Genomic DNA, 72,089 nt, shown 5'->3' on the forward strand with positions numbered 1-72,089 from the left:
CGACGAGGACGTACAAAACACTGACTCACAAGATAGAAAACACGAAAACACCGCTCTGTCTGGAGAGAGAGAAGCCGCAGCGTGTGCACGAATAATAAATAATTAGCTACACATCAGAAATCAATGATCACAGATCAGAAGGAACTGAAGAAAGACTTCTGTTTTCATTTGTACATCCAAACACTGAGAAACTGCCAGTTCACTCGTTCACAAGTAACGTTAATGATCTCTCCAGCGTTTGCATGGGCGTGGCAGATTCTCTGGGCGGAGGAAAGGGAGGTAACCGTTCCTGCTTGGACGTCAAAGGATTGGCTAGTCTGGCCTGTCATTTTCTCAAAGGCAGAGAGAGACAGCCAGAACTCGGGTTTACACCGATCAACATTTCTATCCACTTGGGGACAATATTCAGGCTAGGGGAACTCATATTAATGTTGAAATACCTCATAAAATGAAAATTTCATGCCATGGGACCTTTAAGCTAAGAGTAAGGTCGGTGTTGTCCTCTTTGCTATGGATGATGTCGTCACACTTACAAACTATGACCACAGTGATTGGCCGATAGGAGAGGATTCTCTGTCAGTGATTTAATTATAGAAATATTTTGTTGAACGGTTTCACGTTGCTATATTCAAATAAAATCTTTGAAATAAGAATGTTGCCATATTCAAATAAAGATTGTAAAAAGTAGGCCAAGTGTCACAAATTCAACTAGTATATGTTTAGCTAATTGTCCGCCTCTTACATGTCTTCATCTCGAGAGATTGCAGAATTCAAGCAAAAATTATTTTATGAACAAAGTTCGTGAGGAGCACGTTCAAACGGTCTATATAATCAGTGCGAGAGGAGGTATATACACAGCCGATTGCCGACTCACCTAGTTACCTCGACAGTTTTTTGCATCCCTCTGCCACCCCACCCACTCTATTCGATCATTTGTAAGTGTGAACTCGTAAAAACAACTGCCACAGGTAATCTGACATAATATTTTTTTTTTATTATCACTATTGCCTCAATGTTGTATAGTGTTTTTGGGGATTGCGGCAACAGTCATTAGGATCAGTGTTGAGGAAAGTTACTTTGAAAAGTAATGCATTACAATATTGCATTACTCCCTTAAAAAGTAACTAATTGAGTTACTTAGTTACTTTTTAAGAAAAGTAATGTTACGTTACTTTTTCTCACATGGGCTGTGCTTGTTTTTTTTTATTTTTTTTTTATAACAAAAGTTATATTTTTGTGCAACGGTAAAGACCTCTTCATACCAAAATTGAAATAATCCGATTGTTAAGTCTGACGTCATGCGGCAGCGCTTCCGGGTCCCAACGCTCTCTCATACCACAAGAAAACAACAAACGGTGCTAATATACACACACAATGAAAAAAAATAGAACAAATTATCTCCAATCTCCATTTTTTTTCAAAAATTATCTCCATACCAAAATTCCTGGGCCCGTATTCATAAAGATTCTAAGAGTCCTCTCAGAAAACTCCTAATTTAGCTTAAAAACTATTACGTAGGAGTCTTAGCTTAAGAGCTATTCGGGACCGATCTGAGAGCAACTCTGAGCAAGGAAAATACAAAAACTTTTATCTTAGTGAAGAGGCGGGGCTGACCCCGTTGCTACGGATGACACAGTCTTTTGAAGACTGTGATTGGTTGGTTGTCCAAAAAGGGGAAAAAAGGAGCACTTTTAAAGGGTTAGTTCACCCAAAAATGAAAATTCTGTCATTAATTACTTACCCTCATGTCGTTCGACACCCGTAAGACCTCCGTTCATCTTCAGAACACAAATGAAGATATTTTAGTTGAAATCTGATGGCTCTGAAAGGCCTCCATTGGCACAATGCACGTTACACTCTCAAGACCCTTAAAAGGTACTAAAGACGTCGTTACAAAGTCCATCTCACTACAGTGGTTCTACAATAACTTTATGAATCGGCGAGAATAGTTTTTGTGCGACTTGTATAGTGATGACTATTTCAAAACACAGCATCATGAAGCTTTGAAGCGTTATGAATCAGTGAGTCGATTCAGCAGTTTGAATCGCCAAATTTCAGCAGTTTGGCGGTTTGACACGCGATCCGAATCATGATTCGACTCACTGATTCATAACGCTTCGAAGCTTCATGACATCTTCATCACTATATAAGTCGTTATTTAGGGTTTTTTTGCGCACAAACTATTCTCGCAGATTCATAAAGTTATTGTAGAACCACTGTAGTGAGATGGACTTTGTAACGACGTCTTTAGTACCTTTTAAGGGTCTTGAGAGTGTACCGTGCATTGTGCCATTGGAGGCCTTTCAGAGCCATGACAGAATTTTCATTTTTGGGTGAACTAACCCTTTAAGTATAGGGTCTATTCTAAGCCTTCACTTTAAAATTACAAGTGCAAATTGTCCTATTTTACCGTTCTCCTTCACTCACAGACACACACACACACACACACACACACACACACACACACACACACACACACACACACACACACACACACACACATTATGTATATGAATCCTTTTATTATTTACCATGCTGTTAATTTCCTATAAGGTATTTGATTGGCTTAGAATTATAAACATTGTTCCACTCTTTCCAATTACACTGATTGCTGGCATGTCTATTTAATTGGTGGTTTGAAAGTTGGGTTTAAGGCAACAAACATGATCCCTGCACGATCTAATCTATAGCGTCTTATTAAGTCACTGTTATCCATCGTCTGCAACACATTTCTTCTCCCTCTTTGTCTTTCCACCATTTTCTCCGCTACTAAAGAAACTCTTAAGCCTCTTAAAAATCCTCATCTGTGCTCTTAACAAATTTGACCTTAAGACCTCTTTTAAGGGTTAAGATGCTTTCTGCATTACTTTTTTCTTTACTAGGATTTTTTTGTTAATTTTAAGAGTAAACGCCCACATTTCTAAGAATTTTCTTAGAATTTTGTCACTAGGAGCTACTCTTTGCATTAAGATTCTTTATGAATACAGGCCCAGATGGCCAGACAATGATTCATCTTTTATAAATCGTTAAAATATTAATATCTGCGACGCTGTGAGCACAGAGACTGTTGTGTAGACTGTAAGTATTTAAAATGTTTAACTTTTTTAAATGTTTGATGTTTAATATGAATAAATCGCGCTCATAAACGGCCGTCGATGGCGTTCTCAAGTGAAACGAGTTGAGGCTTGGACCCAGAAACTGCATTCCATATGTCACGACTTAACAAGCAGATAAGCCCCGGGCTGAGGTAAAAATGCAAATTCACGCATGAACAGTAGAGGGCGCAGCTCTGCTGTGCTGCCATTCTGTATAATGGTAGAATAGGATGCAGGAGAAAAAAGTTTTACCAATAAAAACAAAAAATCTAGTAATTTTCATCATCAAAGGTCAGCAGCAAGACATTGGTAAATTAAATATAAAGGTAGCTTATGCATAAAAATAGTTGTTTTATTTAACATCTAATTATTGGAGGTTTGCATAGTATTCTGATTTTGCATTTGACTGATTTTATTAATTTTGAGGAGTACAGAATCTTTATTGTGCAAGTGAGATAAATAAATGCTCACATTTAGTCTAGAACTACAATAACCATCATGTTTACACACAACGCCTCTGCACTTATTTTTCTCAACATGAAAACTTTTTTTTTTGTGAAAAAGTTACTCAGATACTTTACTAGTTACTTGGAAAAAGTAATATTATTACGTAACTCAAGTTACTTGTAATACGTTACCCCCAACACTGATTAGGATTGTTTAGTGATTTGGTCCTTCTGACTTAAGCCTTGTTTAAACTTTGGCCTGGCTCCGCAGCGCGAGCCCCCACTGACTGCGCCCGCTCCTCCCCAAACGGACGAGCCGTTTATACTTGACACGCTCGCCGTTGTGCTATTCTTTGAAACGACAGAGGGCAACTCGGAGTAATTGTTCTATAAACCATCTGGAAACTGCAGTGAGAAGAAGTAGAAGAATGTACACAGATGACAATATTTATTTTAGTACACTTCACCAAAAACCACACTACAAAAGAATTGGGTAAAACTCAGTAAACCTTAATATTATTACAAAATGTATGTACACATTTATACAACTAAAATAACTATCTCTTAGATATTTCCTAATTTCATTCTTATAAAACATTCCTACCACCTTACTCGTGCATCCACACGAAATGGGGTCTTGCGCATTCAACGCGCACTACCGCCCACTCCGCGATTAAGTCATTTTTGCCGCGCGGACCCTTGCACTTGTGCGGACACGTCGAGTATAAACAAGGCTTTAGGTGTCCTCTTGACTACTATGTTTCATGGATTTAGGAGCTAGTTTTAGTGCTAAAATGCTTTGTGAAATACTCTAAGAGCAAAAATGTAGTCCTAAAATTAGGACTGACACGCCCATTATTTTTAAGAGTTTCTTCTAAATCGGCAAGTTAGGAGCTACTTTTAGTCTTAAGATGTTTTGTGAATACGGCCCCTGATACTTGATACTCGCAGAAAGATACCTGATATCACTTGTCTCCTGTTATTAAATCAGTGTTCACTTGAATTTTCACATTTATCCTCCTTGAACTGATTAACTATTTAATGTTTATTTTAGACCAGATGGAAGTGAAAGAGCAAAAACAAGAACTGCATGAAGTTGAGAAGGAACATGGCAACCTCAAAGCTCAAAAGAGTTTTTCATTGACAAAAAATTGTAAACGGCAACAGAAAACGCATAATAATGTGAGAGATCATGTGTGTTGTGACTGTGGGAAGAGTTTTACTACAGCTGTCGGTCTGACACGGCACCGAAGAATTCATACTGGAGAAAGACCTTACAAGTGCTCATACTGTGACAAGAGTTTCACTCATTCTGGATCCCTGACTATACATGTGAGACTTCATACTGGAGAGAAGCCGTTCCACTGTAGTCAGTGTGGGATGAGTTTCAAATCTAACACTGATCTCAAGTATCATCTGCGCATTCACACTGGAGAAAAGCCATATAACTGTGATCAGTGCGGCAAAGATTTTAGACTAGCATCACATCTAAGAGAACACCTGAAAATTCATACAAACAAGAAGTCTTATTATGCGTGTTCATTTTGTGGAGAGTTTTTTACGCGACAGGATCATTGTAAACGACACCAGAAAAAACACACCGGTGAGAAAGACAATGTGTGTTTGGAGTGTGGGAAGAGCTTTTCTAGAGCTGACCATCTAAAAAATCACCAAAGAATTCACACTGGAGAGAAGCTGTACTGTACACAGTGTGAGAAGAGTTTCAAATATAAAAGAAGCCTTCTGACTCACAGGAAGAAATGTTGTAAGCAGTCTTCACAATGAAGAACATTTAATTTTCATGTCAAATACATTCTAGGTTGACTTTTTGATTTTGGTGAAATGCTTAGAGAACTAGAAAGGAGTGATGTTTGAAGCTTAAGAAAAAAAATTTGTACATAGTCAATAATTATTTATTTGAATGTTTTCTTAATGTATAATTACTTTGACATGAATGTGTCTTATTCAAGCAGAGTTTGCAGTTACTTATTTTCTAATGTTTACTATATTTTGTTCTGATTGTAAAGTGTGTGACTATAGTTAGAAAATAAGATGCTGTAAAATGTTAAAGAATAATGAAGAATAAAGAATAATAAAAAACTGAAAAATAGTTGATTTTGTTTTCTTGATTTACAGATGATTTAAAATGACATTAAAGCAGCAAAAACATTTTATACATTTTAATTCACCATTGTGTAATTGATTTGTCTCATGCTAAGTTAAAGGATTAGTTCACCCCAAAATGAAAATTTCCTGATAATTTACTCAGCCCCATCTCATCAACATGTCTTTCTTTCTTCAGTCGAAAAGAAATTAAGTTAGGAAAAAAATTCCAGGATTTTTAATCGTATAAAGGTTTTCAAAATGCTGAAGGTCCAAATCAATGCAGTTTCAAAGGGCTTTGAAGTGCTTCAAATGATACTGTACGATCCCAGATGAGGAATAGGGTCTTATCTAGCGAAACGATCGGTCATTTTCAAAATAAAATAAAAATGAATATACTTTTTGGAAAACTCCACACTAAGGAACACTCCAGTTTTTTGGGACTTTAGCTTATTCCCTGTATCCCCCAGAGTTAGATAAGTCCATACATACCATTCTCATCTCTGTGCATCCCATAACTCTGTCTGACGCACCCACCGCTAGCCTAGCTTACCACAAAGACTGGAGGTAAACGGCTCCAGCTAGCCTACTGCTCAATAAGTGACAAAATAACACCAACATTTTCCTATTTACATGTTGTGATGTGTATAGTCACAGCGTGTGCAAATAACAAGGTTACATGAGACACAGCCATATTATAAATGTATACACACACTGGGGACTATATTCTCAGAAGGCGCAGCACTGCTCTACTTCTGCAGAGTGTGAAGTGATTTGCTCGCAGGACCGGAGAAGCCCCACTGTTACGTCTGTCAACAAAACCAACATGACTAGGAAGATAGTAGCGAACGTAACTGTTGCATGGCTGACTTTGAGGAATTGTCAGAGGATTTTTACTTTGTATCAAACCAAAATCCAGAACCATATCGTTTTGAGCCAGAATACACAGACAAAGAGTTACAAACTTTGGAGGCTGATAGACAAGATGCCGAATTACCTCTAGCACCGCTCATTTGTTACTGTGACAGTCAGAGCGCGTTCGTGACAACACAATACTAACATTACAGGTGATAACAATAACAAATGAGCGGTAAAAAAACTTAATTTCTTTTCGACTGAAGAAAGAAAGACATGAACATCTTGGATGAGATGGAGGTGAGTAAAATATCATTGATTTTCTGAATCACCAGAGGCTGTTGCATGAAGCCAGTTTCAGTTGCTACTCAGGTAATCTTGAGATTAGTTTGAGCAAACTCTGGGTTTTAGAGCTTTTTTAGAGCTTTTTTTTTTGTGGTGTTAAGTGCCATGGTAACTTATGCTACATGGTTTTTATTCTGGGTTAGAGATCCCAAACCAAAAATGTACCTAACAACTGTGAGTAAAGCAACAACTATCTGACACAATTGGGTTGTTAAGTCTGACGTCATGTGGCACAGCTTCCATGTCCAAACACTCGTCGTTACAAAGTCCATCTCACTACTGTGGTTCTAAAATAACTTTATGAATCGGCGACAATAGTTTTTGTGCGCAAAAAAACCCTTAATAACGACTTACATAGTGATGACGATTTCAAAACACGGCCTCATGAAGCTTCGAAGCGTTATGAATCAGCGAGTCGATTCAGCGGTTTGAATCGCCAAATTTCAGCAGTTTGGCGGTTTGACACGCGATCCGAATCATCATTCGGCTCACTGATTCATAACGCTTCGAAGCTTCATGAGGCCGTGTTTTGAAATCGTCATCACTATATAAGTCGTTATTTAGGGGTTTTTTTGCGCACAAAAACTATTATCGCCGATTCATAAAGTTATTGTAGAACCACTGTAGTGAGATGGACTTTGTAACGACGTCTTTAGTACCTTTTAAGGGTCTTGAGAGTGTAACGTGTCATTGAGCCAATGGAGGCCTTTCAGAGCCATCAGATTTCAACTAAAATATCTTCATTTCTGTTCCGAAGATGAACGGAGGTCTGACGGGTGTCGAACGACATGAGGGTAAGTAATTAATGACAGAATTTTCATTTTTGGGTGAACTAACCCTTTAACAAGCGGATAAAGATATATGGGGATCGCCCCTGTATCTCTCATTCCAAATTAAAGGATTAGTTTACTCAAAAAAGAAATTTTCCTGATAATTTACTCAACCCCTTGTCATCCAAGATGTTCATGTCTTTCTTTCTTTAGTCGAAAAGAAATTACGTTTTTTAGGGAAAACATTCCAGCATTTTTTTCATATTGCCAGGTTTCTCAGTGTGGAAGTCGTCATAGTTGGGTTAACTTTTATAGCGGTGAATGAGAGAATACATTATATATATTTGTTTGTCCCCATTTGCTCGAATAGCAAAAGCAAAACTCCTCAATAGTGATTTCACAACTTCCAAAAAAATTTACCGAAATTGATAACGGGAGTGAAAAAAGAGAAATATGTACATTTTACCATCACTCCTATAGACACTGTATTAGAAACACTCTCACAGCAGCGGTAACTTGTTTTTTTTGTTGTTTTTTTTGCAAAAGTAATATAATACAAAGTATTGGTGTTATAAATGTACATGCATTTAAAAAAAAGTTAATCCAAAAAAGGATTAACGTTAAAACTCGTCATCACAGTCTGTGAAAAGGGTCCATGGACATCAATGGCAACCAACGGGTTGAAGGTCCAAATCAATGCAGTTTCGAAGGGCTTCAGAGTCTCTGCATGATCCATCCACCACAGTGGGAGCCATCATGGAATCGGAGGGCAAAGAGGACAGCCCTGGCCACCCTCCCGCCACTGAGAGTGAGACTCAGGCAGCACAAAGTTAGGACATTCAATTAAGAGAATCTTCAGTCCCACACAGCCTCTCTCTCCCATCACCTCTTCCTACCACCTTAGAGCAGTGGTTCTCAAACCTGTCCTGGAGTACCACCAGCCCTGCACAGTTTGTATGCCTCCCTCATCTATCACACCTGATTCAACTCATGAGCTCATTAGTAGAGACTGCAAGACCTGAAATGGGTGTGCAGATATAGGGAGACAAACAAAACGTGCAGGGCTGGTGGTACTTCAGGACAGGTTTGAGAACCTCTTCCTTATATCCCTCATCATTGGTATGTTTCTCCCTTTCCAGCTTCGTCCTCAACCCCCAGCCATTCCTGCCACCCTCTCGTCACTGTCTCCCACCTTTCTCTCTCATACCCCTTTTCCACCAAGGCAGTGCTGGTGCTAGTTCGGAGCCTGAGCCTAGTTTCAAATTGGTTCCTTGTCTTTCCACACCCAAAGCACCAGCTCCGAACCAGGAAAAGTGGTTCTTAAGTAGCACCAAAATATTGCTGGTCTAGAAGTAAGAACCGCTTGCATCAGGTGCTGGGCATACGACTCCTTATGCTTTTGATTCACTCATGCAGTGTTTTGATATCATACGCTGATCGTCTGTGCAGTGCCGATTCATCTCGAACAAGCCTGGTGTGTTTGTGTTTCCCGCTGCCTTGCTAGCGTTGCTGAGAAAGATTAGATGTATACAGTGACGTAAGACCTGGCTCTGTAGTGGCTCTCTAGCCCGTGGAAAGGCAAAGCAGTTCTTAGAAGGTGTGTCAATCGAACCAAGTCCGAACTGGCACTAGCACTGGCTCTGAACTAGCACCCGGTTCATTCTGGTGGAAAAGGGGTATCGGTGGAACAGATCCACCTTGGACCAGCTGGGAACTGTCTCCGCCTGTACAAGAGGAACCCACATCTCTGCCTTCAACCTCTGTGGATGTCGCTCCTCCTCTACCCTGACTCCCTCGCCTATGGTCCTCCCGCCCATGTTTCCAGCGTAGACCATTGGCCATTCGGCTTTCCCGAGCTCCCTTAAGCAGTCGGCTCTACCTGGCTCAGACCTCACCACACCTGCACTTCAGACTTGCAGGCCGTCTGCTACACTTCAGCCCACCGCCCCTTCGACTACGGCCCACTCAGCCGTCCCTCAGGCTCCACCACCTGTTGCCTCAGCTCACCCTCTGTCCTCTGGACCCACTTAATCTTAATGTGAGGTCGTTGCTGCTGCTCAGTCGCAATTGCCAGGGTCTTCAATGTTGCTCCATTGTCTTTGACCTTTGGCTATGCGGTAGGCTTTCTCTTCAGCGTCAGTCTCTTCACCATCTCCTCATCCTCCTCATCTCTACGGGAGGGGGCGTTCTGTCACACCACAAGACTCTGTTTGTTTTCGTTTGTACTGTTTATCCCTGCCTTGTTTGTCATCATGGTATTTCATTTGATTTTGTGTGTGTCATTTATATTCCTTATTTAAGTTCAGTTTGAGTGTCTTTGTTGGGTCTCGTCTCTGTGCAGTTGTGTTGGATGTATCGTTGGAATTACCCTGTGGATTATTAAAGCCTGTTAACTTTCATCATCATCTTCATCTGTGTTTTGTCTCTCACCCCATAACCTGTGACAAGCAGTTGTCATTCAAAATAGCAAGAATAACAGAACTAACCTTTGGTCAAAATCTGATATTTGAAATACAGATACCAGATCTCTGTTGCTTTCTAAATCAGGGTTCTCTTGAATTTTCACATTTCTCATCCTTGAACTGATTCTAACTACATAATGTTTAATTCAGACCAGATGGAAGGGAAAGAGCAAAGACAAGAACTGAAGGGAAATTTCAAAGGCGATTATCCTCTAGTTTGTTTCAGCCTGTCAACGCCAATAAAATGTGCTTAATGTGCCAATTTACAGACGATCTCAGACATCTCCATAATGAATGAGCTGAAAACAGGGAACTTTTGGAGACAAAGAGGCTTTTCAGCAGCTCAGTTAAACATGATGGCCCTGTTTATATTTGTCAAACTATCAATACTAATTAAACCTGTTAGGATAATCAGGTTTTGTGTGAGAGAGAATTCTGTGAGAGATTGTCACACTGGAGTTAAGCTTAGGGCTGGGCGATAAAACGATAATTATCGCGAAATAATTTTCCTCGATAAAACGATAACAACCGTTCGATAAATGCTCGATATAATGCTAACGCGCTATGCGTAATGCTGCGCATGCGTTTTGCAGACGGGGCTTCTGGGTGCTGCACGTGGTGTTGTTGACAGTCACACTGGCTGACAGGCTTGGAGGATTGTGGAGCAAGAAAAATGAGCGATAGTGAAGAAAATTCAGCATTCACAACCAGCTCGGAGGACACAGATATAATTGACAAGAAAGGTCACTCAACTTCAGGGGTTTGGAGATATTTTGGCTATTTGCAATCGGACATAAAACAGAGCGGCGTGCACTGCTTATCATAGGTTCACCACACGGTAATATAATTATTAATTTAACGCATCTTGCTTCTTCGAAGTTCTTCCATATAGCATTGAGCCCAACACAGCGATAAATCTATTAGCCTAATAACAGTTCACACATGGGCTTATCGCCTTGTTAGTTGTTAGGGTGAATTACAACAAGCTAACGTTACCAAACTATAATCACTAAAACATTGTACTTATGGAAAAATACATCGGTATAATTTTTTGTCTTTGGTTATTTATTAATAACTCTGCAAAGCGGAACCATTGTTGCCAAATGTTGTCTCCCTGTAGGAGCGATTCCGGGTTCTTCCGTGCAAACAGTCTGGCCGTGCTCAGTTGATGGGCAAACGAGCACCAGCTGTGCAATGAGCGGAGACTGAGCCGCGAGAGGGACATGCAATCACGAGGGGGATTATAAAAGGAGATGCTTGTGTGGAGAGAAGCGGTCGGAGTGTGGGCTGCTGACATCCACAGTCGGTTGGGGAAACTACAGCAGGCTGGGAGAGTGAAGCTGTAGAGCAGGTTTCAACAAATTCATTCGGAGCCGGCAGTTGGTGTCTTCCAAAGGACTGAGAGGAGGAATGGCGGCGACATCAGCAGGGCGTGATCGAGGAAATAGTAATCGACTGAAAGCGGGAAATTCAAAAAACATTGGAAATACTGTTTTAGGAGCGGTTGAGCACGACTGCTCCGTGAATGAATCAGACGTATGTAGGTGGGAGGAAATGGATTACAGTGAAGAGAAAGAAGAAGAAAATGAGGGAATATTGAAGGGAGAGTTTTCAAAAAATCATGTCAAAGTCATGTAAAAGGGAATAAAAGAATAAGAAATGAAAATGATGAGATTTCGGAAAGTGAGGAAGAAGGACATGAGCTAAATAAGAAGGAAATGCATGAGAATTTTATAGTCATAATAAGATTCAATGATAAAGATCAAGCAAACATGAAGATAATCAACCCGTTTGTATTAACAAAACATCTGGCAAGTAAGATAGGGGAGATCTTATATGCTAAGGTCCTAAATGATGGACATCTGTTGGTCAAATGTGCTAATGAAGATCAATTTGAGAAAGCAATCAAAGTAAAAGAGATTGGAAAACTGAAAGTGATAAACACACGAAGGGTGGGAGCACGAAATGGTGGAGGATGCAAAGGAGTGATCACAGGGGTACCAATGAATGTAGGAATGGAAGAACTTAAGAAACATCTTAAAGGGGGGGAAATAGTGATTGCACAAAGATTAAAAACAACAAGAGAAGGAGTGAAAAAGGACAGTGAAACGGTATTGATTGATTTTGAGAGGGAAAATATGCCAAAAAAGGTATACCTTGGTTATATGAGTTACCCAGTGAGAATATATGTACCAAAACCATTGAGGCGTTTTAACTGTCAGAGGTTTGGACACATAGCCAATAACTGTAAAGAGAAGAAGAGATGTGCTAGATGTGGGGGCGAGCATAACTTTGGAAAATGTGGAACAGGAGTACAACCAAAATGTTGTAATTGTGGAGGAAGCCATAATGTGGCATATGGAGGATGTGAGGTGATGAGACAGGAAAACAAAATCCAGAAAATAAGAGTTGAAAGAAGGATCACTTATGCAGAAGCAGCAAGAGTACACCATAATATCACCATAGAACAAACAGAATTGGGGGTGGAAGAACAACAACAAAGAACATGTGATAAGATTTATGTGGACAAAAAGGACTTGGTGACGTTTATTGCAGGAGTGATAAACAGTGCAGCTGAAGTTAAATAAAAAAATGATAAAATACAGCTGGTTGCCAAAGCAGCAGTAAATCATTTAGGACTAGTGGGACTGATGTGGGAAGAAGTGAGGGAGAACCTCACCAATCAGTCAAGCCAGGAAGCACCATGTATTGGTTAATATTAATGGTTATCATCTTACAATGGAATGCAAGAAGTTTACTGGCCAATGGCCAGGAATTCAAACATTTCATTAAAGACAGGAAAATAAATCCAGATGTAGTGTGTATCCAGGAAACTTGGTTAAAGCCATATTTAGAGTTTGTGATTCATGGATATATAGGTATAAGAAATGATAGAGAAAATGGGGGACGGGGAGGAGGAGGAGGAGGAGGATGTGCTACATTTATTAAGCAAGATGTTCCATATAGGGTACTGGAAAAGGGAGAGGATCTAGAATACATTATGGTAGTATTGTGGGAAAGAGGGGAGGAAGTGGTTCTAATAAACTACTATAATCCTTGCAAAAGGTTGGAAGTAGATAAGTTATTAAGGATACAAGGAAATAATAGACACAAAGTAATATGGTGTGCAGATTTTAATGCTCACAGTAAAATATGGGGGGGTTCACATACAGATGTAAATGGAAGGGTAATAGAAGATTTAATGGATGATAAGGAATTAGTGTGTTTAAATGACGGAAGAGGAACAAGAATAAACATAACAACAGGAAATGAATCGGCATTAGATATTACACTAGTGTCTAATCCCTTGGCTGGAATAAGTAACTGGCATGTTTGGAATGATACTACAGTGGGCAGCGATTGTAACGGGAAGAGAACATTGACTTTTTGACAACCTGTGAGGGTGGGTTAAGAGAACATTGACTTTTTGACAACCTGTGAGGGTGGGTTATTGTCTACCAGGTGCACATGCACCTGCAGGTCTCTTTTGCAGGTGTGTTCAATGTCACTGAGCCAGCAGTACAACGGGATTGGTAGATCCACTGAATAAAAGGAAAGGATCGCCGTGCATGGCGCGGCGGGTTTGGGACTGTGATAGACGTGGTAAAGAGACAAGCTCGGCGGTCTTGGAGCGGATGGATTAGAGGTACGATCTGCAGTGACAACCATCGCGATTGACTCCTGGCAGCGAGAGGTCTACGAGATTAATCAACGCACTCTATCCATTCATTTTAAGGAAAGTGGGACTTCTTATCATTAGTGAATGAGTGGTGGGCATTGACGAGTATTTATTCAGAACTGATTGCCCTTCCCTTGTCTCGCAGCTCGGATTTACGGTTCCGTTCTGCTCTGCTGGCCGTCGGGAGCGTCTCGTCGATCGACTGAAGCCGGACTTGAGCGCGTCACTGCAGATTGCCGCTACCTCGCCTCCAACGCATCTTGTGTTGACTATGAGCACCGAATGGGCGGGGTCGTGAGTGACTTGACTGTTGACTGTGTCCTATGAAACTCTGTTAATCAAAATCGTAATGTCTTGTTTGTTAAAATATATCTTGGTTTAGTGAGTGGCTGCTCGCCTAGGTTTTATATTGTCAACTGTCTTACCCTCCTTAATGGAATTGAATTGGTTTTAAGGCTGTTACTGATCAAACTAATGTGGTCATATAATTATTTACTAATGTGTGGGGTTTATTTTGAAGTGATTACATCTGTACATTGTTAATCTGGCTATTTCCCCTCGCTGTGTAAATTGCACGTGTGACTGTGTGTCGTTCGATATATATGACTTTATTGGGGTGAATCAGGTGATAACCTTTTTTTCCCTATTTGCTGTCCAGCCAGGGGGCGCCAGATTGTGATCTTCCTCCTGATCCTTGAAGTGAAGCAGTCAGTCACATTTGAATGTGTTCATCTTCTTGATCATTCAGACAATTACGTGTAGGTTTTTTGTATAAATAAACTTGTGTATTTAAAATATTTTTTTGTGTATGTTGGTTACTTGTGTACGACAAGGGTTAAATTCCTGCGGGTCACTGAGATTAAATCGTTACACGATCACTACCCAGTATCATGCTCAGTGGGAGAGCGAGTGGAAATAAGACCAGGTGAAGGAATACCAAAATGGGGTTTAAGAAGAGCAGATTGGGTAAAATTCCAGCAATTAAGTGAGGAATCATTTTCAAGGATAGACATATCTGGAAGTATAGACGAAACAAACAAATAACATCAGCAATTATTATGGCAGCCGGTGGATCTATTCCCAGGAGTAAACAAAGGAGGATTAAAAAACTGGTACCATGGTGGACAGAAGAGTGTCGTCAAGCTGTTAAAAACAGGAATAGAGCATTCAAAACTAGTTAAAAACACCCATAACATGCAGCATTTGATTCGGTATAAGAAGGCACAGGCTAATGTGAGAAGAACAGTGCGTCAAGCTAAAAGGGAAAGTTGGAGGAAATTTTGCAATGAAATAGGAAGATCAACACCTGTAAGTGAGGTTTGGGGAATGATAAAAAGGATGGGTGGAGTAAGGAGGGAATGGAAAATTCCAGTTATAATAACTGAGGAAGGTACAGCAATCTCCAATAAGGATAAGGTTGAAATAATGGCAAAAGCATTTGTAAAAATTCACAGTTCAGATAACTTGTCAGAAGTAAGGAAAATGAGAAAGGAAAGAACTAAGAATCAGTATCCAGGTGTGTTAGACTGGAAGGAAAAAACTGATGATAAAATTGATGAACCTTTTAATATGGCAGAGTTGATGAGAGCAATAAATAAAGCTAAACCAACATCTCCAGGAAAAGATCAGATATGCTACGTGATGATAAAACATCTAGGGAAAGAAGCGCTCTTAAAGTTGCTGCACCTTTATAACAGAGTGTGGGAGGAGGGAAGATTACCGAATGCATGGAAAGAAGCAGTAGTCATTCCAATAAGAAAACCTGGCAAGGATCCTTCTAAACCCACAAGTTAAAGGCCAATAGCATTAACATCAAATGTATGCAAAATTATGGAAAGTATGATAATAGAAAGGTTATCATATGTACTAGAAAAAAGTAGAAAGCTAGCAAACTATCATAGTGGTTTTAGGAAAGGGAGGAGTACCATGGATTTGGTTATAAGACTAGAAAATGAAATAAGAAAGGCTCAGGCAAATAAGGAATCAGTCATTACAGTGTTTTTTGATATAGAAAAAGCTTATGACATGATGTGGAAGGAAGGATTGTTGATACAGTTGCACTTGATGGGTGTAGGTGGAAGAGTTTTTAATTGGATAAAGAATTTTTTGTTTGGAAGAAAAATTGAAGTACGAATAGGGTCAGTCGTATCAAATCAGTTCGATGTGGGCAATGGAACACCTCAAGGCAGTGTGATAAGTCCGCTACTTTTTATCATCATGATTGATGATGTCTTTACAAAGGTGCCAATGGATATAGGGAGGTCTCTGTTTGCGGATGATGGGGCTTTGTGGAAAAGGGGAAGGAATATAGAGCATGCAATCAGGAAAGTACATATGATTGGGGGTTTAAGTTCTCAATAGAAAAAACTCAAACAGTCTTTTTCACCAAGAAACAAATCAAGGAAGGGATGAAGTTAAGTATGTATGGGAAAGAATTAGAAAGGGTTGGAACATTCAAATTTTTTGGAATTATTTTTGATTCACGGTTAACATGGGCAGATCAAATAAAGAAAATAGAAGGAAAATGCAAAAAAGTAATTAATGTGATGAGATGTTTGACAGGTAGGGAATGGGGAGCTAGTTGCTCTGCATTAAAAACAATATATGTGGCATTGATTAGATCAGTATTGGATTATGGCAGTGTAGCTTCTGGGTCAGCAGCCAAATATCTTTTAAAGAAACTAGATGTGATTCAGGCTCAGGCATTAAGAGTGTGTAGTGGCGCTTTTAAAACTTCACCAATACCTGCACTGCAGGTAGAAATGGGAGAAATGCCGTTAGCATTAAGAAGGAGGCAGCTGATGACAAATTATTGGGCTAATTTGCAGGGTCATAATGATTGCCACCCCACAAAAGTAGTGTTGCAGGAGACATGGGAGAATGCAAGATATAACGGAGATAATTTTAGTAGAATAGGCAATGAGGTAGCAAGAGAATTTGGAGTATTTTATATGAAGATGAGCCCTACTGTAGTATATCCAATGGTGGCTCCATGGTTACTAGTTTGGCCTGATATTGACTGGTATTTGTTAGAATTAAAAAGGAAAGAAAAAGATCAAATAGATTTGGTAAATGCATTTAAGTACCTTATAAATAAAGATTATAAAGAATTTGTACATGTGTATACGGATGGTTCTAAGAAACCTGAGACAGGAGTGACAGGGTATGCGGTGGCAATACTTACTAAACGAATAGGAATTAATAGAAGAACATCAGATTTTTTAGGAGTATATACAGTGGAAATGGTGGCAGTATTAGTTGCGTTAAGGTGGGTGGAAAAAACAAGACAAGAAAGGGTTCTGATATGCTCCGATTCATCCTCAGTCCTTGAGAATTTAAGGTCTTTTCACTCAAAAAGCCGTCAAGATGTATTATATGAAGTCCTTCAGTCAGTAACAAGGATTACAAATCAAGGAGGACGGGTACAATTTATGTGGGTTCCAGCACATGTAGGGGTAAAAGGGAATGAGCTGGTGGATGAATTGGCAAAGAGGGCTTTAAAGAAGGGAAATATAGAAATGCAAATTAAAATAAGTAAAGCAGAGGTCAAAAGTATCATCTGGGAAAAAACTAACCAAATTTGGCAAGAAAGGTGGGACAGAGAGGAGAAAGGAAGGCATTTATATCAAATTCAAAAGAGTGTAAAAATAACTAGGTTAGGTGGGGGGCACAGGACAGGAGAGAGGAAATAGTATTGACAAGGTTAAGGCTGGGGCATGGTGCTCTAAACAAATCACTGAAAATGATAGGAAAACACGAGGTAAGCTTGTGTGAGTGGTGTCAGGTAGAGGAGTCAGTGGAACACAATTATAAGATGTAGGAGGTATGAGGTACAGAGAGTGATAATAAGGAATTATTTGAGGGAATTAGGGGTGCAGGAATTAACATTAAAAGGAGTGTTGAACATAGGTGACAGAGCACAGGTTAGGATATTGTTAACTTTCTTAAGGGAAACTGGTTTGTTTCATTGGTTATGAGGATAAAACAGGGAGACGGGAAAGTGTGTTGGATAGTGAATGAATGTGTGTTGTAAGATTATTATTTTCTTTTATTTCTTTTTATGTGGAAACTAGATTGTAAACCGATTGTCTGATTCACACTCAGGAGCAGAAGGGGGCGGTAATGCGCCAAAAGCTGGTTGCCAACCGCCGCTAAAAACAAAGAAGAAGAAAGAAGAGAGAAGCGGTCACACAGAGCGGGGAGAGACTGCACACCATTATGAAGGAGCTTTAAATCAGCGGTTTGGCGGACCTGGATTCATAAAGGGAGGTAATACGAACAGAGGAAGAGAGGCCGGGCATCTATGTTACTTCATCAGGTAGTTAAGTGTCCTTTGTAAGCTTTATTAGGAAAACTAATGCCTACAGTATCGGCTGTATACAACAGTGTGGTGAAACTGCCCCGGAGGATATTGAAATCTGGTTTGAAGCCTCTAATGCCAGGTGTGTGTTCATAGTACACTTCCCACACAGTTTGGATGCACAGTTCGTCGATTGAGAGGAAGTCGGCTGGGACCGCGAGTGGAGACCTTATTCACTGTGAGGTGTTTGAGTTGCAGTGCTTAGTGTGAAGTGAACACGTGTGACCATTTGAAGTGATTGATGCATGCACAGTTGTGGACATTATAATTTTGTGTCTGCCAGACTGCCCCCAGTTGGCATACTCGATAACTGTCAACCCTCCCGTTTTTTCCGGGTTTCTCACGTATTTTATCTCTTTTCCCGCTGTCTTCCCGTTTTAGTATTTTCCCGTAAAATATCCCGTATTTTTACGTTCTGATTGTGTTAACTCAGAACACGCAACTAGGTGTCTGTGAAGTGGCTTGCTCTTGGGTTGCTAGACCTCCAGTCAAGCAGGTGGCAGTACACACAGACAGTAGCTTGGGCCAGTGTTTCCCAACCGGGGTGCCGTCTGACGAGAGCAGGGGTGCCGTGTAAAAGGCCTTTAAATATATATATATATTTTTTTTTGTTCAAATTTTTAAAAAAATCCTCTCTTTGTAAACTTTGTTCATTGCATGCCGTATGTTCGAATATGACCAGTCATTTTCCCCATCCTCACCCGGGTTTAGTGCCAGAAGACGCGAGTGAGAAGTCGCGCGAGCTGTGAGAAAATGTGTCTCTGCACTCATCCGAAAGCGCGCACACGTCTCACAGCACGCAAATATTGAGTTCTCTTTCAAGTCTTGCTCTTGAATGGACAAACTCACGCAAAAAGTATGTCAACATGTCCATCTTGATGAGTATTCTAGCTGACAGAGTCTGTATATGCCTTAAGTAAACTTTATACATTCGAGAAAGACACATATCTGTGCATTAGGTCTTAAAGGGGCAGTAGCCTTTACTGCCCAACAACAAAAGACAAGTACATCACTCACTGCTCTTGATTGAATAGCTTTTGTAAGTTTAATAGAATTAATCTTTAATTTATACACTCAAATATGCAATGTTATTTTACATTTGATCAATTTCTGTACCTGAAAACTAATGTTAGACGTACCTGAAAAACCTGAAAAGCATACTTTATTTTATTAGTATCTTTGCTCGATAGTATTTATTTGTGCTGCTGCTTGTATTTAAATGATTTGTTCTTATTATTTTCTTTATTTTTATTTGACAGTAGTCCTTTTTTCCCTGAACATAGCAAATACTGAACTGTACCGAAACTGTGAACCTAAAACCGTGATACAAACCGAACCGTGAGCAATCTGTACCTTTACACCCCTAGCGTAACGTATGCGAGGGGGTGCCACAAAATGGAGAACATTTTCAAAGGGTGCCATGACTGAAAAAAGGTTGGGAAACACTGGCTTAGGCTACTGTTGAAGAAGAAGAAGACAGTTGCAGCGGCGGGTGGGAGGAAGAGGGAAAAAGTAGCGGGAAGTGAACTTCAAGGAGAGTATAGTAGATGAGTGTGATGTACGATGATGGATCAGGACGCTGACGGCCAAAATCAAAATATATTGTGTAGTTATAAACTTTTTTTTTTTTTTTAAGTTTGTGGGTAAGAATCGTGTAAAAAAAAAAAAAATCCCTTATTTTGTGGATGGATTCCGGGAAATCTCCCTTATTTTCAATGTTGACAGCTATGCGGCTCGAGCGGCGAATTGAAACTAACTAAGTGCTGTGTCGTTAGGGATGGGCGATATGGACTTAAAAATGTATCCCGATATTTTCTAGTATTTATTGCGATAACGATATCAATGACGATAAATGTAGTATCATTCCCCATGTTTTTGGATACAAGTGAGAGCTGCATGCAGACTCAGAAAAACAAATGATCTTACTTAAAACGTACCTGTCATCAAATAGGCTCCTATAATACAAAATATATATACATTTATTTTTTTTATGTAAAATTCCACACCAGCCTTTTCAGAAATGGAAAAGTTGCAGATATAATTGTCTTCTGTAAAGGTGCAGGTAATGTTTAAATAGTGCAACTGTGCTAAAAAACATCACACAATACAAACAATAATACTTTTGAAATCAATGACAAGTTTTACATGTAAACCGATTCTGTATTCATACACTCATGGTGCAAACAGTGGTAAAAATAGCAGAAACAGCAAAAGTAATTATCCCAAAAATGTCTTCAGATTACAAAAAAGTTACAAATAAGGATTTAATTATAGAACTTCAGTCATTTGAGTTGATAAAATAATACCACGAATTCTTCAACTAATAAAAATAAACTGCACTAAGGATTAATGAGCTTCTGGGTTCATGAATATTAATCACGTTGTCAGCGCTCATTCAAACTGATTTGCTGAAATCAAAACAGGCACAGCCTATGAGATTCCCGTTTGGTTTGTGCATTCGTCTCTTCCTGTTCACGAAAGGCTGAATAATTCCAAATAAACACCTTTATTTTACAGGAAAATACAACAAAGGATATTGTTTACATGTAGCACGTCAATTCTGTGTGGTGTAAGACTCTCTCGCTCTCTCTTTGAGTGTGTGTGTGAAACACTGAGCGCTCTCAGTCGCGCGCCTCACACTAGTGTTTACTGCGCGTCATATGCACAGCGCATTCATTGAGATGAACTGAAATAGTGTGCTTTACCGATCGATTGAGACAGAGTGAATCTCTTAAGCGCTCAGTCCAAGTGCTCAGCGAGTGAAAATACATCTGTATGTACAGGTTCAGATTGGCCTCAGGTAGCCCCTCGTTTAGCTATGAACTCTTCCGCAGCTCTGCACGTGAGATGCGGATTCAGTGCCGCCGCTCCCATCACGCGCTCCGCGTAGGGCACCAAGTGCTGCGGAGAGCACCACAAGAAAAGTTCATATATACTAAGTGACGAATGCAGCCACTGCGGCCATCATAAAGTAATAACGCTTAGGGCATCAACACGGCCAGCGACGGCACTGTGCGGATGGGTCGCGCCATCAACTAGGCTTTATCGTTATTATCGCGGGAAGAAAAATTCTTATCGTGGGGAGAATTTTTACCGGTATATCGCAAACGATAAGATATCGCCCATCCCTATGTGTCGTGTGTCAAGTGTGTGTTATACAGGAGTGCAGCTCCATCCTGTCTGATCTGAAGAGGATTTGTTGAATATTCATGCATTGCTGTTTGACTCTCTGACCCGAAGAGGAAGCATTATCTGTCTTAGTGATGCACCGAAATGAAAATTCTGGGCCGAAACCGAAAATGTAGGATGCACTTGGCCGAAAACCAAAACTGAATCCGAAAATGGCTTCTTATACTAATACATTAATATACATACATACATACATTTACATTTATCAGACGCTTTTATTCAGAGCGACTTACAGTGCCCTTATTACAGGGACAATCCCCCTGGTGCAACATGGAGTAAAGTGCCTTTGTAGTACTCATTAATATCCTGTAAAGGATGATATATTAATGAACACGAGTTCAAGCGATGCGAGTTCAAGCATTTGTTTATCTTGAATCAATACAAATTATGTACATCATGTATCACAAACTTACATACATGTTTACATGCTGGTCATGTAAGCACTCAAATTCCAATCATACCATGAACTCGCTTGACTAATCATGACGTCATACACTGTACATACTCACACTAGCAGTGAACCAGCGCTGAAACTCATAACTCAATATTAATGACTAAAGGAAACCATGAAACATACAATCTCATTACATAGTCTGTACTCTGTCTCTGTATTACTCGAGCGCGCGCGCTAATCGCAACACGTTTGCCAACCATGTGCGCAGCACTGATCGTTAACTCTAAACAGACATAACTCTCTCATATACATTAGGAAAACAATGCAGTTAACAGTCCTTCCTATAAAACAATGATGGTGTGCTTTTTATACATTAGTTACCTGTAAAGGATGATATATTAATGAACACGAGTTCAAGCATTTGTTTATCTTGAATGACGTGTTGGGGACACAGTTTTAGACCCAGAGACCAGATATGTTGAATGAAGACCAGGAGTCAAGAGTTAGATTAATTAAAGACATATTTACTGAAGAATAGTTTGCAGTTTCATCAGCAGAAGCCAGCGTCAGGGTCTCTAGTGGAATCGCAGGCCAGACTCTAACTCACAGAGAATTTTGCTCACCAGTTATACTGGTTACAAGGACATTGATTACATCAACAATAACAGATGGCCTAAGCCTTAATTCGCTACGGAGACCTAAAAGTCTAAACATTTGTCACACATGTATAGATATGCCGGAATGGCGTATTTTAGTCAGGATGCTCGTCACAACATCAATCCCACAAGGGTAAGATTGGCCTCGGATGTCGTAAAGGGCGCCTGCCTGTCGGGAGGGGGGTCAGGCCCCGATCAGATAGCTCCAACAAACCTGCACAGAACTTGTAAAGATGCACACACATACAAGCACTAGGGCATCACACTCTAGTTAATGTCAGGGGATTATGACCGCTTATCTAGAGAACACTCAATACCCAAACAACGACTCCGTCATAACTATCGCGAGAGGGAGCCATGCATGGCTGGAGGTCAACCCAGAGCATCTGGGGAGACTAGTTTTAATACTACAAAATCATCCTCAAACTAAATATATAAAGGTATGAAATCACACAGAATTACAATCATCTCTAGATTACATATGAAAGCAGAGAAAGAGATATTTATTTTGATTATCCTTGATTATTCAGGTTATGGATATAATAAAAAGAATAATTGAAAAGGATGTGTGTATAAAAGAAGAGAAAGGTATCTGACCTGCCGCTTCACCTGCTGCTTAACGCCCGTTTCACACATACTCCGTCTGCAGTGCGTATGCGGTGCGTGTTGCGTTGCGTATGCGGTGCAGGAGCAGCACGCGCTGTTGTGCTTTCATATATGCTGCGTTTGCAGCGCGCAACTGATCCGCGGTTGTACCACAAACACAGCATTTATTCATTATTATTTTCATTTCAAATCCAAAAGTTGTTACTGAACATGGCTTGTCAGAATTGCAATTCTCTTTGTTTACACTTTCATAGATGTCACGTTTTAACGTAGTACATTTAAACGTTTTATTCAATTCATTACTTTATATTTATATAGCCTATATAACTTTATATAGCCTATAGCCTACTTTAGCTCACACAAGTGGCAAAACATTGAAATATAACTTATAGCCTATAAACATTTTAAATTAGAAACTTACAATAGAAACAGCCGACTCTCGTCTTCTCTTTCGTTTTTAAACCCTTTTAAAAGCAGGTCATAAAGACCTTTTTGTTTTTCCACCTCCAGGAACGTACGTGCTCTTCATTATTTCAATTTTTTTAACCTAAATGCCAGGTAAGGTGTCGTTTCCTTGCTTTACCCGAGAAAAAAAAAGCCATGTGTTGACTTTGAAACAGAGTATATTTTAAATGACATACATCTGTGGTAAAATTACTAGATTTTCGTGTCAGAACATGTTTATTTTAAAGCGAACATTGTGCTGTCACTTTAATTACGCAGTGCAGCACAGCAAAAAATAGACTCGGTACGGAAACGATCGCCGGACTGCTGCAGACGCAACGCACCTGGAACGGACTGACGGACAGCATCCGCGCGCAGTGTGAAAGCTGTAATCCGTTAACATGGGTACGGAAAAAAATACGCACCGCACACGCACTGCAAACGGAGTATGTGTGAAACGGGCGTCAGACGCGTATCGCGAGAACTCTTTCTACAACGGCGCGCGATGACGCTCACACGCCCGCACAACCAATCACACACAGCCATCTTTAACTATAATAATATATTTAATTAATTCAAACTGATAGCGCTTTTTATAGAACTCACAATATTTGCAACAAGTATTTAAATGAAAAAAATTATAATTATATAAATCTAATACAAATCTGTGAATGATCCCTTAAAGCAAAAGCACGTAAAATACAGTTAAAGCAAAAGCACTTAAAATACATGAAAACTGATAGTGATAATAATTATGCACTTATATCAGATCACAGATTATTCAGTATACCACACCTTGCTCAATGACACACTGGTGGCGACCGCTGGGATTCAACCAGCAACCTTCTGCATATCAGTTCCATGGTTTAACCCATTGAACCACCATTATATATATATAATGGTGGTTCAGTGGGTTAAACTATGGAACTGATATGCAGAAGGTTGCTGGTTCAATCCCAGTGGTCGCCATGTGCGTGTGTGTACTTTTATTAAGTTACATAACATAACCTAAAATATTTTTAACAATAAATAATAATACCAAATAGGCCTAATATTGTTCTTCAAGTTTTATGTTCCATCAAATAAAATAGTTTTTAACAGATGTTCAAAAAAAGATCCACAATTATCTGAATAACTGCACACAAAATCACAGAATGGTTCTCATTTAGAACATGAGATGCTGCACTGAATCTCTCACTGTCTGTCACTGTTCTCCGGCAAAAATGGCATTTGGGGTAGGGCTGAACGATTCTGGAAAAATCAAATTGCTTTTTCTTTTTTTTTAACCATTGCGATTTAATATGCGATTATTTTTTAAACTCTTTATCTTCTGTATTATTCAACAATACATCATTGTATAATAATGGTGGAAATCTTTAATTGGTACCTCACGATCCGATTCCAAAACAAATCTTGAATTTTTTCCTTATTAATTTATTAAAAACTCAAAATGTTTGATATATGTAATTATAAGCTTTTTAAAATAACTACACATTATAACATTTTAATTAAAACAATTGATAACTAAATTAACAAATGTTAATCATTTTAAATATAAACTAATATAGCTGCAAAACAAGCTAGTAAATCATAAAAGAGGAACAAAAAACATATTATAAGCAATGAACAGAGTGCTTTCAGTATTTAAGAGTGTCTGAACTGTGAGAGATTTTTCTCTTTCTCAGCTTTACTGTTTGACTATTAATGATGACATCATCATAGACAGCGGGAGACCTGCATTCACACTAATGCTCAGATCTCTTTTGAAATGGATGTTTTTGCCCTGTCTGTTTAATTCATTAAGACATTACTGATGGTGTTTAAATTATTTTTGCGTCGTTTAAATGTATTTTGAGACGCACACAGACGTGAGCTCGCGAGCACTCTTCACAAAAGCGCCGCATGACCATTTGAAATGGAAAGCCTTCTGTCATTGAGTTTCTTATTTTTAATATAAGAAAGAGAACACACGAGAACACACACTGTAGGCGTGACATCAAGCAAAGTTTCTCACAGTGCATATCCTGTGCAAAGAAGCCTGCGAATGTCATTGCAATTCGCGTCAACCTTTCAGAACATTATGAAATAATATTTGTGTGTGTGTGTGTGTGTGTGTGTGTGTGTGTGTGTGTGTGTGTGTGTGTGTGTGTGTGTGTGTGTGAGAGAATGGAAGCAATCAGAATACGGGTGTTTCTAAAACACACGCAGCGTCACCGCGCACCTACAGTTAAAATCTAAGCTCAGAATCGATCCAGAATCATTGGAGAGAATCTTTTCTCCCACCTCTATTGTAGCCTATAGTACTATGAACAACTCAATATTAGATAGATCAAACACAAACAGTTTTTTTTTTCTTTTTTTTTTTCTTCTTTTAGGCCAGGCATATATGTGTAACGTGCGTGATATTATCGCAAATGTAATTAATCGTTCAGCCCTAATTTCGGGGGTAAAATGTGTGGTTTTTTTTGGCAGGGATGCCTGCTAAAATTCGCATTCCTGGGTCTAAATATCACATTGGGGTCGCTTCAACCCGCGGACATGGAAAAACATCCCGCGGACTTGGCAACACTGCTTGGGGCTGATAAATACCTGCGTGCAATCCGCGCAAGCAATGGAAAGCGGCCTTCGTTCACGCGCCAGTAGTCGAGGGGATTGTCGCTTCTGGCAATGGGTAGTTCAGCTGGATCCGTCTCTATTTGTTCTCATACCACTGACATGCCTAATCTTTGATAGGCAGACACGTTGCGTGATAACAGCTCGACCGTGAGTGAAACCTAAGCGCTTGCGCACGGATGGGAGGGGCGGGTGACATTCATTTTCGGTTTACATTTTCGGCTGTTTTTTTTATTTCGGCCCGAAACCAATAATGCCATTTTCGTCCGAAATTTCGGTGCACCCCTAATCTGTACATTGAGCTGTTCACACGGAAGGAGATCCCTGGAGTGAGTACCTGCTTATCGTCTAGTTTGAAGAGGATTTGTTGCACACTTATGCACTGCTGTTTGATTTCTTGACAAGATTTGCTACCAGGCTATTGAGTTGCTCCATTGTTTACCTCTGGCTGTCCGAAGAGGAACCGCTGTGTGAGTCGCTTATCAGTGTCTGTTCCAATCTCTTACCAGTGTCCGCTCCATACTTGCCTCTGGCCGTCCGAAGAGGAGCCGCTGTGTGAATCCCTTATTAGTCTCTGTTCCAATCTCTTACCAGTGTCCGCTCCATTACTTACCTCTGGCTGTCCGAAGAGGAACCGCTGTGTGAGTCCCTTATCAGTGTTTGTTCCAATCTCTTACCAGTGTCCGCTCCATACTTACCTCTGGCCGTCCGAAGAGGAACCGCTGTGTGAGTCGCTTATCAGTGTCTTTTCCAATCTCTTACCAGTGTCCGCTCCATACTTGCCTCTGGCCGTCCGAAGAGGAGCCGCTGTGTGAATCCCTTATTAGTCTCTGTTCCAATCTCTTACCAGTGTCCGCTCCATACTTACCTCTGGCCGTCCGAAGAGGAGCCGCTGTGTGAATCCCTTATTAGTCTCTGTTCCAATCTCTTACCAGTGTCCGCTCCATTACTTACCTCTGGCCGTCCAAAGAGGAACCGCTGTGTGAATCCCTTATTAGTCTCTGTTCCAATCTCTTACCAGTGTCCGCTCCATACTTACCTCTGGCCGTCCAAAGAGGAACCGCTGTGTGAATCCCTTATTAGTCTCTGTTCCAATCTCTTACCAGTGTCCGCTCCATTACTTACCTCTGGCCGTCCGAAGAGGAGCCGCTGTGTGAATCCCTTATTAGTCTCTGTTCCAATCTCTTACCAGTGTCCGCTCCATTACTTACCTCTGGCCGTCCAAAGAGGAACCGCTGTGTGAATCCCTTATTAGTCTCTGTTCCAATCTCTTACCAGTGTCCGCTCCATACTTACCTCTGGCTGTCCGAAGAGGAACCACTGTGTGAATTAGGGCTGTCGCGGTTATGAAATTTACCTTGCGGTTATTATGGGTGGCTCAATAGCGCGGTCTGCGGTATTACCGCCGTTTTTTGTTTTGTTTTGTTTTTTTACAAACCTAATTTATCCTGATTTTACTGCATAAAAAGCTCTGTTGTTGAGTTATGTAGCATAAATTGTTGCTTTTTAACTGACAAAGAGACACGTTTTAAAACATTTTTGTTTATTGTTAAATGCAAAACAGCAACAAGAACATGCCTTTTCCCATTTAAAAAATAAAAGAAATCAAATAATTTTAACGTATCACATGAAAAGAAGCAATAAGAAAATGCATGTTCCATTTTGAAAAACGAAAGAATTCTAAAGTAGGCTATCACATGAAAACAGCGTTTGAAAACAAAACCATGTGAAAATACAGAGAATAAACTAAATTTTACTTAAGCGTTAACGAAAGTGATTTACACCTTAGGTCATTGTTTCGCGCTAAGAAAACCAACATAACCTTATGTGGTTTCAGGGAGGATCGCATGGGGGTAACGATATCCCCCGCGGCACTGAAAACTCTTTCTGACGGTGTGCTCGTTGCACAAATACACATGTATTTGCGCGCGACTTTGGACAGCAGCGGAAATCTAAACTGATTATCGCGCCACCAGGACAGTGGATTTGCGTTGGAGTCGATGCACTCCTCATGCAGATAGCGACCGAGCTCGTTATATGCTCGCACTCTCTTGGGTATGGGCGCTGACGCGGAGGTTGTCCGTGACTTCAGTAGGTCTCCAATACCCCTTTTCCACCAAAGCAGAGCCAGAGCTAGATCGGAGCCAGAGCCTAGTTTCTAATCGGTTCTTTGTGTTTCCACACCCAAAGCCCTAGCTCCGAGCCAGGAAAAGTGGTTCTTAAGTAGCACCAAAACATTGCTGGGCTAGAACAGGGCTAGAAGTAAGAACCGATTACGTCAGGCGCTGGGGGCGGGGTCAACAAGATGAACACAAACTTGAGATCCGCCATTGTGAAATAGCAGCTAATGGAGCTAACAGCTACTGTTCGTTTGTAATCTCCGTCTATACAAATTACGGCGAACTGCATGAATGCGTTGGATTCGCTGTGTTTGCGTTGTGTTTTGATGCCGATGTAGGATCGTAAAGCCATGTGAATCAATAGTAACGCAACGTTTGCATTGTTGATGGAAGGCTTGTTCGCAGCGGTGCTGTGCAGAGACCGATCGCCGTATGATAACGAGTCCAGCGAGAGCACATGACTCCTTATGCTTTTGATTCACTCATGCGTTTTTATATCATATGTGGATCGGTCTGGCAAGCGCTGATGCGTCTCGAACAAGCCTGGTGTGTGTGTGTGTGTGTGTTTCCCGGCAGGGTTGCTAGGTTTTCACAACAAACCCGCCCAATTGCTACTCAAAACAAGCTCAAAACAAGCCCAATCGCGTTCCAGGGGGGATTCCCCAGTAAAAATCACATTTGGGGGTAAAATATGTGTTTTTTGGCATGGTTGCCTACTAAAATTCGCAATATGGGGCTAAATATCACATAATTGGGGTCGCTTCATCCCGTGGACATGAAAAAACAGCCCGCGGCAAAACCACGGACTTGGCAACATTGCCGCTGCCTCGCTAGCTTTGCTGAGAGAGATGAGACGTATACAGTGACGTAAGACCTGGCTCTGTTGTGGCTCTCAGCCCGTGGAAAAGCAAACGGTTCTTAGAAAGCTCCACAGTCGAACCAACTATGAACTGGGACTAGCTCTGGCTCTGAATTAGCTCTAGCACTGCCTTGGTGGAAAAGGGGTACAAGAGTTTTTTTCTTTGCTGCAGGTGGCACCTCCATTTGCCCTTCGTCTCCAACCACTGACGCACTGGCAGCGGTCTCTTCGTCCTCCACTCCCACCATCTCTTCGATGAGTGCGGATTTTGTCTCCATGTCATTGATATAATTGTCCCTATATCGAGGATCTAAAAAACTGGCCTTTGCCAAAAGTTTTTGTAAGGCAGCTGGTTCATACTTCCCCAGTAGAACACTATACATTTTGTGCTTTATGTCCGATGTTAAGGTGGTATCCTCGCTTGATAGTTTAAGCATATCTTCTGTCAGGAGTTTCAGGACGGGTTTGACACTGTAACGTAGCTTTCGCCAGACAGCAGATCCGTTAACTCAGCCGCGGGTTGGGTACTCTTGTATCATAATTAATTTATTTAACATCAAATGCACATGACGAATTGTAAAACAAGGCCACAAAAAAAAAAAAAACTGAACACTGCGGTTTCTGCGGTTGCTTTCCTTCCTCTGCGGTTGGCTTGTCAATAGCGCGGTTTTACAATATTGCAGTTACCGCGACAGCCCTAGTGTGAATCCCTTATTAGTCTCTGTTCCAATCTCTTACCAGTGTCCGCTCCATTACTTACCTCTGGCTGTCCGAAGAGGAACCGCTGTGTGAGTCCCTTATCAGTGTTTGTTCCAATCTCTTACCAGTGTCCGCTCCATACTTACCTCTGGCCGTCCGAAGAGGAGCCGCTGTGTGAATCCCTTATCAGTGTTTGTTCCAATCTCTTACCAGTGTCCGCTCCATACTTACCTCTGGCCGCCCGAAGAGGAACCGCTGTGTGAATCCCGTATCAGTGTCCGCTCCATTACTTACCTCTGGCTGTCCGAAGAGGAACCGCTGTGTGAATCCCTTGTCATTGTTTGTTCCAATCTCTTACCAGTGTCCGCTCCATACTTACCTCTGGCCGTCCGAAGAGGAACCACCGTGTGAATCCCGTATCAGTGTCTGCTCCACTACTTACCTCTGGCTGTCCGAAGAGGAACCGCCGTGTGAATCCCGTATCAGTGTCTGCTCCACTACTTACCTTTGGCCGTCCGAAGAGGAACCACCGTGTGAATCCCGTATCAGTGTCTGCTCCACTACTTACCTCTGGCCGTCCGAGGAGGAACCACCGTGTGAATCCCGTATCAGTGTCTGCTCCACTACTTACCTCTGGCTGTCCGAAGAGGAACCGCCGTGTGAATCCCTGATCAGGGCCTGTTTCATTACTTACCTCTGGCCGTCCAAAGACGAATCGCTGTGTGAACTCCCTCCGCAGCCGGAAGAAGAAGAGTCGGATCAGCCCGTGTGCTTTTAGTTTAGGATTTATTCTAAGTCAATAAAATGCCACTTTTAATACCGATTCCCTTGTTTGGTCTCGTGGTGTCTCTGGGTAACTCCTCAAGGTGGTACGCCCAAAAAGGGGTGGTGCGAGACACGGGTGGGGCCACCCCGGCCTGTGACAATCACCTGTATTAAACGATACATAAAATCATTTCATCCGATGTTTAAAGTGAATAAAATGAACTTGACAGCCCTTACTCGAGTTCCACAACTACTGATCTTTGTGCTCTTCCAGCCACCGCAGGTGTGTGTGTGTGTGTGTGTGTGTCGGTGCGCGGTGAACCAATCCACTGTAAGGCAAGAGAGGGGGGACTCAAAATGTTTCTAAACGTAAAACGCATTTTTTGCGTGTTTGTTTAACTGCTTGCACAATTATTTTAATTAAGGATATGTAATTCAATTATTGATAAGGAGTGTAGAGTGAAAATAAAAAAAGCTTTTTCTTTTATTTATTTTATTTATATTGTTAATGTCATTTATTTAAATGGTTTGACATGCTGACCAGAGAGGTTTTTTTTTTTTTTTTTTTTTGACAAACATTATCTTTAAAGCACTAACTTTGCATTAGCCGTCAGCAGAGTCAAATGTTATCATTACAATTCTAGATTTTACTATAGATATTTATTTTATTATTCTAATATTCTACTCTATTAATATTGATTTTATTAGTAATAAATAAATCTACCTCAGTTTTAATAAATTATTCGCCTGTTTGTCATGTTTTGACAGTAAAGGATAACTTAAAACCACAATAAACTGTCTGTTTTCTACATCTTTCACTCAGGAGCAAAATTATGCCTTTAAACTTTAAAGAAATAAAGATTTGACATTTATCGTGATAATTATCGATATCGACTGATATGGAAAATTATATCATAATTTTTTTTGGGCCATATCGCCCAGCCCTAGTTAAGCTCCAGAAAGAGAATGAGAAATTTACTAACAAATAAGAGAAAGTAAACACTTCAACATAAAACAGCATCTAGGCAAACTTGATGAATTTAGACAGATTTTTGACCCTTAAACGTAAACCCATATCAAAATGGCACTGTCATGGTCCAGGGATCCGAGTCTACTCTCAAAGTCTTCATTGACGATTTTGAGCAAATAAAAATGCTGACATTGTTTGATGAAGACAACAAGGATATGAACACTGGTGGAAAACTAGTCCCATCTGAACAACACCACAGAACAGCTCACAAACAACAAAATATTTATAAAATATGACAGTTTGAATAATTGTAAAGACGCAGAGAAGAGATGTCAAAGGAACTTCAGCAAACTAAACGTGAACTGAGTGAAGTAAAATCAAATGGTGTTAAAATCCCGGGTTACACAAAGATGAACCATATTTCAGATGTTCTTTTATATAGTAATAATACACAACCTTACACTGTATAGCAAATATGTTCATATACTTTCTGAGTAATAAATGTAATTGAGTATATATTTTGTCTCTTATCTTTGATTTGTCCAGATCTGGTCCTGTGGGCGTCAGTATCTCACAGTGATCACAGTTCACACCTGCAGTGAAGCCCCTCCCACAACAATACACCAATAAATACTGGGAATATTCACATCATCCTGCAAGAGAAGGACAAACTCCAGGTGTAGCAGCTGAAATCTGTGTGACTGTTAAAGATGGACTTTATTAAAGAGGAGATTGAAGACATGAGTTATCCAGATCCATCCAGAATAAAACATGAAGATACTGAGGAACAAACAGGTTGGTGTCCATTGTTGATTCTTCATTGTTGACTGATGAGAAGCATTGAAGTATCAAAGCTTCAGTTTAATAGATCTAGGGTCAGATTTACTAACAGCTTGTGCCAGCACAAACCCTCTTTTAGCATTAAAAAAACTACTGTCAGGATTTACTAAAGACTCGCAGTGAGAAATTAGCACTGAAATGGTGTGGACAGGGTATTTTTTGCGGCTGACCTTATTGCATATGCATTTGGAGTTTCCCTTTCAGGTGCAAAATTCATGGTTTACAACCATTTACAATGGTTTGTGCTCGACAATTTATTGGTATTTATTCACTGGTGTTAATAATTTATTATTTACCTCCCCAAAAAAGCATGTCTTAAACCATACGCTAATTGGTAGATTGTGCTTGTCATTATGGAAATGCTGCATCTGTGTTCTTTAATTTGCGCGTCTCTGTCAGTGAGCACTATAAATTTATAAAGAAAAAATGCAACTCTAAACTCATAAATCTGTTACAATCTGACATCTTTTTGATTGCATTATCAAGGGAATTACAAAACTAACCATTAGCACATTAAAGATCTGATACTTGATACTCATAAACATCCCTGATCTCTGTTGTTTTCTGTTATTAAATCAGTGTTCAGTTGAATTTTCATTTATCCTTCTTGAACTGATTCGAATATGTTTATTTTAGACCAGATGGAAGTGGAAAAGCGAAGAAACAAACTATGTAAAGTTGAGGAGGAACATTGTGACATCAAAAGTTTTTTATCGAAGGAAAACTGTAAACGGGAACAGAAAACACATGATGAAGTGAAAGATCATGAGTGTTGTGACTGTGGGAAGAGCTTTACTACAGCTGTACATCTGAAACGGCACAGTAGAATTCATACTGGAGAAAAACCTTACAAGTGCTCATATTGTGACAAGAGTTTCACTCAGTCTGGACCACTGAAAAGACATGAGCGAGTTCATACTGGAGAGAAGCCGTTCCACTGTACTCAGTGTGAGAAGAGTTTCAAATCTAAAACTGAACTCAGTGTTCATCTGCACGTTCACTCTGGAGAAAAACCATTCAACTGTGATCAGTGTGGCAAAGATTTTAAATCAGTGTCACATCTAAAAAAACACCTGATAATTCATACAAACAAGAGGCCTTATGTGTGTTCATTTTGTGGAGAGTCTTTTATGGTACATTATCACTGTAAGCGACATGAGAAAACTCACACCGGTGAGAAAGATCATGTGTGTTGTGACTGTGGGAAGAGTTTTACTACATCAAGCCAACTGAAAAATCACCAAAGAATTCATACTGGAGAAAAACCTTTCAAGTGCTCATATTGTGACAAGAGTTTTGCTCAGTCTGGAACCCTGAAATTACACGAGCGAGTTCATACCGGAGAGAAGCCGTACTACTGTACTCAGTGTGAGATAAATTTTAGATATTCAAAAAGCTTTCTCAGCCACATGAGCCAATGTCACAAGTCTTTACATTGAGCAACATTTCATTTTCATGTCAAGTAAATGACGTGAGATGAACCAAACATGGAGTTGCTCCCAAAAGCACATTATCATCTAGTTTAACTTTGTGAATTTGGTGAAATGCTTAGAAAAGAGTGACGTTTGAAGCTTCAGAAAAAAATTCTTACAGTGTCAATAATGATTTGTATTTTTCCTGCTGGGTAATAATGGCAAAATCTGCTTGAATAAGACATTCATGTAATTTCCTTATTTACTAATGTTCACTATATTGTGTTCAGATTGTAAAGAGTCAGTGGCTGTAGTTAGAAAATAATAGAAGCTGTAAAATGAGTTGATTGTTTTCTTGATTTACAAATTATTTAAAATGCCATTAAAACTGCTGCAGGAAGTTGCAAGCGTGTACAAATAAAGGATTTACAAGACCGACACGACAACAATCACTGGTGTGTGATTTGATTCTGTGGATTCGGTTTCATAAAGCAAACTTAAAATAGCTCAAACTCAGTTACTCTGGCAACTTATCCTGGGAAACTAACCTGGTCCGGGGCAGTTAACCCGGATAAGTTAAATTTTGTTAATTTAATTTAAAATAATTTATAATATAAATTACACATAGTATATTTAAGTTCAATGTACTAAGTAAGTTAAGTTTATATCAATTTGTTAATTTGTTAAACTAGAAACTTAAGGGAAAAAAGCAAATAAAAGGTATATTCATACAATTTTCTATTTTAGTTCAATTAAATTTCACACTGTAAAAAAAAAAAAAAAATAGTTCAGTTTACTGCATTCAATTGTGCAAAGTCGTTGCACAAGAATTTAAAATGTTGTACAGCCGCTCTGGATGAAACAGTGATGTCAAACACCTCCTTTCAATTATCATATAGTGACACTGGCCCTTATTTAGCAAAAGTGCGTACACCAAATTTCCAGCATACACCTGGTGTACACCCAAAACCACGGTGACTTTGAGATTTATCAATATGGACGTTGGCGTACGGCACGCTCAAATCCTACGCCAGCTCAGGAGGTGGTGTATGCACGTTTTGAGTTAGTGCGAAAATGCGCAGAAAAACATTTCCTAACCCCACAAAACGCACTGACAAAGATATGCTATATTATGACCCACTGTAAAAAAAAACAACAACAACATAGTAATTATAAACTTCAGTGTTAATTTTTGTGCAACATGGACTTCAATGTTTAATTTGTGTGACTTTACCAAAGCATTTGATTTGTAGGCATATGTATTCCTCCAGTTGCAAGCTTGTGCGCTTTACCTGACGTTTCAGGGTTAGGCATAAAAATGACCTTCTTCTTTTAAATAATAATACAATTAATAATAATAACAACATTCTTCTTCTAAATAACAATAAGCGTCATTAATAATAAAAATCATAAAAATAATAATAATAAGAAGAAGAATCTTACAAATTGTCATGCAATTATTAATGTGAATGAATGGTACTCCACATCACATCATCACTATTGTACACCCCAATACATGTAACATGATACGAAATTAAATGCTAATTGTTTCAAAACACGTGCTGTAAAATAATGCATTGTGAAAGGTAATTTCTCATCCAAACAGCTATTTAAACTGGATTTCCACCATACACCAATTGTCAATGATGTCTGACTCTGGCTCCTCTTCAGTGCCGAGGCGCGCCTCTTTGTGGCAATCTTTATATCTGACCACTTTTTTTTCACCTACATGAAAGAAGAAAACTCATACTTAACTTGATCACTATTGGTCTATATTAAGCAATAAAACATTATTACCTCTGCTGGAGTGCGCTTCTCAACCCCCACACTATTCACAGTACTCGTAATTTGGGTCCATATTTTGTTTTTGTGGGCGCCTTTAATCCCACTCTTTAAACTCTCAAATAAAACAATTTTGTTTTTTTTCCACTTCCCTGGTGATGGTCTCGATCTCCACGTCGGAGAAGTTTCGCTTCTTTGCCGTCTTCCGTGTGTCCATGGCGTAAAATGAGGGCGTGGGGGAGGCACCCCCCATCTCTTCACCATCTCCTCATCCTCCTCATCTCTATGGCGCGCCTTCCGGCAGGGGCCGTTCTGTCACACCACAAGACTCTGTTTCAGGCACGTGCAGAGGGGGGGGCTTTGGGTGCTCAAGCCCCTGCCCTTTTTCAAAATGAATCAAAAGTGCCCCTCTCAGACAAATATCAACGATAACATCGTGGTCAATAAAATGGTAAATGGACTGCATTTATATAGCGCTTTTAACAGACCTACGGCCATCCAAAGCGCTTTTACATTTTGCCTCACATTCACCCATTCACACACTCATTCACACACCGACGGCGGTGTCAGCCATGCAAGGCGCCATCCAGCTTGTCGGGAGCAGCTGGGGTTAGGTGTCTTGCTCATGGACACCTCGGCACTTGGTCAGGTGGAACCGGGAATTGAACCACCAACCTTCCGGTTTGTAGACAACCTACATGAACCACTGAGCCACTGCCACCCCTAAATAAAATAAAACGAAATAAACGTGATTATTATAACATGACAATGTATACAATAGTAACAAACAGCTCAAGTCGGACAATTTCTGTTGAGGCGTTGTCATAATGCGTTGCTATGGGTTGTGTTTTGATCGTTTTGATTGACTGCTGATTTTCCACTGTTCGGAAACGGCTCTCGAGCCAAATATGGTCCTTTCAGAGAGTGTGTGGCCTCACGGGAAAAAAGTAAACCAATATTTTTTTTTTCATCCATAATCAGAGCTAATGTGTTGATTTAATTACAAATATATATATTATATATTTTAAAGTATTACACAATTCACCAATGCCCGTTTGTCATGTATATACACCAACCAATCGTGATCTGGCAAAGCAAGTTCAAATGCCATTGGGCGATGTGAAGTGGAGCGGTAATTTTCTCTTATTCATAAATCGGTTGAACATTACATGGACAGACGAACTAACGTTTGTGGAACGATTTCCTGTGGTTTGTCTCATTTTATTAATTGCATCACTGACTAAATGGATTTTAACTGACAACAAACAAATCCCTGCACAAAACCATGCAGCAGCAGCAGCAAAAGTCGCATTAATGGTAAGTTTAAATTCACTTGTATTTATGTATATTGATAGGCTGCTACACCGTTTACTATTTCATGAAACTATCTGTCAAAAAAAAAACAAGTGCCGCCGGCACCTACAGGCCTATTATGTGAAGTGTAGGCTGGCGAAATGGTTACGTGAAAGGACTTTATTATATAACCATTTTTGAATATTATGCAGCATTATGAAAGGAGTCTCTTATGTTCATCAAGCCTGCATTTATTTGATAAAAAACAGCAATATTGTGAAATATTATTAAAATAATGTATTAAAGTAATTTATTCCTGTGATCACAGCTGAATTTTCAGCATCATTACTCCACTCTTCAGTGTCACATGATCATTCAGAAATCATTCTAATATGAGGATTTAATGTCAATGATGGAAACTGTGATACTCTTTTCAAGATTCTTTGATTAATAAAAAGTTAAAAAGTATAAAATATAATGTAATAATATTTCACAATATTAGGCTACTGTTTTTTTCTGTATTTTTGATTAAATAAATGCAGGCTTGATGAGCATAAGGATATATATATATATATTAACATATTGCCCCTTTTTTACATTTGAGCCCCTGCCCCCGAAGAACTCTCTGCACAGCCCTGCTCTGTTTGTTTTCGTTTGTACTGTTTCTCCCTGCCTTGTTTGTCATCATGGTATTTAATTTGATTTCATCAGTGTGTGTGTGTGTGTGTGTGTGTGTGTGTGTGTGTGTGTGTGTGTGTGTGTGTGTCATATATCTCCCCTATTTAAGTTCAGTTTGAGTGTCTTTGTTGGGTCTCGTCTCTGTGCAGTTGTGTTGGATGTATCGTTGGAATTACCCTGTGGATTATTAAAGCCTGTTAACTTTCATCATCATCTTCATCTGTGTTTTGTCTCTCACCCCATAACCTGTGACAAGCAGTTGTCATTCAAAATAGCAAGAATAACAGAACTAACCATGTGATGTAATGTGAACCATGTGAAGCAAATGATGGCCCATGATGAACTGAGTGAAGTAAAATCAAATGGTGTTAAAATCCTGGGTTACACAAAGATGAACTTCCATATTTCAGATGTTCTTTTATATAGTAATAATACACAACCTTACACTGTATAGCAAATATGTTCATATACTTTCAGAGTAATAACTGTAATTAAGTATATATTTTGTCTCTTATCTTTGATTTGTCCAGATCTGGTCCTGTGGGCGTCAGTATCTCAGTGATCACAGTTCACACCTGCAGTGAAGCCCCTCCCACAACAATACACCAATAAATACTGGGAATATTCACATCATCCTACAAGAGAAGGACAAACTCCAGGTGTAGCAGCTGAAATCGGTGTGACTGTTAAAGATGGAGTTTATTAAAGAGGAGATTGAAGACATGAGTGATCCAGAACCATCCAGAATAAAACATGGAGATACTGAGGAACAAACAGGTTGGTGTCCATTCTTGATTCTTCATTGTTGACTGATGAGAAGCATTGAAGTATCAAAGCTTCAGTTTAATAGATCTAGGGGCTGTGAAATAATGATCACTATAGTTTTATAAAGAGAAAACGCCACTTTACAATTACAAAACTAACCATTAGCACATTAAAGATCTGATACTTGATACTGATAACAATCCCTGATATCTGTTGTGTTCAGTTGAATTTTCGCATTTATGCTCATTGAGCTGACTCTAATGTTTATTTTAGACCAGATGGAAGTGAAAGAGCGAAGACACAAACTATATGAAGTTGAGGATGAACATTGTGACATCAAGGAAAACTGTAAACAGCAACAGAAAACACATAAAGTGAAAGATCATGTGTGTTGTGACTGTGGGAAGAGCTTTATTAGATATGTACATCTGAAACAGCACCGAAGAATTCATACTGGAGAAAAACCTTACAAGTGCTCATATTGTGACAAGAGTTTCACTCAGTCTGGACCACTGACAATACATGAGCGAGTTCATACTGGAGAGAAGCCGTACCTCTGCACTCAGTGTGGGATGAGTTTCAAATCTAAAACTGATCTCAATTATCATCTGCACGTTCACACTGGAGAAAAAACATTTACCTGTGATATGTGCGGCAAAGATTTTAAAACAGGATCACATCTATCACTACACCTGGTAGTTCATTCAGATGTGAAGCCTTATGCATGTTCAGTTTGTGAAGCGACTTTTTCACGGCTGTCACATTGTAAACGTCACGTGAAAACACACACCGGTGAGAAAAACTATTTATGTTTGGTGTGTGGGAAGAGCTTTACTAGAGCTGACCATCTGAGACAACACGAAACCGTTCATACTGGAGAAAAACCTTTCAAGTGCTCATCTTGTGACAAGAGTTTCACTCAGTCTGGATATTTGAAATTACACGAGCGAGTTCATACTGGAGAGATGCCGTACTACTGTACTCAGTGTGAGATAGGTTTTAGATATTCAAAAAACTTTCTCAGACACATGAAGAAATATCACAAGTCGTCACAATGAGTGACATTTAATTTTCATGTCAAGTAAATGACGTGAGATGAACAAAACATGGAGTTGCTCCCAAAAGCACAATATCATCTAGTTTAATTTTTTTGAATTTGGTGAAATGCTTAGAAAAGAGTGACGTTTGAAGTTCAGAAAATAATTCTTACAGTGTCAATAATGATTGGTATTTTTCCTGCTGGGTAATAATGGCAAAACCTGCTTGAATAAGACATTCATGTAATTTACTTATTTACTAACGTTAACTATATTGTGTTCTGATTGTAAAGAGTCAGTGGCTGTAGTTAGAAAATAATAGAAGCTGTAAAATGAGTTGATTGTTTTCTTGATTTACAGATGATTTAAAATGCCATTAAAACTGCTGCAGGAAGTTGCAAGTGTGTACAAATAAAGGATTTACAAGACAAGCACGACAACATTCACTTGTGTGTGATTTGATTTGAATCATGAAAGTTCAATGACTAAACATTTATTAACAGAATCATTCAGGACTTTTACAGCTGTTGTCATTCGCATTTTGATAGAATGACAGAACTAAAACTCACAAAAGAATATACAGTAGGTGGCAGTAATACTCAAAAAAATGGTGCTATATGGCACTAAAAGTGGTTCTTGGCTCGCAATCATAGGGGTACCACTTTTATATAGCACCATATCTTAACAGGTTCTGTATATTGTAGCGGTGCACCTCAGTCATTCCAAATAACCGGTAAAGAACCACTGAGGCACCAAGATTTGGTGCTATACTGCACTTAAAGTGGTTCCCCTATGATCACGAGCCAAATAACCACTTTTAGTGCCATATAGCACAATTTTTTTTAGAGTGTACACTAAAGATGTTACTTTACCATGTAAATCCAAAAGAACAAATAGAGGATGTGCATAAGAGACAGACACAAGCGTTGAAAGTTTGAAGACCTGAGGGCTGTTCCATAAAACAAGATTAGAATACAAGCCAGGCTTATTTTGGTTAGTCAGACTTATTGTAGGTGGATTCTGTTTCATAAAGCAAACTTAAAATAGCTCAAACTCAGTTACTCTGGCAACTTATCCTGGGAAACTAACCTGGTCCGGGGCAGGATAAGCTCCTCTAACACTGACCAATAGGAATGCAATGATATTACCGCTGACTCTCTCGCATGCGACTTTATTAGCCACTATCAGTACATAAACATAAACAGTACAGAAAAAATGTGTCTAAGATGGTTATTAGAAGAACATTACAGTGTAAAAATGCTATTTAAAGCAGAAGTTAAAAGCACAAAATTTAAATTAATAACAAAATCACAGATTAAATTTTAACTGGTAAGAAGAATCTGAGCTTAGTCATTGGCCTGCAGTATATTAGGCTATTTGATGTACCCTATTACAATAGTCCCTTTACCGTTATTGCTATAATAAAAATACACTTTAAAATTCCAAATAAGGCACATAACATTTATATTTACTTATTTATAAATGTCTTACAGTTCAAATACATTTAACATAATTATACAAATGGACATACTGTTTTTCTTTCATATATTTTAAAATGTTGTGATAATACCCACCACGAGTATAATGAGCTATAAGTTCACCAAAACTTATCCAACACCATAAAGAGAAATGATTATACTTAGAAGATATTTCTGGTAAATTTTCCAAACAAAATATATTTTGAGGATTACCAAATGTAACCCCTAATGTTACATTTGTTAAATGTAATGTTAAAAAGGATAACTATAATGTATGGCGGAATAGCACTTTTGAGAGAGTACTTCGTCTCGGTGCAGTAAAAAGTCACGCAGAGAAAAATCCTATTTATCCTGAGAGGATTTTTAAAGGGTTAGTTCACCCAAAAATAAAAATTCTGTCATTAATTACTCACCCTCATGTCGTCCGACACCCGTAAGACCTCTGTTCATATTCGGAACACAAATGAAGATATTTTTGTTGAAAGCTGATGCTGAGAAAGGCTTCAGATAGGCCTCCATTGGCATTCAGTACATTTAGACTCCCAAGACGCATAAAAGGCACTTAAAACGTCATTACAAAGTCCATCTCACCACAGTGACTCTACAATAATTTTACAATGCGACGACAATAGTGCGGCATTCGGACACATGACCCAGAAGCGATTTGTTTACAAGCAGAGAAAGATGCGCGTGTCTAAGCTGTTGGATTCTACATTGATCGTGCTTTAGGTCTCGGCGTAGTTCTCAAAATGGGGCTTAAGTGTGCATTTCATGGATTCCCGAACGCTGGCGCTACGTCATATTCTCGCGCATGCGTCGAGGAGGCATACACGGAAGACAATAACAAGTTGGATAAAGGTGTTATTTTGATTTTTTTTTGCGCACAAAAACTATTGTCGTCGCATCGTAAAATGATTGTAGAGCCACTGTGGTAAGATGGACTTTGTAACGACGTTTTAAGTGCCTTTTATGGGTCTTGGGAGTGTAAATGTATAGGAGGCCTATCTGAAGCCTTTCTCAGCCATCAGCTTTCAACTAAAATAACATCTTCATTTGTGTTCCGAATATGAACGGAGGTCTTATGGGTGTCGGACGACATGAGGGTGAGTAATTAATGACAGAATTTTCATTTTTGGGTGAACTAACCCTTTAAGGTCCACGAATGAAACCGTGACCATAAACACCATTAACTTAAGTGAACCAAAGGCAATAATAAGCAAAAGGCACTAATGCAAATAACTTTATTCGATTGTTTCAATATGCCTTATACAGATTACTTTATTTAAATGTTTCTTTGATATAACATTACACTGAGTTGTTTGAAAAGAAATGCATAGTGACATCGTTGCATGATGACGTCAGGAACCTATGAGTCGGTTCATTGAGCCGAACTGAAAGAAAAGTAACAGGTGCAGATTATGATATAACATAAATTAATATTGTAATTTACTTTACTTTCAAATTGAAAACCATATAATTATAAGCATATACATTTACAAAACACACAGTATGTATCTAAAAAATATAATCAAAACATTGTCCATTCGTTTTATTAGTTTACTTATAAGTTACCTGTATTGACTATGAACACATTTGAAGCTGCACCTGTCATTCAATATGAAAATACATTTTGATTTGATTAACTATGTATAAATGTAGGCTATTCTTAATCAATGGTCTTTGTAGCGTCTCATCTCGTGCACTTTCTTTCCCAAGTGCAACTGCATGTAACATTCCTGAGGTAAATAAAGTCAAATATAAAAAAATGACAGCCCTCAGCTGCTTCTCAACACTTTTTATTGGTTTACATATTCATAAAATATAATATACGAATGTAACAGTTGTTGCCATAACCATTAATAAACACTCTAGCTTGTATAATAACTATGAATATTCAAATACATGTAAACTCCATCGCAGAGCTGTTTAAAAACTCTTCCAACGGCGGCTGCTCCATCATTAGTTCAGACCATAGGTTCAGACAGGTGATGCACGCGACGCGCAAAGACAGTTGGGTGTTTTTCACACTCTACTTCTTGTGTATGGGGTGTGATCCGTGCCAAAACCTAACATCCGAACGACCGACCGACCGATCGAACGTCTATCCGAACGTCTATCCGAACGTCTTGTACTTTGAACGTCTTACTGAACGGGTGGACCCACGTGACGACATGACGTGACGTCAACGTCTTGAAATTATATATTTTTTTACCATGTAACCATCCAAGCTGATGTGTAAAGACTCTAAATGGACACTACAAGCACTAAATACAGATATTTTTACATAAAAGAATACTCAACCATTTCCTGCATCCTGCTGTACTTCCCTGAATAAGCCTTTAAAGATGTTGTAGCTATTCTAAGTGTTTCTGAGTGATGAACTGAAAAACCTATCATGACTTTCTCTGTATTCCATGACAGAAGGAGCTAATGTTTCAAACACCAGACTCACCTATTTTAACTGTACATACAGTAGTAGTCTACTGTTAATTAATGTCTTTGTATTTTCCCATATTATTTTATTTATATATAGGTTATATAATTTTTATGTAATCGTTTGCTCTTTTAAAAAAAATATATATATATGGTCTGTTATTGTTTTAGAAGTAAGAGTTAAAAGTTAGAAGATAAAGAGTTTTAATTTCAAGGTAATGGAACCATGTCCATTGACTTTTCATGGTAGTAACACATTGAGATTAAAAAATTTGTTATTTTTACCATGATTTCCTCTCCTTGCTTCTGATATTCCCTCTGCTGACTCCGCTGACTCGTGGGCTGGTAAAACAGTGAGTTAACATAAACTGTTGCTGTTTTTGGATATTAAAATGAACTCTGATATATGAATATCTTCTGCAGAGAGAGAGAGGTCATGTCAACTCAACACTGGATCTAACATGCATTTTCACTGTCTCTCGTGTTCTCATCTTGCAATCATAATCATTGAATACGTGCTAGGGGCATAAAGTGGTTTGCAGCAATATGGTTAGAATGCATTATAATCATCCCAAATCCTTGTTAATGTACATAAAGACTTCATCCTAGTCTGTAAGATTGTATAGGGTGAATTCAGGGAGATTGGGATCACCCTGAATTCACCCCTATTTTAATATTAGAAACAGTGCTAATAATAGTATAGGCTAGATGCCAGATATATTATAAATTCTTTTAAGATACATTTTTTTTAGTTTCTGTTTTTTCACGGTTCTCCCATGATAGACAACTAAACAAAATAACATGTAGGCCCTAATTTACTTGAGGTTCTACTATAAATGAGTCTTTTAAAATATGTATTAATTTAAATGAATGAATTATATATACAAATATTTAATTTAAATGTATGAATGAAGACTAGTAAGTCCTGAGTTTTTGAACAGATCTCTTGAATGAATGATACAATGATAGGCTACATCAAATATGTTTTATCAGTCACTGGTTGACACCTAGTGGAATACTATTGTAATAGAATCTTTATTTAAAACATTACTTTCAAAGGGCATTTACTCATTTTGATCACGGCTGCGGCAACATCAGCGTTTATATCCGGATTCCTGGCCATAAACTTTTATTCCAATATTTTCGTTATTATTTGATGTTTGCAAAACAGAAATAGCCATCTTTTAATAATAGTTCAAACAAGCCTTAAAATACATTTTGTTGTAGGCCAAATCTTGAACCAGACCTCAAAATGAATCCATATGTAAACCAGCCACAGCTTCTTTTTAAGGTGAAGAAATTGGTCTTGCAATATTCCTAACTTGGGGACACTCAATTTTCAACTAAATATACAAATACATTTAATTACTAAACTAAATTAAATACATCAACTAAATAACTGATCTACCCACATTGTCACTAACTGAAATGAGCTGATGACATCACCGTCTTCTCCGGCGGCTGTACAGCTGAGTCAAATTCTGTTGCATTATTTTCCTGTTTAACACTGTGAAGCTGCTTTGAAACAATATGCATTATAAAAGTATTGTAAGTTGCATTAATAGGCTATAATATGTATTAAAAACATGCATACAAAATAGGCTAAATAACAAACTAATAAAAAGTTGAAAATCTAAGCTTTTATTTCAAGAACTAAAGAGAAATATCAATACTGACTGAATCTTAATAAAATTACTAAAAAATCATAGCTTATCTTTCAAAAATAAACATCATAAATGCTAAAGTAAAGGTTTATTAAAAACACTTGTGTTAAGTGTTCTAGTTTTACATTTAGGCATTCAGCTGATTCTGTTAAACTGGCCATAGCCTGCCCTACACTAATCAAGGTTCGTTGATTTCCACATAAAAACAATGAGCCCAAATTACATTAGAGAACAGTTTCATTAAATCATATGTAACACGTTCCAACGTGTGCTTACGTGTTGTTAACGCGTACCTAAGGCGACCGGTCGGGAGTGCTGGTAACCGATCGTCTTCCCAACGTGTTGTTTTCGTGTTAAGACACGATGTAACATGTTTGTTTTTCTCACCTTAATTTAACGTTCTTATACTTCGATTGTATCCTCTAACTAGTCACCATTTTATTACAGCAATTGCTAATTAACAAAACGGGCAAGCTTTGACGGCTAATTCGGAAAAGCACGAGATATCCCACATATTTTTCTCCATCGGCCATTAAAACGAAAGGTTCAGGAATAGATATAATTTCGGAATGTGTCTTATTTAATATAAATACGCTGTACCATATTCAAATGCAGCGAAAACTGCAGTCAGTATTGATATTTTTCTTTAGTTCTTGACATAGGCGGAGCCAATGATTTTGTCTGAGCTTTGAACAATTAAAAAATATATATAATTAATATTTTCTCATTTTATTTGTCTTATCTTATCCTTTAAGTGTAGAATGAGTAAAGCTGGTTGTTTTAAGGATGACAAAAATGTTAATTTTAAAATTTTAGGCTGATTAATTTTAAGTAGATAGGCTATGCAAGTCTCAGACAACTGTTTTATGATAGAAATGTTCAGCTGCCGACAGTAATGCAAACTACTCAACTTTTTGTGAAATTTCGCCGTTTTGAATTGTAAAAATGCGATCATGATTCATGTAATTCATAAATGAATGTGACGACGAGGCAAAAAAACGTTTGCATTTTCTACATAGGCAGGCCTATTAGACATACGAATAAGAGTGAACTCTTTTAAAATAAAATATTTGCAAGTTTAAATTGATTACTTCAAAAACTACAATTAGACCTAGAACTTTACCATTCATTTTTATTTATTTATTCCCTTAAATTCCTTTAATCCTTTAATTATTAAATTGATTCATTATTATTATTATTATTATTATCAGGGTGCGATTTGTGAAAAAAAAACAGAAGGGGGATGCTTTTAAAAAGTTTTTTTTTCCTTTAAAAATAAATCACAGTGGATATTTTTTGGCAGCTATAAAACAAATAAATATTACAATAAATAAGCTTTGAAATATTAAATAGATTAGCTTCGATATTTGACCACTATTTAAAATGACACTAATAATTTTTAATTTCTGATTGGAATGTAAAATCAATCTGTAGTTATTAATATTTTGAATAGGCCTACAATAATGAGACACAAACCTGTACATATTCAATCGCGTTCGCTCACATTTATTTTTGATCACCAGTACACAAGGCTACAAACTTTTAGTCCACATTTGGAGAAATATTTATTCACACGTTTACCTCATATTTCTTTAGATATAATAGAAACATAATTTCTTAATGACTCGCAGAAAGACGATCCTCTGCCGATCCATTAGTCAATATGGCGTGATAATATTTTAGGCTACCTTACGATGTCGGCAAATTTCAGCGTTCTGTCTCATTCACAGATCTAGCCTATAAATGATCAGTGGTCTCATTATATTTATCCGTCCGTTATTATATATATAATATCTGCATAAGGTCACAGAGTGAGTTTTGAGCAGAAACATTGCATTAATCTCATACTGGCACTCTGAAATAGATAAATGGTGCGCGGCTGACTTTATGAAAAACTCTGCATGGTTTGAGGCGCGTGAAACTGAGACAAGAGCGCTAACAGTTAAAGTCCATTTCAGTCCATTAGTTTGTAATTTGACCTATTTTGTATGCATGTTTTTTTAATGTATAGCCTATTAATGCAACTTACAAGTTAGGAATATTGCAAGACCAATTTCTTCACCTTAAAAAAAAGCTGCGGCTGGTTTACTTATGGGTTCATTTTGAAGTCTGGTAAAAATATGACAACAATATGTATTTAAGGCTTGTTTGAACTATTATTCATTAAAAGATTGGAATTATAAAAGACGAAAGTATTGGAATAAAAGTTTATGGTCCAGAAATATAAACTCTGATTTTGCGGCAGCCGTGATCAAAATGAGTAAATGACCTTTGAAAGTTATGCTTTAAATAAAGATTATTTTACAATAGTATTCCACTAGGTGATGTAGTTCATTGTATCATTAATTCAAGAGATCCGTTCAAAAACTCAGGATGAACTAGCCTAATCTTCATTCATAAAATATATTTTTTATATAGCCTATAGCCTATTAATTCATTCATTTAAATTAAAACATTTTTTAATAGACTCATTTATAGTACAACCTCAAGTAGTATCAATGTTATTTTGTTTAGTTGTATTAATGTTTTGCTTTCAGAATCGTGGGAGAACCGTGAAAAAAATCCATATTATCCAGAAACAATTTTTTTTTAATCTTAAAACAATTTATAATATATCTGGCATCTAGCCTATACTATTATTAGCACTGTTTATAATATTAAAATATACAATCTTACAAACTGGGATAAAGTCTGTATGTACATTACCAAGGATTTGGGATTGTATACAAGATGAGAACACGAGAGACAGTGAAAATGCATGTTAGATCCAGTGTTGAGTTGACATGACCTCTCTCTCTCTGCAGAAGATATTCATATATCAGAGTTCATTTTAATATCCAAAAACAGCAACAGTTTATGTTAACTCACTGTTTTACCAGCCCACGAGTCAGCGGAGTCAGCAGAGGGAATATCAGAAGCAAGGAGAGGAAATCATGGTAAAAATAACAAATTTTTTAATCTCAATGTGTTACTACCATGAAAAGTCAATGGACATGGTTCCATTACCTTGAAATTAAAACTCTTTATCTTCTAACTTTTAACTCTTACTTCTAAAACAATAACAGACCATATATATATTTTTTTTTTAAAAGAGCAAACGATTACATAAAAATTATATAACCTATATATAAATAAAATAATATGGGAAAATACAAAGACATTAATTAACAGTAGACTACTACTGTATGTACAGTTAAAATAGGTGAGTCTGGTGTTTGAAACATTAGCTCCTTCTGTCATGGAATACAGAGAAAGTCATGATAGGTTTTTCAGTTCATCACTCAGAAACACTTAGAATAGCTACAACATCTTTAAAGGCTTATTCAGGGAAGTACAGCAGGATGCAGGAAATGGTTGAGTATTCTTTTATGTAAAAATATCTGTATTTAGTGCTTGTAGTGTCCATTTAGAGTCTTTACACATCAGCTTGGATGGTTACATGGTAAAAAAATATATAATTTCAAGACGTTGACGTCACGTCATGTCGTCACGTGGGTCCACCCGTTCAGTAAGACGTTCAAAGTACAAGACGTTCGGATAGACGTTCGGATAGACGTTCGATCGGTCGGTCGGTCGTTCGGATGTTAGGTTTTGGCACGGATCACACCCCATACTTGTGAAGTGATGTATCGACGTTCCCTTCTTCCCTACGCCGTTCGCAGTGCCCTTCAAACTGAACATGTTCGCTCCCTTTGGATTGAAATCTCACTTAAAATGGCGGAATACCCTCTAAAGTCCACTTCGCAGTCCACTTACGGTCGAATGGAACGCACCCTAGACAAACCTGGATCAAATTAGTGGGAACTACAATGACCTTTTATGAAACTGCTTTAGCACCAAATTATTTGTTAGATTCATTCAAGTCATGTGTCGGAGTTTAATCCTCACTTTTCTTAGCGACTTTTATGAAACAGGCATCAGTTCAAGTTGATATTAATCAACAAGAGTTTGAATGAAGGACAGCTGTGGAGTATTTTCTCTTGAAGCTGTATCAGTCTGTATGTTGTTCCACACGTGAGAGATGTTCCCGATTCACTGAGACATGAACCAGCTCGAGATATGAGGTATTTATCTACTAATTAATACCGGGTTGGTGTTAACATTGAATAAACATGAAATCTTGTAAGAATTGATGCTATATCACTGATTAAAAATATTAATTAATAATGTGCCACGTAGTGATGCTAGAGCAGAAATAGTCTTTAACTTGATCATTTTGTGTATAACTGATTACATAATCAGATTCCAAAAGTATGCCTACTTGTGAATAAGATTATAGGCTATTAGCCTACATTTTAAAACACTCATAATCAGACTAGAGGTAGGGTAGAGTAAAGACTTAGGCTAAGGACTGCGTAACTTTTTCTGTGACACAAATGTTAAATGTGTCTGGAATTCTCCTAAAGCAATTTCCATCCACTTTTTTTTGTTATCGTAAAAAGTGAATACGTTAAAAAAAGATTGCGCAAATTGCTGTCTACAGTCTGTTTCCATCCAATTGGCCTTTTAACGATTAAATGGTGTGTGTAATGACGGGATCCCCAAAAAACCGCATTGTCGCAAGTTGTCTTGCTAAAAAAAATCTGCCCTCGAGTCACTTTCACTTATATTGCAAATTATTTTGTATCTTTCGCGTCCCAAATATTAGTAAAATGCAGAGAGGAATGAGAAGATTACTATTTTCAGAATAGCTATAGGCCTATTATTAAATATTAATCAGAAGATCATGGAGAAGTGGGACAGTTATGCATAATCTGCCTTCATGACGAAGCCCATGGTGTGGACACAGAGCAGCTCAATCGTCCATAGACATTTTAGTAGCCTATCCATAAAAAAAGATTGCTACAGTAAAATGTTCGGCAACAATCTTTATCGTAAGCATTGACCATGCAAGCCTTGACGTGACCGATCATTCAAACCAAAGAAAAATATTCGTTCTGGTTTCTGAGTTAAATAAAAAATATCAAATCAAATCCATCAATTTTTCCCCCCCTCAGAGACCGATGCAGCTGTAACCTAAACGTTTTATTTGTGTAACCCATATTTAACTTTTTTTAAATAGTCTAACTTGACCTACGCCGTCTTAACAATCATATATATATATATATATATATATATATATATATATATATATATATATATATATATATATATATATATATATATATATATATATATATATATATATATATATATATATATATATATATAAATATTTATATATATATATATATATAAATATTTATTAGATTATTTTAAATATTAATAAATTGTATTTCTAAAATAATTGTATTAACAAGTGTCATCTTTTGTGATATTCATAGGTCAAGTTAGTCCTAAAGTTACACGGAAAAAGATTGTGTAGACATTTGCAAAAAATGATCGATAATTGGCATTTCCACCAGCAAAAAGTTAAAGCTGCAGCACATTAACAGCTAAATGCATTAATGAGGCCAAAGCAAACAGAAACAACCTGATCTCACAGAATTCCGTGAAATGAACACTGGTCCCTTAACTCAAAATCCGTGGCAGTTTCACGGAATCCCCGAAAATTCCGTGATGGGTCCACGGAAGTGATTCCTATGTAAGTCAATGACCGTATACAGACGCATTGGACATGGTTATCATCATGAAACTATGATTTTTGCCATTATGACATGGAGTGTGATTCTCGATTTAATCAGCCAGCATAATTTTATTTACAATTATTTTTTTATTTTGATTTACAGTATTTAGACACGTTTTGAACACGTAACCCAATCCCTTCCCTAAACCTACCCATTTGTGTATTATAAAAAACAGGATATAACAGGCAGATACGACTGCAGGCACAATTTATTCAAAAAGTACAAATATCCCAGCTAACACAAATACGTCACTGTTATGTAGCTGCAACGTAATCTGCTGACTAAACTTTCGTGGTGGTGACATAACTAGTTACGTTGTGGCAACTGGAAAAGTGAAATTCCCGGATACGTTGTCACAACGTAACTTTGTAACGTTGCCAGTTAGTAACTGTAACGTAGTGGCAACGTCACGGATCAATAGTTGTGTGTTGGTAATTTTTATAATTATTTATTTTTCAATAGGCGGACATGCTGTAGTTTATCCTAATTTATGTCCTCATTTGCCCAAACTAATTTAAAGGCTATTTCAATAGCTATGAATGACGAATGCAGACTCAAAGTGACTTCAGTTCATTTATTTTGAAAAACACAAAAACTATAAAACACACCCAAATGATTAAACAAAAACACAGGACATACAGCGGAACATGAATGAAAGCATTCAAGATGCTCTTTGCTCAGCATTATAAACATAACATATATGCTATGCTAGCGACGTAGCCTACCATTTGCTAGTTGACATTTCAAATGATTCAGGAAAGATACCAAAGAGGTATAAATAGTAACAAAAATACTTAAAGGAGACTGTAGGTAATGTTACATAACCAATCTGACGCCGTTGTTGAAGTTTTTTTTTTTTTTTTTTTTTAACTTGCGATAAAAAAGAAATGTCGACGCTGTCCTCTCCAGTGCCCCGTTCAGCCCCGACAAAATGTTGCAAAACGTTTTTTAAACGGAAACGGTGCTGCGTTGTAACTATGGCAGCCGAGAAGGCCATTCTTTGTGTTCTTTTTGAGGAATTTTCGGAGCCTGATGAAGTCGATATAAATACGTTTTTAATACTGCAAAATACATGCAATCACTTCCCTTGCCGTCCAGAATAAATGACAACATCCCAATCCCATTTATTTAACTTTATCTCCTGGTAATCAATTCTAATTTAAATAATTTTATTTCTAGTTCTTACTTTTTTAATAGCTTGTATTTTCTTTCTCACTTTATGTCAAGCACTTAATTACCATATATGAAATTTGGTATATAAATAAACTTGCCTTGCAATTAAGCTAAAAATATAAATAAATACATCATCATGTTGATATATATGCTGTATTATTTTTTTTTTAACGACAATCATGTCTTCTAATATCTTCAATTGTTGCGTATGAGCTGTTGTAAACATCTTTATCCATTTGTAAACATCTTTACTTGGACCCATTGTGCGAGCTGTCTCTTTAATACCGCGTGGTTTATATTCATGTTGCTGCTGATTGGGCTGACATTTTTGACACACCCACCAAACGAGATAAATCGCATCTCAAACCTGTTGCAAGCCATTTCCAGGAAACATGACGTTCAACCAGAAACCATAGCAAAACGTTGCGCACCGGTTTGAGCTTTGAACGTGCCCCAGCTGTTTCTGTTTGTGTTTACGGTTACCATGGCAACTCTCAACGGCCACCAGGCAAGCGCGTTCTCATTCAGTATCTGTTAGATGTAGACAGGCCATGTCTGTCATTATTCCAAAGTTTTCTATGAAATATTATGTAATAAAAAGTTTAACACCCCAGAAAAAAATTACAATTGTTAATAATGATATTGATAATAATATTGCCTAATGTGTGCGCGCGCACTCTTCAGTTGTGGAGGCACGCGCTAGTCACATCACTGTATATAAGATTGTTCATATTCTTAATTGTTGAAAAGAAACATTTAACTTAAAGGGAATTTCAATCTTGTGTCTGACGTTTAATTTCACAGTTTATATGGCAAATTCTGATAATAAGAACATAATAAATCAGAACATAAAGAACCTGCAAATGATGGTAATGAAATTAGGAGCAGGTGACGTTGCATTTATGATGCCAGTAAGTCATGGAATTACCAATATATTACGAATTTAGAACGTATCTGGGACGTCCTTGGTTATCTAATAACGTTAGGAGATCGTACTGGCGATGTTGTGTGTTGGTAATTTGATGGTAATGATATTACAGGCATGCAACGTTGTAGTTACGTTGTCATTGAATCATAAAATTACCAAAACATTACGTGTGGAGTACGTATCTGGAACGTTGTTGGTAATCTTGTAACGTCCAGAGATCGTACTGACAAGGTTGTGAGAAGGTCATTTTATGGTAAGGAAATTCCAGACAAACGACGTTGAGACTACGTTGTCAGTTGGTAAGTCATAAAATTACCAAAAAGTCTGAATAAATTACGTAACTGTTACGTCGTGTGTTAGCTGGGATTCCAAGTGTTCCGAGGCCAAACGATTAATTTGTGTGAAGAAAAACCCCAAAAGCGATCAGCAGTGTCGAGTCCATCCGCCAAAGATCAAAAACACATTTCATATTTGCCGCCGGGAGAAACGTTACGTCAGCTTTGACAGCATTGGCTGTCGTATGTCTCGTGACCAATTGCGTCATTACGTCGGCTTTGATTGTAAAATGCCATTGGCTGTCGTATGTCTCGTGACAGAGTGCGTCACGCTAAAGAGTAGTGTGTATTATTTGAATGAGATCTGAATGAGTGCGTTCACGGAGCGGCGGGATCATCATTTTAGCGATTAAAACATTAAGATCAACTCTGTTCTTTACATGAAGACATCGTGTGACTTCAGAAGACTTGGAATGCAACATGAGTTAATACTTTTATACTGTTTTTGGTCAGTTTTTGCAATAAATACCTGTGACTGTAGGCCTACTTGTATTTGCCTGTTATGTGTTTTATATTGTTGAGAGTGGGTAGGTTTAGGGTAGGAGTGGAGTTAGTTGCTCCAAAATATAAAAGTAGCCTATAAATATTCATAGTCATGTCTGCTTTTTACTGTCATTGACTTGCATAGGAATCACTTCCGTGGACCCATCACGGAATTTTCGGCGATTCCGTGAAACTGCCACGGATTTTGAGTTAAAGGGTTAGTTCACCCAAAAATGAAAATTCTATCATTAATTATTTACCCTCATGTCCTTAGACAACCGTAAGACCTCCGTTCATCTTCAGAACAGAAATGAAGATATTTTAGTTGAAATCTGATGGCTCTGAAAGGCCTCCATTGGCACAATGCACGGTACACTCTCAAGACCCTTAAAAGGTACTAAAGACGTCGTTACAAAGTCCATCTCACTACAGTGGTTCTACAATAACTTTATGAATCGGCGAGAATAGTTTTTGTGCGCAAAAAAACCTTAAATAACGACTTGTATAGTGATAACGATTTCAAAACAAGGCATCATGAAGCTTCGAAGCGTTATGAATCAGTGAGTCGAATCATGAATCGGATCGCGTGTCAAACCGCCAAACTGCTGAAATTTGGCAATCCAAACAGCTGAATCGACTCAGTGATTCATAACGCTTCGAAGCTTCATGATGCCGTGTTTTGAAATCGGCATCACTATACAAGTCGTTATTTAGGGGGGTTTTTTGCGCACAAAAACTATTCTCGCCGATTCATAAAGTTATTGTAGAACCACTGTAGTGAGATGGACTTTGTAACGACGTCTTGAGAGTGAACCGTGCATTGAGCCAATGGAGGCCTTTCAGAGCCATCAGATTTCAACTAAAATATCTTCATTTCTGTTCTGAAGATGAACGGAGGTCTTACGGGTGTCGAACGACATGAGGGTAAGTAATTAATGACAGAATTTTCATTTTTGGGTGAACTAACCCTTTAAGGGACCCGTGTTCATTTCACAGAATTATGTGAGATCAGGAACAGAAACCTTAAGGAGTTTTAAAAACCAGTGAGGTTTCAAATTTGAGCTTTTTTAGGGGGACACAGGGCATTAGATCTGATATATGTGCATTTTAAATAGTTTGAAGGCTAAATAATGAATAAATATAGTTTTCAAAACCATGTTAGTGGGCAGTAGGATTATCTCTGGAAATTACCATCTCGGTGACGGGCGACCTCATGGCTACCATGATTACATTAGTCGTGTGTAGGCTGCCTATATTTTTCATCAACACAGTGTACATGGTCGTAGCTATTCAGTCTGGTTTAGCTAGTTTCGCCATAGAGCCAAATTTTCAGCTTTGTGTAGTACTCGGACTCGGTCTTGAACTCTGTCTCGAGACCATATTTTAATGGGCTTGGTCTTGTCATGTCCATTTGCACTCGGACATAATATTAGGAATTCGACTTATTCCCGAGTCCACTCGAGTGCCATTCAAAATATTTCATGATTATTACTGTACGTTAATATTTATTTAAATTGATGTTTGATTGACACATTTAATGATTGGTGATTTTTCTTATGCGCAACTGTGCGTGACTGCAAAGACTTCCGCCAGGTTCTCTCCCACACCCGTGACCCGCCTCTGGTTTCTATTTTACACTGTGTCCACCTGCCATCAACCTGTAGTGATCCCGCTTTCCAGAAAGTCACATTGCTACATTATTTTTCTTCTATTGTCTGTATATATTGGTTTTGATATTTAACATATGAAAATAAAATAAATTAAAGCTGCGAGCAGCGATGACGGGCCCAAGCCGGTGGCACCGCCACGCCGGTGGCATCAGCTTAACTGTGCACGGCAGGCAATAGGCATTTAAAATGGGAAAACATAAAAGGACTATGTCAAAGTCATCTGAATTCACCACATTAACTGCAGCAGTTGGTGCTGCTATGACCACAAACCACAACAGCCACATCTATGAGATCAATTAAATTTATATGAATTTCATGTCAGATTATGTCAAAGGTCAAATTGGAATGAGTTCAGAATACCATTCGAATGCTGATGTTGTTTTATTCTAACACTTCTCTTCATGTGTTTTTGAGCTACCTTAGCTACCGTTTGTGCACCAATCTTATGCACCATAAAACATGCTTTCATTTCAATATGGGTGGTCCAATAAATTCTTTTTAATAAAAAATGTATAAATGGAGCCAAATCACAGAAACTGCAAAGATGATTTTAATATCAGTGTCAGGTAAGAGTAAGATGCGTGTCTACATTTTATGGAAGTTTATTATAAATAGCCACTTTTATAAAATCATGTGAAATTTATGTTTTAACACATTTATATTATATCAGTAAATAATTAATTTAAAGACATGTGCATCATACGTGATCTTGGCAAACACATCACATGACGTTTTTATTTCAAGTGATAGTTATTTGTGATAGCCTATATGAAAGGGTTAAATTATGATCAAGAGAGAAAGTCACACACACACACACACACAATGATAGAGTGAGAGTGAGGGGGAGGGGAAGGACTGAGAGAAAGGCACACCACAAACTCACAGGGTGAGAGAGACCCCCCCCCCCCACACACACACACACACACACACACACACACACAGATAGAGAGGGGGAAGGGGAAAGACAGGCAGATGGCATTCCATAGACTTAATGGTTTGTATACTGTACAAACTGTACATTCTATCCCCCTACACTACCCCTAAGCCTACATATCGCACACACACACACACACACACACACACACACACCATAGCTGTCAACCCTCCCGTTTTTTCCGGGTTTTTCCGTTTTTCCGGAAAAGCATAGTTTATTTTATTAGTATCTTTGCTCAATAGTATTTATTTGTGCTGCTGCTTGTATTTAAATGATTTGTTCTTATTATTTTCTTTTGTTTTATTTGACAGTAGTCCTTTTTTCCCTGAACATAGCAAATACTGAACCGTACCGAAACGGGGAACCTTAAACCGTGATACAAACCGAACCGTGAGCAATCTGTACCGTTACACCCCTAGCGTAACGTATGATAAAATGACTGAAAAAAGGTTGGGAAACACTGGCTTAGGCTACTATCGAAGAAGAAGAAGACAGTTGCAGCCGCGGTTGGGAGGAAGAGGGAAAAAGTAGCGGGAAGTAAACTTCAAGGAGAGTATAGTAATAATAAATGATAATAAATGGAACAAATAAATAATAAATGAAAATAATAAATGTTATATTTACCCATGGCCTTCCCTGTTATACAGAAATGTAATAGTTATCAAACCTTCCTTAACTGTATAAATAATAAATGAAATATAGATGAATCATCATTAAAGCTACAATTTTCTCTGTTCCCGTTGTTCTTTGATGAACATTAATGACAGGCTGACTCCACAAAATGACTCTAATTTACCTCTTTGAAAAATAATTCTCTAATTTAACCTTATTACTATACTAATTGTAATATAAATAATACAAATATTAGAAGAAAAATATTTTAAGTGGTCATTATTGACAATAAATATTGCACAACTAGTATTTAGTACCAAAAGATCTCCTCAAAATATTCAATAAATATTATTGAACTAAAATATAGAACATTTATTTAATTGAAAAATAGTTAAGGTGTATGGTCACATTTGACCATCAATTAGTATGAGTATGACCAATTAGTATGGAATACCTGAAGGCTAAGTACAATAAAAAACATTAACATTAATGTTAACATTGTTGCATTACTCTCCATTATAAAACGATCCTGTATGGTTGATGTAATAATCAATGCACACTATGCTGTACTGTTTACCAAAACTTGCTGCAAACCCCTGTAAAGTGGAGCTGTTGTGTATCAAGCCATTCAAATGTATTGACACAGCGCTAGAAGTATTGAGATTTCTGTGAAGCACGACTGCGCGCGCCGCCGGGAGATGATAGAGCATGTCGCAACTCCGTATGGTTTTTCAACACTCTGGCTTTAACTGTTATGCCATATTAGCGCCAAAACGCTATTTATTGTTTGAATTTCGCATTAAAACTTTAAAAAATGTAAAAGCTTAGACATTGTTTAATATCAAAAGCAGGTTTGGCAATTTGGCGTGAGATTAAGTTGGGCAGCGTGAGAGCGTGAGACAGAGCCTGAAAGCGTGAGTGTCACGCCAAATGCGTGAGAGTTGGCAACCCTAGGCAAAAGAGAACTCGATGTGAGCAGGAAACTGACGCGAGTCTATCTATGCATCGAGTGTGTGTGTGTGTGTGTGTGTGTGTGTGTGTGTGTGTGTCAGTGTCCCTTGAATAGCTGACATGAGACACATCCACACAGACAGGACACTGACACACACACATACACATACACACACACACACACAGACAGGACACACACACACACACACACACACACACACACACACACACACACAGACAGGACACTAACACACACACAGACAGGACACTGGCATACAGCGCGCTCTCTTGTGTCTTGTCGCGCTTGGAAGCATTTACATGAATAGGAGCGTGATCATGTAACGCTAAGCAAAAATGGATATAAAAACGGATGCTGTGTTATTTGCGTTAAATATTTTTAATGCGTTAAGCTTCCGTTTCACGTTGACCGAGTTTGGTGGAGATTGAATAAATCACCTACGAGGAGAACGTAAAAACTCAGACCCTGAATTATACAAATATTCACGTTCAAACAAAAACTTTCTGTGAAAAAAAGACACTTATAAACAGACACTTGTAGAAAATAATGTGAATTTTTTTTTAAAATAAATTTGAACTATGTCAGTAAATAATGAATTTAAAGACAAATGTGTCAAAAGTGATCTTTGCAAACACAGCACATGACCTTCTGTAAAGCACATGTATAGAAAACACACTCACACTCCTCTGTTTTAAAAAAAGAGTTCTGTCTGAATGAGTACATGAAATCACGGCTGTCAGATGATAAGAATTGTAACTCAAATGTGATTTAGAAAATGAGTTCTGTAGTGATATAGTGTCATAGTTCATGTCCACATTAACCACTACGTTGTAATACCAATAGCCATGTCATCATACACATTTGTGTCCTCATAAATCACATAAGCAAGCACAGAGAGAGAGAGAGAGAGAAAGGGAGTTTCAAAAATAATACAACACTGCCCCCTTTTGGTGATAGAGGGGAGGGCACACAAACAGTCAAAAACATTATTAAACTTTGACATGTTGCCATGGCAGCATTATTTGAAATATCAGGAATTCATTCATATGTCTCTATCTGTCATGTTTTCACATTATACTGATGAAGTTTGAAGTCAATCGTGTGAAAATAAGATGGTGATTCAAAGCATTTTTGAAAGTGACACACTTCCTGCTGCCAGTTGGTGGCGCTATAACTTTGACTCACAAAAGTCATATCCATGTGATCGGCCTCTTACAACGAACACACAGCTGAAGTTTCATCCAAATCAGTCAATGTTTGCACAAGTTATTACACACTTCCTGTTTACCTTTTCTCGCCATAAATTCGTTGCTTCGCCACGGCCAAACCGTTTAAGATATCAAAAATCCGTTCGCAATTTAGCATCCTCTGTGTCTTGACTTCATGCTGACCGAGTTTGGCACTGATTGAAACAATGGCCTCGGAGGAGTATATTAAATTCCAGAGCATGTGTTTTCAGAACAACCCATATTAGCTCACTTCCTGTTGGGCTGACACGTAACTTAGAGCACGAAAGTTGTTTGGCCCGATGAGGTCTATATGTGTACCGAGTTTCATACATGTACGTGCAAGTGTGTTTGATATATAGACCAAGTTTTCAGACCCCACTTTAGGGGGCGCTGTCAAGCCCCCCTGCCACGCCCGGGTACCAGCTTCAGCCCGGCTCTGATGGCCGCGCATTCCGATGTGTGTGCAAAGTTTCAAGAGTTTTTGAGCATGGTAAGGGCCCCAAAAGTGCCCGAGAAGTCGATAAAATAATAATAATAATAATAATTAAAGCTGCGAGCAGCGATGACGGGCCCAAGCCGGTGGCACCGCCACGCCGGTGGCATCAGCTTAACTGTGCACGGCAGGCAATATGCATTTAAACAGGAGAATATTTTAGAATCGCTCGAATATGCCACATTTACCGCAGCAACTGGTGCCACTATCACCACAAGCCACACCCATGATGTAATTTAAATCTAGATTAATTTTAATGTCATAGGATAAAATAAATAAAAGTTATATTGTCCTGCTCAAAATTTTGTAAGTCCAGAAGGCCAGTATTTAATTCAAGGTGTTTGTAGTTCTTTTTTACTTATTCACACTAAAGTGATAGTTTTTTGTGATAGTCTATGATACGAAAGGGGTAAATTATCATTCAGAGAGAGAAAGGCACACACACAAACTCACAGGGTGAGAGAGACACCCCCCCCCCCCACACACACACACACACACCACACACACACTCAAACACACACACACCCAGGGTGAGCCTGAGAGTGAGGGGGGAGGGGAAGGACTGAGAGAGAGGCACTCTGCACATTGAACAAGGTTCACAAGATTTTAACAACAAAAAGAAATAAAATCTAAATGGTGGGAGAAAGTTTTTTTTATTTCACTCTCTGAAAAAAATATGTTGAATATATTTGAAATCAATATGTGTGGTCCAATATAAAAAATAAATAGAGAAAGTCACACACACACACACACACACACGCACACACGCACACACACACACACACACACACACACACACACACACACACACACACACACACACATACTCACAGGGTGAGAGAGAGACCCCCCCCCCCCCTCCACACACACACACACACACACACACACACAGAGAGAGAGTGATAGAGAGGGGGAAGGGGAAAGACAGGCAGAGGGCATTCCATATACTTAATGGTTTTTATACTGTACAAACTGTAAATTCTATCCCCCTACACTACCCCTAAGCCTACATATCACACACACACACACACACACACACACACACACACTACCCCTAAACCTACCATCACAGAAAACATTCTGCATTTTTACATTTTTATTAAAACATTGTTTAGTATGCTTTTAAAGCTATTTTGATTTACGGGGACACATGAAATGTCTTCATAAACCATGATTATGTTGTAATAAACACCCCTCCAACACACCCATTTCTGAGGCTTTGCCCATTTCCACTGACTGACATCTCTGATGTGTGTGTTGAGTTTCAAGCAATTTCAAGCATGCTAAGAGCCTCAAAAACAGCCAAAAGATGATTAAACTTTGACACACTGCCATGGCAACAGTATGTAAAATATCAGGAATCCATTCGTATGTCTACATCTGCCATGTTTTGTCATTATACTGATGAAGTTTGAAGTAAATCGGTTGAAAACAAGACAGTTATTTAGCATTTTTGAAAGTGACACACTTCCTGCTGCCAGTTGGTGGACACACACACACACACACACACACACACACACACACACACACACACACACACACACACACACACACACACACACACACACATGTTTGTTTTTGTGAAATGTGAGGACATTCCATAGGCGTAATGGTTTTTATACCGTACAAACCGTATTTTCTATCCCCTTACACTGCCCCTAAACCTACCCATCACACACACACACACACACACACACACACACACACACACACACACACACACACACACACACACACACACACACACTGCCCCTGCCCCTAAACCTAGCCCATCACAGGAGACTGCGCAGTTCACTTTCTGTGAAAAAAAAACTTGTTCTGTATGATTTATAAGCATTTTGAAAAGTGAGGACATGGGGAACGTCCTCATATTTCACCCTCTTTTTGTAACACCTATGTCATACCCATGTCATTATACACATTTGTGTCCTGATATTTCACAAAAACATGCCCACACACACACACACACACACACACACACACACACACACACACACACACACACACACACACACACAGACACACAGACACACACACAGACACACACACACACACACAAACCCCTTAAAGCTATTTCATTTATGGGACACAGGAAATATTCTCATAAACCATGTTTTCAGTGTAATTTGTAGTATATTTTTAAAGCTACTTGGTTACATTTTAATAATACATTATTTAGTATGTTTTTAAAGATATTTTTATTATGTGGACACATGAAATGTCCTCATTAACCACTACGTTGTAATAACAGTGTAATACCCATGTCATTATACAAATTTGTGTCCCTAATAAATCACATAAACAAGCACACACACACACACACACACACACACACACACATACACACACCCACACACACACACACACACACACACACACACGGAGAGAGAGAGTTTCAAAAATAACAACACTGCTACCTTTTAGTGAGGGGAGGGCAGACAGAGAATAAATATTCAGAAGAAATATATTAAATAAAATAAATATATTGATCTGAAAAATAGTATGATTATTTTAAAGCTATTTGGTTACATTTGAATAAAACATTGTTTTAGTATGTTTTTAAACACACACACATACACGTTGTAATACCAGTGTAATACCCATGTCATTATACAAATTTGTGTCCTCAAAAATCACAAACAAGAGAGAGAGAGAGAGAGAGAGAGAGAAACAAGTTTTTTTTTTATCCTGCTTCAAAACTAATACAATGCTGCCATCTTGTGTTCATTGAGGGGAGAGCAGCAGACACAGAGAATTTCTGTTCCCCTTTTTTGTCCTTATTTAATCCCTTGCCATGGAAACACCGTTTGAGATATCCAATATCCGTTCACATTTTAGCATCTTCAGTATCTTTGTTTCATGTTGACCGAGTTTGGTGGAGATTGAATAAATCGCCTACGAGGAGAACGTAAAAACTCAGACCCTGAATTACATAAATATTCACCTTAAAACCAAAATATCTGACTTCCTGTTGGTCGGAGCTAATGACTGTAAATTAGAAAGTTGTCCGGCTCGAAGAGAACAATATATGTACCGAGTTTGGTAACTGAAGATAAAACTAACCCCCCCACTTTTGTCAAAAGGTGGCGCTAGAGAGGCCCTCATCCCCGCCCATTTCTGATGCTTTGCCAATGTGTACTGACTGACATCTCTGATGTGTGTGTTGAGTTTCAAGCAGTTTCAAGCAATTTCAAGCATGCTAAGAGCCTCAAAACAGCCAAAAGATTATTAAACTTTGACACGTTGCCATGGCAACAGTATTTGAAATTTCAGGAATCCATTTCATATGTCTCTATCTGTCATGTTTTCACATTATACTGATGAAGTTTGAAGTCAATCGTGTGAAAATAAGATGGTGATTCAAAGCATTTTTGAAAGTGACACACTTCCTGCTGCCAGTTGGTGGCGCTATAACTTTGACTCACAAAAGTCATATCCATGTGATCGGCCTCTTACAACGAACACACAGCTGAAGTTTCATCCAAATCAGTCAATGTTTGCACAAGTTATTACACACTTCCTGTTTCCCTTTTCTCGCCATAAATTCGTTGCTTCGCCACGGCCAAACCATTTGAGATATCAAAAATCCGCTCGCAATTTAGCATCCTGGATATGTTCACTTGATGCTGACCGAGTTTGGCAATGATCGAAACAATGGCCTCGGAGGAGTATATTAAATTCCAGAGCATGGGTTTTCCGAACAACCGATTATAGCTCACTTCCTGTTGGGCTGACGCATAACTATGAGCACGAAAGTTGTTTGGCCCGATGAGGTCTATATGTGTACCGAGTTTCATACATGTACGTGCAAGTGTGTTTGATATATGGACCAAGTTTTCAGACCCCACTTTAGGGGGCGCTGTCGAGCCCCCCTGCCACGCCCGGGTACCAGCTTCAGTCCGGCTCTGATGGCCGCGCATTCCGACGCCTGTGCGAAGTTTCAAGAGTTTTCGAGCATGTTAAGTGCCCCAAAAGTACCCGAGAAGTCGAAAAAAAAAAAAAAAAAAAAAAAAAAAAAAAAAACAAAGAATAATCTGAGGAAGAACAATAGGGCTCTGCGCCCTTTCAGGGCTTGGGCCCTAATAATAATAAGAAACAGAGGAAGAACAATAGGGCTCTGCGCCCTTTCAGGGCTTGGGCCCTAAATATATAAATACAAAATAAAACAACAACTACAACAAAAAGATACAATTAGTAGGCTAGCAGATGATAGAATAATTGAAGTAATAATAATACATATGTAAATAAATAATAACTGTAAAAAAAATATTGGGGGAAAAAAACAAACATAGAGAGGAGTAGGCTACAGTTCCAACTATGGTCAAAAGCATGGTCGTACGCTAATAATTATTTCTCAACTGTGTTATTTTATATTTTCTGTTTACAAAGTAGGACAAAAGTGTCACAGAGAAAACCAAATCTCGTTTAATTAAATAATAAAATGAATACAGATACAACTGCTGACAGTCTCAACACTGAACATCTTCCCCAGAAAATATCTAACAGAAGCCCGTCCTCTCTCCCTCCGGCACATTCACACTTTTGCATTAAAAAAACAGCATTTTTTTTTCAGCAGTGCACGCCCTCCGTAACTGAAAAGTTAATTAAATTGAGTTCTAATGTTGTTTGTGGATTTTCTCTGGTCTCAGGACTCGGACTCAACCCTCTCTGAACTTGGACTCGAATGAGCTGGACTACAACTGCGCGTCGTTTGTCGTGTTGTGTTCGTGCAGCAGGGGGAAATGACAGGCGATAGGGTAGAGTCGGGGGGAACGCTCAAAATTACCACTAGAAAAAAATAAAGATACGTTTTTGTTGTTGCTATGGACTACGTTGACCAGAGTGAAGCTTACACTGGTGAAGTAGGCCTACCTGAGAGAACGGATTTCACATTAAGTGATATAATTCTTAACCGTAAGAAAAAGTGTTTTATAGCTTGTTGTTTTGCAGAACATCAATTGTATATGAGAAGAGCAAGGCCTGTAGTTAGTGAGTAGGCTACTTATTATTTAAGGAAAATATAGTTATATTTTCAGAATCACACATTTTCCCCCAAACCTAGTCTATGGGGTAAACGCCCTCAGTATCCCATTATTCCCAGTATCATAAGTACTGTAGTTAACATGTTCTGAACGTCCAACACTATCTCACGTCCAATTCGTACGTGTTTTACGAGGTGGCTAATTCGTACAAAGTTGTACAACCTCACTCGTACAAATTTGTAAATTTTTGTCTAAACCCCAGTGATGGGTAGGTTTGGGGGGTTTGAGGTACTATAGGTCATTCATACAAATTCATACGAATTTGGCAACTCGTCAAAGATTGGGTTGGAACATCACATTCTTTGTTTTCCATCAAATGTAATCTAACTAGGTGGTTGAATAAAAATATTTGGACTTTATTTTTAAGAATTGCCTCACATTAGCATCAGCTATCTAGTTAGCCAGCCAGTTAACATCAGCTAACAATATTTTTCAAAATTAATTAATTATCTTTAATAAATATTCATATCTATCTATTGTTGTTTTGGCTCTAATCTAAAACATGCGTGTACTCTGATTTTGCTGTGCTTTGTCAGAGTGGGGGCTTTTAACCCCACCTGTGTACAAATTAGAATTTTGTTAAAAATGTAAGAACTTGAAAACTTTTCGGGGCGTTTTCCCCCACTCTACCTAAAGGCGGGCATACGCTGCGATTTCTGTATGATTTCAGCAATACCAACTCACACTGTACGAGTAGATCGTATGCGATGTAAAGCCAGAGCTCAGGATTTATGTGCTCACACTGTGCAGTCCGATCGTTGAGCGCGACTTGACTGCTCACACTGTATGTGTGAATTAGGCATATAAATATATAACATGAAATAGCCTTAGTTCTCTTCTTTTCTTTTTTTCACTATAGGGCCACAAGAAAAATATTAAGAAAATAATTTAAGACAGTTATACGTTTTCTGAATATATATTGAAGTTGTTTAACACTCGTCTCCTTGAGAATATGCCACGGAAAGCTCGTCAGTTTTTATTTTCACTTTCTGTAGTGAATGACTGACTGGGTTTGAGAATTCACCTAAATAACTCTCGCGCAAAGTTGGCACATTGAGTTATATCCACTGACTCGCTTTCATGATTTAAAACGAACAAATGATTGACAATGGTTCACATTTCCAGATAATAAAATTAAGTAAATATTAAATAAATTAGTAAATAAAGTGAAAAGCGAAACAAGTAAATGATCAATGATCAAGTAGCTGAATTAATAAAATAGGTGCTGGATAGACATGGTGGTTTGGAAGACTCTCAGATTACCCATTTTACAACACGAACTGGGTCCTCTTGATATCGATAGCTGGTGCATTTGTTCTAGGCTCTCTCCCTACACAATGTCATGGTCTATCGGCGCAACCTGTCCAACCATATTTCACACCGTTTGAGCAGTCAATGTGATAAACAAGTACGGTCAAAAAGTAATCAAAAGTTATAGTCAGAAATTCAATAAACTAAAATTAAAGGGGTGGTAAACCACGATTTCACTATTCTAACTTTAGCTAGCGTGTAATGTTGCTGCTTGAGCATAAACAACATCTGCAAAGTTACAATGTTTAAAGCAAAGGGAGATATTTGCTTTTAAAGAAATCCATTTCTAAGAACTACAGCAAACGGCCAGTAGGCGACTACACACATTCCTCCAGGGTTGGTGACATCACCAGGCTCAATATTTACATAAACCCCTCCTCCGAGAATATTAAATAGGGGGGGCGGGGGCGCCATTTTGTATCGCGGCGCTGTTGTGGTATAGTTAGGCTGCAGTGTTGTTGCCGCGATGCCGAGGAAACGCTGTTATATTCATCCGGATTGCAGGTCTGGGGTACTTGCTTTGTTCAGCCTTCATAGGGACAGGGGTGCGTTGCAGAGCGTTTAACATACAGCATGTTATATGCACGTTTGTATGAGTCAGAGGGGAACAGGCGCGTGCGGGGCTCCCGCAGCACATCTCACGGAGGAAAACTTCCACCATCTTCGCGAGTTCAATGCCGGATTTGCACAACGTCAGCTGCGTAAGACAAACGCGGCCAGTGTGTGAATGCACGACGCGCGCGGGGCTCCCTCCCGCAGCACATTTCACGGAGGAAAACTTCCACAATGTTCGCGAGTTCAATACAGGATATGCACAACGGCTTGTCCTGAAAGCTGGATTTACAAACAGAAGCTGTTTACGGGCCACAACCTGTAAGTCTGATTTATTTTTCATCGATGTGTTTTCCTGTAATAGGTTGTAGGAAGTAAACAGATGACAACACTGTTCTGCAAACCAGTCTGTTAAAAGCTCATTCATACTTAACGTTATCCGACGAACACCTATCGTTACAAACACCTAACGTTAAAATCTCAACAGCGAACTTGGCATTAGTGTAAATGATTCTTTGATCAGAGCTTTTATGTATTGTTTATCTACAGGCTTGCTAAACATGGTTCTGTGTGTGATTTGGCTAACTTACTAGTAAAGCCAGTGCTTAGTGTTTTGGGTTAATAGTTCTTGCGACAGATATTTGGCTATAATCGTTCTAAAAATACAAAAGTTAAAGTGCCATTCAGTAGCGATCACTATAGATCCGCAGTCTTTACTCTTGAGGACTGAACAGGTTCTGCTCGATCATCTTCACTCAAATGTTCTGGGTCTGATTCGGGCTCAGATTAGTATGCTTTTATTGACGCCATCGTTTCTAATACTAACCAAAGCACAGTCTACCGGTAAAGGTAAGGGGCGTGACGTTTCCGATAAACGTGCACTGCGGTTAGCGAATCACAACACACTGGGCCAGCTAACCAATCAGAGCCCATCGCGTATTTTTTAGGGACCGGCTTCATACAACCCGGAAAGCATCAGACCGTTTTACAAGGAGGGACAGAGCAGTGTAGAATAAAGGTCAAATATATGAAAAATAATGCTTTTTTTTTTTTTAAACGAAGCGTGAACACGTTACAGTGCACCCCACAAACACAATCAAGCCTTCAAAACAATGTGTTTTACCACCCCTTTAAAATAAAATTAAAAGCACAGCCTAATTGTATTAGCCTACATTTGATGTTTGCTGTGTTGGATCGATTTGAACCATGATCGACCTCTAGGGCTGCTTAAGAAAAGCATGCACGTGCAATGATCTTGACTAGATATGACCTTTTAAAAAAAAAAACGCTTTAGCACCAATTTATTTGTTAGGTTCATTCAAGTCAGGTGTCAATTTAATCCCCACTTTTCTAAGTGTCTTTTATGAATAGCCCTCTGTATCACAACTTGACTTATCTTGCATGTAAACATGCTTTTAGCTGTTGCACTATACACATACTATACACTGAAATATTTCAGATTTTTTTTTTTTTTATATGGGTATCTGCACACATTTCTGAATTATATGGACTCCTTATAGCATTTGGAGTCTCCAAGTGTCCTTTTTGAAAAGACACCTAAATTTACCTTGAAAAAAAGCTTGCAGAAAATAGTTTTGTGAAAACATTCCTTCCATCTAATGGTTTACTTTACAGGATATAGCAAAAGATGACCAAATTAATGTGTTAAATAGTGCATGCTTAATTTCATAAGTGATATACATATATACACAAATTCTGAATATACTGCGTTAGTAATATGCAACTTTTTTTTCCCCTTTCAGATCTGGTCCTGTGGGTGTCAGTATCATACAGTGATCACAGGAGATTGAAGACATGAGTGATCCAGATCCATCCAGAATAAAACATGAAGATGCTGAGCAACAAACAGGTTGGTGTTCATTCTTGAATCTTCATTGTTGACTGTTGAGAGACATTTAGGTAACAAAGCTTCAGTTCAGCAGATCTAGTGGCTGTAAAATAATGAGCACTATAATTATAAATAATAGTGAAAATGCAACATATTGATCCTAAACTTGTTTATGACAATCTAACATCTGTTTGCACTAACAAGGGAACAAATCTAACCTTAGGCACATTAAAGATCTTATATTTGATGCTCGCAGAAAGATACCGGATCTCACTTGTTTCCTGCTATTAAATCAGGATTCACTTGAATTCACTTGAATACTCCTCATTGAACTGATTCTAACTACTTAATGTTTATTTTAGACCAGACGGAAGTGAAAGAGCAAAGACACAAACTATATGATGTTGAGGAGGAACATTGCGACATCAAAACTCAAAAGAGTTTTTCATTGACGGAAAATTGTAAACGTCAACAGAAAGCGCATAATGTGAGAGATCATGTGTGTTGTGACTGTGGGAAGAGCTTTACTAGAGCTGACAGTTTGACACTGCACCGAAGAATTCATACTGGAGAAAGACCTTACAAGTGCTCATACTGTGACAAGAGTTTCGCTCATTCTGGAACCCTGACTATACATGTGAGACTTCATACTGGAGAGAAACCGTACCACTGTACTCAGTGTGAGAAGAGTTTCAAATCTAACACTGATCTCAAGTATCATCTGCGCATTCACACTGGAGAAAAGCCATATAACTGTGATCAGTGTGGCAAAGATTTTAGACTAGCATCAAATCTAAGAGAACACCTGAAAATTCATATAAACGAGAGGTCTTATTATGCGTGTTCGTTTTGTGGAGAGTTTTTTACGCGACAGGATCATTGTAAACGACACCAGAAAAAACACACCGGTGAGAAAGACAATGTGTGTTTGGAGTGTGGGAAGAGCTTTACTAGAGCTGACCATCTGAAAAATCACCAAAGAATTCACACTGGAGAAAGACCATACAAGTGCTCATATTGTGACAAGAGTTTCACTCATTCTGGAAACCTAAAATCACATGAGCGAGCTCATACTGCAGAGAAGCCGTACTGTACACAGTGTGAGAAGAGTTTCAAACGTAAAAGAAGCCTTCTGACTCACATGAAGAAATGTTGTAAGAAGTCGTCACCATGAGGAACATAACATTTTTCATGTCAAATACGTTTAAGTAAATGCTGTGAGATGAAGAAAAATACGGAGTTGCTCCCAATGTGCAATAACTTAAGGTTAACTTTTTGATTTTGGTGAAAAGCTTAGAGAACTAGAAAGACTAAACTAAAGGAGTGTTGTTTGAAGCTTCAGAAAAAAATAATGTACAGTGTCAATTATTTGTATTTTTTTATTTTTTGGTAATTAAGTAAATGACATGAATTGTCTTATTTGCAATGTTAACTATATTTTGTTATGATTGTAAGAGTCCGTGACTGTTGTTAGAAAATGTGACGCTGTAAAATGTTAAACAATAAACAAACTGCAAAAGAAGGTTGCTATGAAGTTTTCTTGATTTACAGATGGTAAACTGCAGTAAGTTGCAAAGTGTGTACAATATATAGGATTTACATATGTGCATGGGTTTTTATTTTGGCAGCCAGTTCAAATAATAAATATCGTAACCACTGACTTGCCTAATACTGGAAAACTTGCATTTTCTTCAAATTCTGAATGGATTCTCGCCTAGAAAGTGCTCCCTTTATAGTTACTAAGCTGTCACTCATCTTAATTTGTGATCTCACAAAGTTCTGCTAATCGATTAAACTGACTGTACAATTCATTTCTTATTTAGCCTACATAATGTCTGCACTTTTTGTTACAAGTTAAATTTATAATGAGAGGATTTGAAGTGTGCAGATCTCAGCACTGGACAAAAACCCTGGCATTTCTTGGCCATTGCGTTCAAGAAATAATCAAATAGGTTTGTGATTGGCAACACCGGGTGTGTGTGTGTGTGTGTGTGTGTGTGTGTTTCAGTCTGAGTGTCTTTTGTCGGGTCTCGTCTGTGTAGTTGTGTTGGAGGGATCATTGGAATTAACCTGTGGATTATTAAAGCCTGTTAACTCTCATCAGCTTTTTGTGTATTTTGTCTCCCACCTCACAAACCGTGACAAGCAGTTAGTCATTAACGTTAACAAGAATAACAGAACTAACCTTTGGTATGTCAAAATCTGATATTTGATATACAGATACCTACTACCACAACAAAATCAACAACTGCTCTGACTCTCGTGCACTTTTCAGAACTTTCTCTTTGCTCAAGCAGATGTCTCCACTCATCCTTTCCAATCATCCCACTACCTGTCCACTTGATCCTATCCCCACCCACCTCCTTCAGGCCATTTCTTCTTCTGTTACTCCTGCACTCACTCACATTGTCAACACCTCTCTTCACCCCGGGACCTTCCCCACAGCATTTAAGCAGGCTCTGGTAACCCCACTGCTTAACCCCTATGAGTCTAAGCTGTTTTGGAGCCCTTTAGAAGTTTTGACATGCTCTGACATTTGTGCATTTTTCAGTTGCTTATAAACACATTAATGGCAAAAGTGTAATTACACTGTATTCAGCACAAACTGGGCTACCATAATATGTGAGCAACATGTATGTACATGCTTGTATTTTTGAGAGAATAATGTTTATGCATAATATTTGAAAAAAAAAAAAAAAAAATTGTTTTAAAATTAAGGCTTCAAAACACACAATAGATATGTGTTCACAAGCCCTTTTATTATTGGGTGGTTTTGTTTAGAGTTTTTGCTTTAAACTGATGTGAGGATCATTGAGCCTACTCATTCACATAAAACAATATATTAATTTACATTTTGTAAAACACTTTTTCTTTACTCAGGCCTTATGCGAGTAGACGTGAACGTCCCATGAATAATAATGTGATCACTCATGAGAAACAAATACCTGCATAATAATGAGCTGCATAATAAATTAGCTTTAGGTAGGCCTACTAGATTTTAGGTTTACTAGATAAGTACAGTAACAGTAAAAAAATTAATAAAAAAAACTTCTAAATGTTTTTTTACTTAAAGTTTTTACTTAAAGCAAGTTAAATTATCTATTATGTATTATACCAACATGTTATTATTACTGCACTGGCTACCACTCGCTGCTCGCATCAAGTGTAAGTCGCTGACGCTTGCCTACAGAGCCACCACGCACTCAGCTCCTGCATACTTTGACTCGATTCTACATCGCCACACCCCCACCAGAAGCCTTCGTTCAACCAAGGAGCGAAGGCTTGTGGTACCTTCACAGAGAGGCAAAAAATCCCTTTCCAGAACATTTTCATTCAACGTTCCCAGCTGGTGGAACGATCTGCCCACCGCCATCCGAAATGCGGATTCATTGACAACATTCAAAAGTCAACTAAAAACTCATCTCTTCCGTGACCACTTAACCTCCTAAAAAAAAAAAAAAAAAAAAAAAAAACTTTCCTTTCCTCTTTTCCTCCTCTTTCCCCCCCTACTCTAGCCTGTGCTACACTGAGAAATGTACACGGACTAAGTATTTCAGGCACTTGTTGCGCTCACTCGACTCTTCACGACCAATCGCTTATTGTACCCCCAAGTTGTAAGTCGCTTTGGATAAAAGCGTCTGCTAAATGCATAAATGTAAATGTAAATGTTATTGTCACGGATCAGAGGCGGAAGCAAGTGCAAGTAAAACTCTCTTTATTATATAGATGATGTACACAAAGGAAGTCCAAAGAGAGCAGGCTAGCGGCGCAGGGACCCTGTTGGCCAGATGAAGGAGGTGATGAGAGTGCAGCAGTGTGAGGGTGAAGAGGTGACAATAATCCAGATCCACAGGAACACGAACAGGAACAAGGAAGGCACAGGACTCGAACTCAGACTGGACACACACGGGGGGAACCGGGACCGGCGGATTAATGCGAGTAAAAAAAAACGGGTTTAATTTTGGACACATGGAACACGGGATGAACCCTCCTGTACGCAGGAGGAAGATTGAGGCGGACTGTCACCGGACTAACGATCTTGGTGACAGAGAATGGGCCTATGAATTTG

General features: G+C 38.5%; 1 long non-coding RNA gene across 1 annotated transcript; it reads left to right on the plus strand.

Moving 5' to 3' along the window:
- The first annotated feature begins 17,914 nt into the window (after positions 1–17,914).
- On the plus strand, positions 17,915–39,806 carry LOC307130002. Its single transcript, XR_013816982.1, has 4 exons — positions 17,915–18,073; positions 31,977–32,225; positions 37,966–38,212; positions 38,474–39,806. It is a non-coding gene; the product is annotated as an uncharacterized lncRNA (long non-coding RNA).
- The last annotated feature ends 32,283 nt before the right edge of the window (positions 39,807–72,089 follow it).

This window comes from Gobio gobio (assembly GCF_949357685.1).
Source record: "Gobio gobio genome assembly, chromosome: 8".
In the NCBI taxonomy this organism is placed as follows: domain Eukaryota; kingdom Metazoa; phylum Chordata; class Actinopteri; order Cypriniformes; family Gobionidae; genus Gobio; species Gobio gobio.